General features: G+C 51.1%; 2 long non-coding RNA genes across 8 annotated transcripts; both read left to right on the plus strand.

Annotated features, from left to right (window-relative positions):
* The first annotated feature begins 28,707 nt into the window (after nucleotides 1–28,707).
* Nucleotides 28,708–48,444, plus strand: LOC110126462 (uncharacterized). 7 transcript variants are annotated; one of them, XR_011491425.1, is made up of 7 exons: nucleotides 28,708–29,057; nucleotides 36,271–36,376; nucleotides 36,462–36,619; nucleotides 36,872–37,509; nucleotides 38,768–38,962; nucleotides 43,125–43,217; nucleotides 45,147–48,444. It is a non-coding gene; the product is annotated as an uncharacterized lncRNA (long non-coding RNA). The 7 variants fall into 7 exon arrangements; XR_011491424.1 differs by having other exon boundaries at nucleotides 28,709–29,057; nucleotides 36,462–37,509; nucleotides 45,147–45,225; nucleotides 45,592–48,444; XR_011491423.1 differs by having other exon boundaries at nucleotides 36,462–37,509; nucleotides 38,768–39,122.
* Nucleotides 48,445–50,575: 2,131 nt separating this feature from the next.
* Nucleotides 50,576–53,534, plus strand: LOC110126460 (uncharacterized). Its single transcript, XR_002310425.2, has 3 exons — nucleotides 50,576–50,881; nucleotides 51,650–51,731; nucleotides 53,032–53,534. It is a non-coding gene; the product is annotated as an uncharacterized lncRNA (long non-coding RNA).
* The last annotated feature ends 17,198 nt before the right edge of the window (nucleotides 53,535–70,732 follow it).

Below are 70,732 nucleotides of genomic sequence, written 5' to 3' on the forward strand. Positions count from 1 at the left end.
AAGTTTACAAATGACTTTCCTTTCGGGAGGAAGGATGGCCAAGGAAGCCTCCAGGCCTTCATCCAAAGCATTTGACTTAAAGCAATCCTGTTTTTATCTGTTTAATGAACTGGGCTTCCATTTAAATTTTGTTGCAGAAGTTTTTCATATATTGAAAATAAACAAATCTGAAAACTCTGCTCTGTTCTCCTGCACCATCTTTTCACCCAGTTCTTATAACTACAAATGAGATCTGTTAGCAAATTGCAGGATGGATACCTCCTCTGTGGGGGCAGTGCTTGCTCACCATGAGTCATCGTGTTGTCTGAGCAGAGATGCTAATAACTGGTTGCAGGTATGGAACAAGCATACAAGCAGGTTGTCCTTGGAAGCTGCAGTCATCCATGACCTGGAGACTAAACTAGGATGTGGGAGGGTGAAGAATATCGATCTGACTTGAAGAGGCAAGATGATAACATGAGAAAAATAACCTAAGACATCAGAAGCAATGGTCACATTCTACGAAGTTCTCGAGTGAACAGAGGCACATGTGGAATGTTAGAGTTGATGCATCCACAGAGGTCATGTGGGTCCACAGAGGTTTTCACATGGTCCATCTCGTGGTTTCAGAGTCAGCTCTCTGTTTTTAAGTTCTGTATTTAGTGGTGGCTTAACACAGCTCCATAAGAACCAGAGCAGGGTCCACGGTGAGGTGGAGAACCCTCTGGGGAGGGGTCTTGGTCATGAAGGCTAAAGGCATCCTGGAAGCAGATGTCTGTGACCGTGAGAAATACAGGACTGTGACATGGTGATCTACCAGTTTCACCCTCAGACATATTTAAATTCCATTTCTCATCACTAGCTGTGTGACCTTGGGGCATCATAGTGTAACATCTCTGAGGCTTGCTTCACTGTTCTCAAAGGAAAGCCATCCTTGTCTCTTAGGAGCAGTGGGATAATACATGTAAAGCTGGGCTTCCTTTCCCTGTTGGATGAGGTTTTGGGCAAAAATCCAACCATGGAAACTAGTTTCTGCTAGAAAAAGTAATACATAAATGCATAGAAATAATGTGACATCAGTTATGGTATCTATACATCTAGCCATTCTGTTCAGGTGATAATTTCTGGGCAGATTTCTGAGTATGTGCCTGTGTGCCATGCTTAGTCATGTCTGATCCTTTGCGACCCCGTGGACTGTAGCCTGCCAGGCTCCTCTGTCCATGTCTTTGGGGTCAGAGGTCATAGGGGAGGGTGGCACTGAGAAGGAAGAAAATCGCCCCTCCCCTGTGACCTCTGATCCCAAACACAAGGACTCTGGTCTCCCTATTCCAACCACCACCCCAATCATTTCACAGCAACTGAGGACAGAGAAGATGCAGGAGGTGGCCTATCCCTAGTTCTAACACCCTGTAGAGTTACTAAAACCAAGGCAGACTGCAATCAGAGGGTGAGTCCCTGACTCAGGACGAGGACGTTCTGGGATGTGTTTGCGGGTGGGGAACCTTAGCTCTTCTGAAGAGGAGAGCAAACACTTGTTTGTGGGATGTGGGAAGGGCTTAAGGGCCCCTCCCTCTCTCCCCAGACATCAGTGCACAAGACCCACAGGGAGCCTTGTTGGAAACATGGCCCCAGACCCCACTGTGGGACTCTGGACCCCACCGTCTGCTGAGATGCTCTGGGATTCATCTTTGAGCAAGTGTCCTAGGCCTGTGTCCCAGGTGGTCCAGAGCCATCCAGGGAGGAGCCAGAAGCCTGTGGCCTCACCTGACACTCACTTTACATGGATGGGGCTGCAGGCCGGAAGGCTGGGCCATTGTGAGGGCCGTAGTCCATCCTCAGACTCGGCTGCTGCCCACTGTTCATCCAGACCCAGGAAGACTCCTTCTGGTTTATGTTTTGAAGAGAAGAGGCTTAAAGCAGAATTTCAAGGAAGCTGCCAAGCTGATAACTTTGCAAGGAAGAACATAACTCCAATGTGTTGATTCAAGGTCTGCACTGATTCCTTGCGGGATGGCTGGAGAGATGGGGTGCAGGAACTGTCCCCCACCTGACCCAGGGCAGTCCTGGGTCTGACCCTGGGGTCCTGACCTTGGGGTCCCTCGCAGGCTACATCCTGACTTGACTGGCTGCACAGGGAATTGGGGTGGCACCCTCGCCCCCCTACCCCGACCCAGAGGCAGGCTTGTTGCTGGAGCACTGGCAGCTGTGAGGTACCATCAGTGACGGGGCAACACCCTGTCTGACCTGGGCCAGGTTTGTATCCTTTATGTTCTGAAACGATGTTTTCCCCTCTTCACTTGGTTTTAATTCTGAAAATCATTTTTAATACCAAAGAACAAGATATAATAAAATATAAGTAATTACCATACCGGGTAAGGATGTCATTCTGGTGAGACCTTAAATCAGAAGTTAGTCATCATTGTTAGAAAGCTGAAAATGTGCCTTTGGTGGAGCAACTTAATCTGTTCCCTTCTTGAAGGCTTGGTCAAAGCTGGAAGACTTTGTGCAAACACTGGTGCTCCTGGGCCTTGTTTGGACCGAATCAGCCCAGTGATGGGGGGGAGGGCATGCCTGCCCCTCTTTTTGTTGCAATAACACTCTGCTGACAGCCAGCATCTCGGGGTGTGGCAGAGGTGAGATGCGAGAATGATTCATAAAAAAGGATCCCACAGGCTGGTTCCCGTGGGATTCCCAAGCCGCGTGGGAAAGTGTAGGCGTGGGGCTGGTGGGGGAGTAAGAGGCCCAGACCCGCCCTCTGCAGTCCTCGAGTTTATCATCAGAAAGGTGGGGCTGTCCAGTCTGGGTGTGTCCAGTTTTTTTTATCACACCTTTAATATGTTTTAAAACAGACAAATGGATGGGCTTTGAGAGCATTGCGGCGGTTCATCTTTTAGAGACAACCAAACCCTTTAAAGGGCTTCCCAGGTGACACTAGTGGTAAAGAATCAACCTGCCAATGCAGGAGACTAAGAGACATGGGTTAGATCCTGGGTTGGGATGATCACCTGGAGGATGGCATGGCAACCCACTCCAGTATTCTTGCCTGGAGATTCCCATGGACAAAGGAGCCTGGAGGGCTACAGTACACAGGGTCACAAAGAGTCAGACACGACTAAGGCAACGTAGTATGCACACATGCATGTGTGCTTTAAAAATAAATTTCTAAATTGGCCATCAGCACGTGCCAGAAAACTGACGGTGGAGGAAATTTGTCTTCTTTTGTATTACCCACGTTTATAATTAAAAATATGTTTACATTTAAATTTTAACTATTTAGTCTTTAATGTAAAATTTGGAAACCTAGATGGTTGTTCTCTGAATAAAGATGATTTTGTGAGTCCCTAGTTTCAGATTTGGGATAATTTGGTTGTAATCCATGTGTTGGCAGAAATAATAGATGTTGATTAATTTTTATAAAAGAAATTAAACTGGTTTTGCTTTTCTCTAAAAGGCTTAGAATGATATTAAAATGTGACTTAAAGGCCTCTGCACTTAAATAATAATACTTCATCGTCAGTGGAGATCACTTCTTGGATCTTTCATGTGCGGCTGGCTTTTGTTTCAAATTAATTTTGATTGTGAGCTATGTGGGAAACATCTAAACTTTTTCTTCTGTCTACTGTTCTGAATCCAACTTGCTGACACCCTGTAAATAACAGTGACTGGTGGGCCAATCCCAGTGGAACTGACGTGTCAAAGTGGTCACAGAATCTCCCATCTTGTCTTGTCTCAGCCTGGTTCCAAGGATGAATATTTCAGTTCATGTCCAGGTCTGTTTAAGTCTTCTTTGTGGCAACAGACTCTTCCCTGGTGGCTCAGCTGGTAAAGAATCTGCCTGCAATGCAGGAGATGTGGGTTCAGTCCCTGGGTCAGGAAAATCCCCTGGAGAAAGGAATGGCAACTCCCTTCAGTATTCTTGCCTGGGAAATCCCATGGACAAAGGAGCCTGGACAGCTTCAGTCCATGGGGTCAAAAAGAGTTGGACATGACTGAGTGACTAATACACACACACAGACTCTTCATATGCATATTTAAAGCACAGAGTATTTTCTATGCTAAGGTTTTGGGAAGCATGTGGACTCAGGGGACCTACTTGGCCCCTGCATCATCCACCCACCAGCCTGCAGCTCCCGCTTCACAACAGGCACCCAATGATATTTGTAGTATGACTAGATGTAACATGTGACGACTTCATTCTGTCATCAGTCAGCTGATGAAGAAGTTGGAAAGTTTGGGAAAAGAGGCTTTGGGAGCAGGCAGGGGTGGGGGGTGCTCAGGCGTCGGTCGTCTCTGTCCCCAGCCTCCTCCCCACCCCCACCCCTGGGCGCTGCCCTAGGGGAGGATTTCAAGGCACTAAGCCAGCTAACCTTAGTTTCTTTCTCTTTAAATAGCATATACATATATGTGTATGTATATAACATGTATGTAGTGAAATAATACTTCATATTGACATATCTCTTCCTGAAAAAGCCCCCCACGAGGGGTACAAGAGAAGTCAGGTGACCCCAGTGGCCAGGACTGGCTTCTTTCAGGCCCTGGAATCTGTAGTTGAGGCTCGTTAAAAGATCTAAGTGAATGACTTGGCTACTTCAGAAACACATCAAGGCTTAGACCCCTGCTCCTAAGTTCCTACTTTTCAAAAAGAAAAAAATGTTCTGAAGAAAATAGAACAGTCTCAATGTCAAGTTTTTTGTTGTGCTTTTACATATTTTTTTCATTTTACAAAAGCTTATTAAATGTGTATTGCTTTTATGCACTACAATTAATCAGGCAGGAGCCCCAATAAATGTCATTTCCCAGGACAGACTCAGACCGCGAGGCTATGCCAGCTTCCAGCCTGTTGACAGCGTGAGAACATCTCGCAGGGTGTCGGGCGGGCAGGACCATCGCCTGCCCTGTGCACGTCACCTGGACGGCGGCTCCGGAGGCAGGGGAACCTGTTCATCGGGTGAGCATGTGAGCAGGTGTGGACCTGTGCGTTTCCCAGGAGGCTGGCCGGTCTGTGCAGGTGGATAACTAGTTCACAGAGTTGAATTTGGCTCCTGCACCTGCCAGGCTGTGAACTCTTGCTTCCTGAGGGCTGTGCCATCACCGGGGAGGCCGGGACCTCTTGACCTGGAATCGGATGCCGTGGAGGCTCTGTGCTCCGTGACTGTTTAATAAACTCACAGATCTGAGCAGCGTGTTTCACACCTTCTGAGGTCACCTTGTGGAGGATGGAGTAAGGCTGAGATGAGACTCCCCCGCCCCAGCCCAGGTGGTTCAGCTGTGCATGTGGCCCGTGGGGCATCCGTTGTTAAAGTGTAGAAGCGTGTTTGGAAAATGCCCATTTGGGGGAATGCTTTTCCTCTCTTCCAAACTCGTGTCTCTGGGACAATGGGTCAGCTCTGAGTTGTGGGGGCCTCTGAGCTGACATGTGTTGGGGAGGACATGACTTTGCCTCAAGAATCCACAATTCTGGGGCTTTGGGACGTCTCTGAGAAAGACGACAACACCAGCATCAGCCAGCATGCCCCATCCCAGGCACACTGGGCCTCGGCCATGTGGGGGCCCTGGGCTAAGGATTGCAGGTGGGATGGAGGGACCTCGCCGGGCCCTGCGGGATGCCGGAACTTGGGTGCTGGTGCATTTGTTTATTATGTTTGAACTAGAGTTGGGAAAAGGACCCAAGTGAGACAATGTGATGCCTTTTCAGGTTAACGTGGGCTGAAGCCCTTTTGGTTTGTAGCATGTGAATTCCTTGGTTCTCCTATTTCCTGTGATGCCTGCAGTACCTGTGTGAGCTGACTGAGTCCCAACAAGCTAGTGGAAAAATAGCCTGGGATGGTGCTCCGCCTCAAACAAACTAAGCATTTTGGGGCTTGGGTCCTTGTCTTGTTTTGTTTTGGTTACGCTGTGTTCTGGTTTTAATGGCTGTGCGCTTGTGAGAAAAGTTGATACTTACTGAGATCCTGGACTTCTACAAAGTGCCATTATCTTGTTAAAATCTCATAAGGAAACCCCTGGAATAAGTACTTTTTAATTTCCCTGTTCTGCAGATGAAGAAACCAATGCTGAGGGATGTGATGGCCTGAGCTTGCAGAGCCGGCTCATCGGGGCTGACCTGCGTCTGGCTGGGCTCCGTGGGCTGAGCCTGGGCCAGGCGGTGAACGGGGCAGGGGGTCCTGCAGGCAGCCAAGGGGTGACTTGTCTGACTGGTGCCTCCTTCTCTGTCAAATAAAACAAATTTCCAACAAGCACATTTTGGGTGTATTTGATGCACATTTTGTTCCCCTTTGTATTGATCTTTATTTCTTCCTGGGGCTCTGATTGAGGAGGCTAGTTCCTGGAGGGAAAAGAGCTCTGCCCCCCTCCAGCTCTCCTGAAGCCTCAGGTTGGTTCTCCCAGGAGCGGGTGCAGCAGCATTGTTCTGGGGTGCTGTAGGGGCAGAACTGTGAAGCCCCCCAGTGTTCCACCTGCCTCTTCCCCTACCCGCACTGCGCCAAACACACACATTCAAACCCTAACTCCCGGGTGATGGTGTGTGGACGTAACTACCCCCTGCAGATGGTCCCTCCAGACACAGCACACTGTGGGAGGCTTCAATAGTGGACTTGCGGGGTGGGGGGGGACACACATTCCATCCTTAACATTGGAGACTCAGCTGAAATCCTGTGAAAACTTTCTCATTTGGATTTCACTTTTGCTACTAAATCTTACGTGGGTAACAACTCAAACCAAAGTATGGGAAAGCTAGACGGGCTGTTCGAAATCCCTGTGGCTCAGAAATGCCTTTGTCCTCAAAATGGAGATTCTTCTAGGCCATCCATTAATGGAGACAGGGCCTTTGAGTATTCTGAACAGTTTGAAGGATATCAGCCCTATAAATTTACTCAACAGTTTACTCTCTCAAAGCAGACTCCCTAACTCAGTTTTCCATATAAACCTATTCCCGCAGGAGTTAATATCTTTTGTTTCTCTCAAATGCAAGCAATTCCACTGTCAGTAAAGTAAAAACGAGATTTTCTCACAGAGTCAGCAGCTTGTATGCGTGAACGATGGACTCTCACGTCTGGGGCTGTGGATGCAGCCCCTCGACTCGTAACCCCGGGTCTTGGGGGGCTGCTGGTGTCTTGGACGAAGGGCAGCCAGCTCCCATCAAGGCACATTTGAACAGCTGTGAAGCGTCCAAAACTCACTGTTGGCACGAGCAGGGGTGACACTGGCCCCAACGATGAAATGAGAGGATGTAAGCTGAGCTACAGCTCTGGCCAGCAGACACCGCGGACAGCCTCTAGCTGCAGAGGAGGGGATGTGCTTGCCAGGCAGTAGGTCTAAGTGGGGCGGGGGGACTGGAACCAGGAAAGTGGACCTCATGACCTGGCTGGGGTGGAGGATGCCAGTGCCAGCGTGGGTCAGGGGACATGGGACTTACCCCAGAACCGGGGCAAGATCCAGACATGGAGCTGCCAGTCAGAGGAAGACATCCACCAGGACCCTCGGCATGCAAGATAACAATGGTAGGAACTCCCTGATCGTAGCATCATCATGGAGACTCAGGCCCAGGTTCTGGGAAGCGGTCATGATGGCAAATACCCAACTATCACGTAACCCGGTTCAGCACATGGGTGTACATGCTGATGTAACGATGAGCAAAGCTCAGGAAGTGAAACTCACAGAGGAATTAAAGTACTTCAGTGTGATCAGTAGCTTCGCTAAATCATTTTAAAAAATCACCGTAAAAGAGCAAACGAGCCAAGTGCCCTCTTCTGCTTCGCCATCGACACCTCCTCAGTCTAGCCCCACTTCATAGGACAGAAAATATTTGCTGAAAGCTCAGTTTCCTCTGCAAGTCAAATTCTAATGAAAAATGTACACAGGACACAGAAGCAGCATTTATTCATTTCCAGTCTAGTTTCTAAATCCTGGGCAAATTTTTCTTTTCCTTAATTCATAGAAATGTATACCGTCTTGGAAAAAATTTTAAATGATGGTCACTTTGCAGAATTTCTCAAAAGACTGAAATTCTGCGTGAGCATTTTCTTAAGTTTTAGATGAGAGCAAATTAACAATGAAGAATTTTAGGTGTTTGATGTATTTGTTCAGCTCCTTATTAAAAATGTAATGTGTTCTGGTCAGGGGTCGTGGTCCAGATGTGAGGAGGGTCTGTGTGTGTCTTGTGTATGGAGGCCACTTGGGTCACCAGGTGCCACCATCCCATCACGCTTCCACGGCAACTTGCACTTTCTAATTGTCCTGTGACCACTTGGGATGGTCAGCACTGATCTAGTGCCTGTTGTCCCTGTGAGACCCGCCAGGCAGGGCTGCCGATGCTGTGACAGAGAGGATCCTCACACTTTCAGGCCCTGCTTTCTTTGCCCCTGCTGACCTGGCCATCAGATTGGCCATTTTCTTGCTGTGTGACCTGTGCTCGACCTTATCGCTCTGTCCTCACCTGTAATGTCAGGAGTGACAGTGTCCTCTGCTCCATAAGGTCCCTATGGACTTAAGGAGGTGATGCCCACAAACCACCCTAGACACAATGAGTCCAACCACAGGTACCAGTGATGAGCCAGTGGGCTGTGGTTCTGGAGTGGCTCGGCCCAGCTGAGGGGAGGGAGTGGACCTGCCCACCCACATGGGGCACCTTGAGGCCATTCAAGACCCACTGATGGGTCAAGGCCTCTTACAAATGGCCTATTGGGGATGCCTTAGAGGGCTCAGGACCGGGGATATGTCTTGAAACACAGCAGAAGACTGCATGGCAGATGGAGCATCACTGCCTGGGTGCCACTCGGTTGGCTAGAGATGCTGGCGGAAGCCCCACCCCGGGGCCATGTCTGCTCACTGCTTGCGGAGAGCAAGCCTGCCCGCGGGAGTCCCAGAGGACCCTGAACACCAGTCTCTGGGAGCAGGGTATCTGCCACTGGCAGTGGGTGGGGGCATGGAGGGGAGGCCTGGGAACAATGAAACTGATGTTTTCGCTTGCCCAGCCCTGCACTCCTGTGGCGGGTGGCATGGCTGCTGGGGGTGGGTGGCTAGAATCCCTGCACACCCATCTCCCGGTCCCAGTTCTGTCACTATCTCAAGGCCCTAATTAAGGGTAATGCATCTGACCCCGAAGTTCTAGGGTAAAGTGCTCTCTGCAGATAAACCCAGTCTTGGTTCAGACTTGGTTTCTTGGCTTCAAACCTCCACCCGCCACCTACTCGAGGGGTCCATCCATGAGGGCAGAGGATGTGAGGGAGGTTCCGTGGAGCAGCTCACAGCACCAGGGACTGCAGGCAGGCCGGCGGAAGTCCTGTGGCAGGGGAAACATGTGCTAATGCTCATGGCATCCACACTTGCATTTTCCCAGGTGCTCCATGAGCCCGGTCTATCTCAGGCTCTTGATTTCCCGTCTTTCTGCCACTTGCTTCTACAACCCTGAGCATCCTTGGGAAAGGCAAGGGAGACCTTCCTGCACCTGACTTAGTTTCAACATTTTCACTCCTTTCTTTGCAGGAAGTGGGCTTTGGGCCTCTGTGTGCCAGTTTCAGAGGGAACGTTGGCTGCTCTGTTTTTATGAGTCTTCTCAGGGGTCTGGAAAGGTCTTTTGGATGGGGGGATAAAGGGAGTAGGTGGCACTGTTCTGGACGGCACCTTTGTGAACTGAACCTCCGGGGAAACCACAGCACTGATCACACCAGCGGCCGCGGACCACAGACCGAGAATAGAGCGCCGACCACTTCCTTGACAGGGTGGTTTGACTGCTGGGGCCAAGCAGGGGGCAGCTGTAGACAGAGGACTGGATCCGCCCAGGCCTCAGCCTGCCCAGGACACTTGCTGACACCTGGGTTTCAGATTTCTGCACACCCAGCAAGAAGGAAGATTCCAGGGCCCCTTCTCACCTACCTGGTGGTGGTTCAGATGGTAAAGAATCCTCCTGTCAATGCAGGAGGCTCAGGTTCGACCCCTGGGTTGGGAAGATTTCCTGGAGGAGGGAATGGCTACTCAATCCAGTATTCTTGCCTGGGAAATCCCATGGACAGAGGAACCTGTCGGGTGGCAGACCATGGGGGTCGCAAATAATTAGATACGACTGAGCGACTAATACTTTCTCACCCACACTGTGCAGCTCCCATCCCAGTGAAGAAGGAGGCAGCCTGGGTGCATATAAAGAAGTCTTCAGTGATTGTTCCTTTGTCACGAATGCGTGTCTCCTCTCCGTTCCTTTCTGTTCGGATGGTGAGTGGGTGCGTAGGACACAGGAGCTGTGCCCACTTTCTGCCGGTATCTGCTGCGTGCCCGGCACACCTGGAGAAGGGCGCCCTCAAGCGCAGCAGAAGCAGAGCGCTCCTGCCCTGAGACCTCGGAGCACTGATGTGGGGCTCTGTGCCATCAGGTTCACCGGAGGTGGGCCTCACTTCTCAGCGGCCTCTGCTCCTGTTGCGGGGTGGTCCTTTCTCAGCACTGAGAACGCTGCCCTGGGAAGGGGGGAGACACCAGCCCCTGGAGGAGGAGAAGGTGGTGAGGGGGTTCCCTGAGCCTGGCTCCCAGGTCCATTTCCTTTTCTACTGTTTGACAGCAGAGAGCAGTTAGGCGTGAAAACTCCAAACTGCTCGCTTCCTAATAAAGAGAATTCAGATCATGTTGGCTGTGGAAATCCACGCTTACGAGTGGGCACTGTCCCCACCCCCAAGATGGATCACCCCTCAGGCTTCCGAGCCCCGGGCGTGTCCCCTGCGGGAAGCGTCTGAACAACAAGCATTCTTTATAAGTGAGACAGAAGCATTGTCAGGAGCATAACTAGGCTTACAAACACCTGCTCGCCCTCCCACATCCTGCGTGCAGGTACAAGTGCAGTTTTCAGCAGAGACAGGTCTATTTCCCAACAGCTTCAACAGGTAAAAACTGGCAGAAGTTCCTGGCATCACACGCCCCCTAATTGTCCTTCTAGCTGATACCTGTTCTGAGTCGCTCCAGGTGGATTTAGGATAAAGCCGTCCTGTGATTCTCCAACTGCGAGGCATTCCATGGGCCTTGCCTTTAAGCTTGGTGGTTGCACAGACCATACAGAGGGGCTCAGAGGATCACAGGCCAAGTCGGAGGAGGGCTGCCTGGCTGTGTCGGCTGCCTAACGTGCTGAACGAACAGGTGTATGTATAGGTGGCTCCGCCTCCCAGCAGACAGCGCCCGTCCGGGACCTGCAGGTCACAGCACGCAGCGAGGGTTTCCAGAGTGAGGTGTAAAATTCCAAAGGTTTGGGTTCGGTTCAGATAAGCACCCACACGTTTGCCTCTTTGGTTGAAACCTGCCTAAAATGTCTCAAACGGCCTGTTAGGTTGGGCTGGGAACCTTGAGCAGCTCCCTGTCTCCTGAGGCTTTCAGCGCTTCCTGGAAGAGTCAGCGCAGATTAGTGTTTCCAAGTCTGAGCCCAAGATGCAAAAGTCGTGAATCTCACTTCCTATTGTCTTGTGTCCTGAGGCTGTGCTGGGTGCAGGAGCTGGGGTGTTCTGGAGAGGAAGTCGGAGCTCAGGCCTGAAGCTCCTGGCTGGGCTGGTGGGGCGGGGGTGACTTCGCTTCCCACCTCCGAGGGATTATTTTCATTCTGAGAAAGGGAAAGCTTGGCCTGGTTGTGGCTCCCAGATTGGTACCGGGGGCGCTTCTCTAGGAGGTGAGGGGTGACGGGACTGGCCCAGGACCCAGGTGGATTCCCTGGAGACCCAGCACCTCTGGACAGCTAGAGAGGACGGCGTGTCCGACCACTGACCACAGGCCCAACCAGCGCTGCCCGGGCCCTGTCCCAGCTCCTGGTTGCATGCACGGGACAGGGGATTACAGAAGGGGAGCAAGCGACCCCAGGAAGAGAAGCTCCACTGGGCTTGGCCTCCTGCCCCTGAGACCCAAGAGGGGCAGGGCTTCCGGTGAACTGACCCGTGTCCTGTTTTCTCTGCCACGAGCTTGCTCTGTGCCCTGTGGTGGGTCCCTGCCGGTTTCCTGTCTTCACCTTCCCCTGATTTTCATGGTCCACAAGAACTGGTCAGCAGGCCTTCTGGCCATTTCTTGGGTGTCCTCAGTGCCGCCTTTGTATCACTCATTCTAATACAGCATCAAATAAAGCAATTTGGAAAGATTTCCCTGGAGTCTTCCCTGCCTGGTCCGGTCCTTCTCAGGCGCCCCCAGAGGGGCCTGCTGGCCTTGTAGGAGGCATGGCGCTGCCACAGAGTGCAGGTGGGGGGACCTGGGGTGGACCAGAGACAGGGGTCTTCACTGCTTCCTGGGGGACACTGGCTTTCCCACAGTCCTAGGTTCCTGGCTGTGGGTAGACGGTGGATCTGAGAAGCATTTCCTGCCTGAGGACAGGTTACAGTGTCCGGAGCCAGGGCTGCGGCACGCTGGAGGTGGTGGTGGCTGTTGTTTAATGGCTCACTCGTGTCCGACTCCGTGGCCCCGGGGACCGTACTCCACCAGGCTTCTCTGTCCATGGGATTGTCCAGGCAAGAATACTGAGTGGGTTGCCATTTCCTTCTCCAAGGGATCTTCCTGACCTAGGGATCGAACGGACATCTCCTGCCTTGACAGGCGGATTCTTTCCTTTTGAGGCACCGGGGATGGCCCTCCACAGGTTTTGGTCGATAACTGTCAGAGTGAATGACATCTGACTCTTGTTGACATGGACGCACAGCCTGTCTCATTTTGAATCTGTGGTTAAATGGGTGAGCCTGGACCTGCTTGTCATTCCCACGTTGCTGGGGTCCACAGGTTGGGGGTGGCTGGGTTGGAATGGCACTGCCTGAACCCCCTCACTTTCTAAAGCCTTTTGTTTAGTTTCACACATGGGTCTGTGCTGAGGCAGCCAGAGCAGAGTCTCACTTCTTTTTTGCTGGAGAATAAAAAGGGCCGACATCTCATGTTTATTATTATGGAATTTTTCTCAGCGAAGCTGAAGAAATACATCAAGATAGTTTGTTCTCAGGGGACGGAGTTCAGACATTTCATAACATATAAATAATTGTCCTTAACATGAGCCACTTATTCTATGTCTTCTTTGTTTACGGGGAATTTTCCTTATTGAATGATAAGATGACTAACACTCAGTTTGGGTGCTCGATGTCCAATTCTGGATTCTTGACCTCACCTCCTACATTTGGGGGCTGAGAAAATTCCTGGGACATGGTGACGAGATCTTTGCTGCGCCCCTGTGTGCTCACCCCACACCGCGGGGCCCTGGTTAGGACAGGCTGGCAACGCTCACGTGGGCAGGCCCTCAGCATGTCCAGCCCCTGATCTCTGGTAACAGCTATTCGAATATGAAACTGGAATTTGAAAGCGGAAGGGCCCTTGAGGAATATGAGGTCATGAATTATTTTCTCCTGGAGAACCTTCACCCCAGGTCTTCTGAAACTTGCTGGCTATTCAGGCCCTGACTTGGAGCTCCTATTAGCTTTACAAACAGAACCCTGGACTTTGTGGAAAAGCGCTGCGCTGGGCCTACAGGCGCATTTGTCAGGACCAGCAGAGTCTTCCTTGTCAGAAGCAGGCTGCTTCCCCCGGAAGTCACGTGTTCTCTGGAAACATGGGGTGTCTCTGTGAGTCAGCAACTTCGCAAAAGTCATGATTTAATTTAACCATGCTGATTTTGGTTACCCTGCCCACACAAAGTGAACATTTTCTGAGCTATGAAACTAAATTGGAGGCAATTTCCTCTTTGTCTTATTTCATTAACATTTCAGACTCAAAGTTGGCCCTGAGGAGGGTGTGCTAAAGGCAGTGCTTTGGGCACAAGGAACCCGGAGGCACTTTTATGCCTACAGACTCTGATGTTAATCACTCTGCTATTTTACAATGTTCTGGAGCCATGGGCCCTCTGGGTCACCCGAGGTGGCCATGCTGTGCTAGGCCCCTCTCGGGCTTTGGCCCCACAGGGTCACCTGTCCCAGGCAGGCTCTGACTGCACCCCCACCCTCTGGGGTCTCTGCCTTCCTCTCTTTGCTTCCTCAGTGTCACAGCATGTGTCACCATCCAAGGGTGGAATTCTTGTCCTGCTCACTGCTCCGTCCCCAGGCTCTAGGCAGTGCCTGGTACTTGCTTACGAAGTGTCCACAATTAAATGAATTATCTGGAATGCAGTTCCTCTAAACCAGAGACCAAAGCCTCCATTCTTTTTTTTTTTTAAAGAAAAAAACAAACCTCCAGGCTTTTCCCCTAGAGATTAGCTTCCTATGTAGTCTTTGTCTCTTCTTTCTTTGACTTTTAGTAGGACTTTGATCTCAGTTCACCAGCAAAGAAGGGGAGCCCAGGAGTCAGAGTGCTGTTATCTCAGAGATAAGAGTCAGCGAGCTGGAGAGGGGAGCCCTGTGCGCAGCTGGTGAGGATGCAACTGGTACAGCCCCTGTGGAGACTATGGAGGATCCTCCAAAACTAAAACTAGAGCCACATGTGACCCAGCAATTCCACTCATGGGTATCTACCCAAAGGAAATGAAAACACTTGAAAATGTATCAGTACCTCCATGGCCATTGTAGCATCATTTAAACGTCGAGACCGGGAAACAGCCTAAGTGTCATAGGTGTGTCACAGGTGATGTGTCAATACAGAAAATGTGATATGTAAGCAATGGGATAGTACTGAGCCACAAAAAATTGTGAAACCTTGCTATTTGCAACAACATGATTGGACTAGGAAGGCATTGTGCTCAGTGAAATAGGTCAGAGAAAGACATAGACTGTATGACCTCACTTACATGTGGAATCTAAAAGAAATCAAAAACAAACTCCAGTCCCCCACAAATAAATAAAAAACCCGAAAAACCAAGCTGATAGAAAAAGAGCTGAGATTTGTGGTTATCAGAGGTGGGTGGGGGGCGTGAAGGTGGAGGAAAGTGGTCAAAAAGTACAAGCTTCCAGTTATGAGAAGAATAAGGACTAGGCATGTGATCTAGAGACTGCAGTTAACGCTGCTCTGGGGTTTACAGGAAAGGTAAGAGTACATCCTGAGGGTGCTAGTCACAAGGAGAAAGTATTTCTTCTTTCTCTTTGTATCTATATGAAATGACAGACATTAAACAATTGTCAATTGTTTCATAATATATGTTCCTCATGTCATTATACTGTGTACCTTAACCTTAGTTAATTGAGTGTTGCATGTCTGTCCTAAAATTGGAGAAAAGAAGATGAATGTAACAAAGCTTTGTAACCTTCTCTTTTTATGGGTATTTCCTAACCTCTCAACACATGCTAAAAACCATTCCCATCACACAAAATTCAACTGTGTCTCTGTACACTAACAATAAACAATCTGCAAACGAAATTAAGAAAGTCCCATGTATAAAAGCATCAGCAAGAATACAACTACTTGTGGAAAAACTTAACCAAGGGGATGAAAGACTTGTCCTTTGAAAACTACAAAATATCACTGGTGGAAGTTAAAGAAGTTGGAAATAAGTGGAAAGATTCTATGTTTATGAATCAGGAGACAATATGATTACAGTAGCAATTTATTATTAACCAGTTGAATAAAATATGTCAATTCTACCCAAAGTATATAATGCAATTTCTTCAAACTCTTAATAACTTTGAAGAATGAAGAAACAAAATGTGGTTTATATATTTGCTGAACTATTATACAGCCATAAAAAATAATGAAATCCTGACCTGTACTATGCCATAGATGAAGCTTGAAGACATTTTGTTGGATGAAATAAACTGATATTTGTATAAAAGCACAAGTATTATATGACTTCATTTATAGGAGATAAGTGAGGAGGGAATGAAAATCCACTCCAGTATTCTTGCTTGGAGAATTCCATGGACAGAGAAGCCTGGCAGGCTACAGTCCATGGGGGGGTCACAAGAGTCGGACACAACTAGCACCCCCCACACCCCCACAGGAGATATATAGGAAAGACAAACTCCAAAGATAGAAAGTGCAGGGTGAGTGCCTGAGGCTAGAGAAGGAAGTGGGGGCTTGTGTTTAACAGGGAAGGAGCTTCAGTTTGGGAAGCTGAGGAAGTTCTGCCAAGGATGGCAGGGATGGCTGCACCAGTGTGAATATGCCTGATACCACCGAGCTGTGCACTTAGAAACTGTAAGTCTGATGTGATGTGTATTTCACCACACCTAGAAAGAAATCGTCTTGTCCCTGCACGGGAACTGCAGGACTGCTGGGAAGTGGGTCCACATGGAGCTGGGCACTCAGGCTGGGGGAGGCCCCAGGCTTTTGGAACTGCCGGCTGTTCTAAATAAAGCAGATTCACTCAGGGGAAAAAATGAGCTGCAATGGCAGAAAATTTTCCTGAACACACGATTATTGTATTAAGTTCCCCCGAACTCTGAGCTCCTATTACGAGAGTCCTTTGCCCACGTCTGGAACTCTGTCTTGTGGTCAATGGGGGAAAATTTTGTTAAATCTTTGAGGATAGAGATTGAACGTAGGGAGAGAGAGGCCAATTTTTAAGAAGTGTCTCAGTTCACTTAATGAGTCTCTAGCTGTTCCTGACCCTTGGAGAGACTGAGCAGAAATTGCTTGTGGCTTTGGTGGAGACCCCTCTTTCCCGGGGGGCTCCCCGTTTTAAACCATGCAGCTTTAGGGTTGCAAAGTAGGCGGGGCTTATTAACACCGCAGTGATAGCCACGTCTGAGTGACTGATTCTTCTTCTGTGATGAAAACGTCAGCCTGTTATTACACGGGGCTCCGTGGGGGATTGGAAGTGCTTCTCAGAAGGGAAGTGCTTCCAGCCCGGCTTCAGAGCCCGTTCCCATGTCCTCGCTGGAAACCTTCCGGAAACCACATTCCTTTTCGGTCCCGCTGAGCAATGTGAGCTCGCCCAGCCAGGCTTCCCAGACCACCTCATCAGCAGCCTGGGAACGGAATGTGACCAGGAGGGTTAGCTTGCTGGCTGGGGCTCCCGTCCAGGCTGGGCTGCAGGGAGGGTTTCTTTTGCTGAGAGTAGCATGTCAGGCCCAGCCTATCTCAAAGGATACAGACTCTCCAATGAATCAAAGGATTCGAACTGTCTAATCTGGGGATGAGGGCCTGGACTGAGGACGACTCGGCTCTCACAGTGGCTGGAGTCAGCCTGGGTTTTAGGGGAGGGGCACTTGACAAGGATCAGAGAAACCCACAGGACTCTCCTATCACTTTTGGAGATGGCCAAACCAAAGGAAAGAACTGAGAAGAGTGAGATGGTGACTTCATGTTTTAAAATAGAAGAGGGAGAAAAAGAATAGTCTTTGAGAAACAAGGAGGGATTTTGAATATTCTATGATTGCTGGTAAATGAGTTTGCTTTTAATAATTCATTAAAGTGGGTCTCCATGGTGCCCACATCCCAGGAGGAGGGACTGGGTGGGCGAGCCTCTGACTGTGGGTTGTTCTCATTTACCTTCGTCAGTGCACCTGGGGGAGTTTGATAAGATGGGGGAAGAAGAATAGTTTCAAGAGGAGTGGTCTCTGAAATTCACAGATGCCATAGACTTCACTTTTTCAGGTGTGTATTTGATCCAACTGCTAGACGGTGTCAGTGACAACTATTTCTCCCTGGACTAAATCTGTGAACTGAAATCATGTTAGTTGTCAAAGATTTCTAGCTTAGGAATCATGGAGAGACCCCTCAGGCCTGACGTCCCCCCTGTGGTTGGTATTCTGACGTTATGATCTGATTCTTAGAGAAACACCTGGAGACAGACAGAAAGCTGTAGAGTGACTGAGTCAGGTATCTGCTGGAAGGATGAGGGAGAGTCCCTCGGGTCCGCCTTATGCCTCTCCAGACCTCGGGTCCCTGGACGTGTGGACTCCAGGTCACAAGGGGCCTGTCGTGAGGTCTTGAGGAACAACCAGAGCTCAAGCCATGGTTTGGGACCGGGTGGGCTTGCAGCTCATTTTGGCCCCTGTTTGGGAGTCCCCCCTCCCCTCATGGCCTCCCACCCGCCTCTGGCCTGTGAGTAACTGAGTTGACCGGGCCATAGATGCTGGGAAGTTCTCGGGGAGAGAATGTGTCCGAGAACGTGGATCCAGTGGGGGTGTTCTGGGGAACAAAGCAACGATAAGGGACATGAAGGTGCAAACCCAAGGACGTCGGGGCACCCGCTTGTTTGGACCCTAAACTTGGGACCAGGTCCCTAAACCATCTCTGGCAGCATCTCAGGCAGGAAGACACCTCAGGGAAGCACAAGAAAGGATTTACACCTGGAATTAAAATGAGCAATGTTCCTTCCCTGTGACTCCCATGCCCCTCCGAGCCCAAGATGGCCCCTGATGCTTGCCTCTGCCCTCTGACCGTCCCCGAGTCCTAGGCACCTGTTGGTGTGAACACACACCGGGTCAACCTGATGGGCCTCTTGCAGCCGGAGGACTGGGGGCCCAGGAGGGGCCTTGATGGTCACAGCCCCCTTTATGGGGGTGACACCGGGCTGCTCCTCCTACCCCTGGCTTCCTTAGCCCCCATCCACCTTCAGCCTGGACATCTGCTCAGTTCCTTTTTCTTTCTTCCTTTTTTTTTTAAAAACAGAAATGAGATACACAATCTTTTTCTTTTAGTGTTTACACATAATATCTACAGAATTTACCTTTCTGTCTTGAATGACTTAAAAACAAAGCAGCTGTTCCCTGGTGCCCTCTTGGGTTGTTGTTACTCACTCTGGTTTCCTTCGCCAGAAGGATCTCTAGGTCACTCAGCGTGTGTCCTTGCTGCTTTGTATTGTGCAGATGGTGAAGCATCTTAGAGTGAGAGAGAGAGAGGAAGAAGAAAGAAAGAAAGGGAGAAGGGGAGAACGTAGGGAGGAAGCTTCCAGATTCAGAAAGTAGCTGAGTCCTGAATCCTTCTTACTCCCCTTGTCCCTGTGGATCCATCACATATGTGAGATGCTTAGATCTCTCATGATTTCCTGGAAAACCCAGGGGCGTCCCTGCTAAGATCCCCCGTCCCAAGGATAACAGCCCCGAGGTGCCTGCTGGCCGTGAGCACTGACTCTGCATGTGCAAAGTCAATCAGAGAAAAAAAGCACCGTGTGATCTCACGTGTACGTGGACTCTAAAACATACAGCAAACAAGAGAACATAACAAAACAAGCAGACTCTCAGACACAGAGAATAAACTCGTGGTTCTCAGCAGGGAGGTTGGGCTGGGTGATCCAAGGGTGGGGGACTAAGAAGTACAAACAACTGTGAATACCATAAATGAGCTACATGGACAAGTGGTACAACATGGGGAATACAGCCAGTATTTTGTAATAACTATAAATGGAGTAAAATCATTAAACATTGTGAATCACTATCTTGTACACCTGTAACTTGCATAATATTGCACATCAACTACATTTCAGTGAAAACGACTCGCACCCTCAGTTCCTCAGAGGGTACAGATCCTCAGTTCCTCTGTGGAGGTACAGAGTCCAGGCTTCACGGGATGAGCATGGGTGATGCGGGGCTGGGAGAGGCCGAGATGAAAGGAAAATGAACAGGAGATTCTAGCATGAAGTCCTGTTCCCCAAGTCCCATTGCAGGAAAACAGCCCAGTTCATGAGAGTTCTGAGCCTGCTTCCTCCCATATTTATCTTGGCCGGATACCAGCCCTCTTCTCTGCAGAGACGGGGGGAAACTGGGGACCCCCATTCATGGCTGAGGCCATCTGATGCCTGAGCCCTACCTGGCACAGCCTTCATTCACAGCTCATGAAGCAATTTCTTCCATGTTCAATATTTTCATTTCGTGGTCCTTGAAAATGAAGTATGTTTTAATATAATTCCAGGCCTCAAATTCAACAGATATGTTCTCAATCAACAATGATGGGATTCAATTCTGTCAAGCTGCTTGTAAACAATGTAAAAAATACGACTTCTTTCTCTCGAACGGTGGCGATTAAAACATTGCTCCCGGGAATTCACCAAGCTGTCTTATTTACCACGATTGTAAAGTGCTCAGAAGTGCTATGTTGAACCAAAAGAAAAAAACCCAATATTGTATCTTTGACAGGTTTTTATATGTGATGCAACCTCATTCCAACTGACCATCTCAAGCCCCCTGAAGTGTGGGTAGCAAGCTGCATTCCTATGAAACTATTATAAATGGGGCAGTGAGTCAGGGAGAGACTAAAAGAATGTTCCTGAAGTCACATAGCGGGAGCTTTGCACTAGAATTTCCTGCTTCATCTCACATACTTCAAGCCCAAGGGGAGCCCCAACCCCCCAGCACACACACGATATGTGCAGAGGAAGTTTCATTTATAAATGCAACCTTTAGAATATTCTTCTCAGTTTTGAGTTTCTGTGTTCTTGCTGCCAAACAACATAGCAGTCAGCAGATAGAAAGTACTGGTGATCAGAAGGCTGATTCTGATCCTGTGAGGCTGCCCTGCACATACTGGGGTACGGCCAGGACTGGTCACTCTGCCCGGCTCAGACTGCCTGAGGATCAGGGCCAGCTCACAGGGAGGCATGGACGGCCACACCTCCACACCCGTGGTTCATGCTGAGAGGCTGTCCTCTGACCCGGGTGACAGCAGTGTGTCCGCGGGGGGCCCTGGAGGATCTGGCATCGTGGACACACTGGGGGAGGGGCTGGGCAGGGCACACGTGCTTCTGCCCAAGGGCCAGCTCAGGAGCTCCTGTGTCCCAGGGGGTGCTGGTCCACCCGGCTCCAGTCTCAGCCTTCATCCCCTTTGAGCAGAAAGGTGGTTAGAGATGAAGGGAGGGGGCAACCCCAGCCTCAGAGAGGCCGCTGCATGACTGGACGGCTGGGTAGGCTGGGTGGGAGTCCTGTAGAGGAGGCCAGATGGTGGCGGTTGAGGTCTGACTGGGCTTGGTGAGGGTCTCAGCTGTGGGAGAGACCAAAGTTCAACAGGGCTGGGGGAGGGCAGGGCCACTGTGGCCCCTCAGTGGCCCTTCCAGCACTATCTCCTTGCTAACCCTGCAAGGCCAGCCGTGGACCTGAGACCCATGTGGAGGCTCTGCCTGGGGGGAGCAGGGCTGTGCAGTCAATGCTGAGAGCAGAGCTGGGACCCTCCCCGGGAGCCTAAAGGGGCCCAGGATTGGGGGTTGGGGTGGGGAGAGGATGGTCAGGTCTGCCTTCCTTCTTGGTGCCCAAAGGGCTTGGGGGCTGTGCTCTGGTCTATAACCTTGAGCTCAGAGGCAGACGCAGCCCTGGGCCCCCACCACCTTGCCCTGCAAGTGCAGGTGCAGACACAGATGGACTTGGTGACAGGAGAAACACTTCCTTTCCTCCCCCACATAAACCACCCCCTCCCATCAAGATAAAACACATCTATGAAAATCACACACCTGTAACTCTCAGTGAGCACTGGCAGAGGTGACCGTGGTCTGAGGGTGAGTTCACAGTTTCCTGGGCTCCTGTCTGGAGGGCCTGGCCCCCGCAATGATGGAGCACCAGGCTCCTGTCCCGGTCAGATGGCCCAGCAGCTGGTTCTTGGTCTTGCAGTCTTGGCCACCACGCCGGTCCCATCCCCGGAGCTGTGAGGCCAGGGAAGGTGAGGAGGGATGGGCAGCTCGTCCCTGTGCTGGGAACACCCTGGTCTTGGCCTGCCGGGTGCTAGCAGCACCCCAGCCCTGGTGGGACCACAGACATCCCCATGCTTCGCTAACATGCCCAGGGCCAAGTCATCCACAATTGAGAGCCTGTGTCCAGAGTCTGGGGTCCTCGGCATCTCCAGGTTTGGGGTTGGGGCCAGTTTATGTGTGCAGGAGTGGGGAGGGCACAGGCCTGTATTTTATCACAAACAGAATCCATGGCCCTTTGCTGATTGCACGATTGTCCATGTCTGAAAGACAGCTAACCCAGTGCTTCAACAGTGATCTTGTGTACACACAGGCCTGTGGGACGCTGTTTTCCCTGGTGGGTACAAATGTGGGTAAACCCCTTCCCGAGTTGCCCCCAACCCCCAGAAAGAAAGAAGAGGATGACGTGTCCATGCGTATGTCTGTGTGTCCACGTGTGTGTCTGTGATTCCGTATGTCTGTGTCCATGTGTGTGTCTGTGTTCATGTGTGTGTCTGTGTGTGTGTGTCCATGTGTGTGTACGTGGTTCTGTGTGTCTGTGGTTCTATGTGTCTCTGTGTGTGTGTCCATGGTTCTGTGTGTTTGTGCCCGTTTGTCCATGTATCTGCGTGTCCATGTGTGTGTAAATGGTTCCGTGTGTCTGTGTCCATGTGTGTCTGTGGTTCTATGCCTGTATCCATGTGTGTCTGTGTCCATGTTTTTGTGTGTCCCTGTGTGTGGTTCCATGTGTCTGCGTGTCCATGTGTCTGTGTCCATGTGTGTGTCTGTGTCCACATGTGTGTATGTGTTCCATGTGTCTGTGTCCATGTGTGTGTCTCTGTGTCCACATGGGTGTCTGTGTTCCGTGTGTCTGTGTCCATGTGTGTGTCTGTGTGTCCACATGTGTGTATGTGTTCCGTGTATCTGCATCCATGTGCGTGTATGTGGTTCTGTGTGTCTGTGTCCATGTATGTGTGTCTGTGTGTCCATGTGTGTCTGTGTCCATGTGTCTGCATGTTCATGTGTGTGTCTGCAGTTCTGTGTGTATGTGTTCATGTGTGCATCTGTGTGTCCACATGTGTGTATGTGTTCAGTGTATCTGTGTCCGTGTGTGTGTCTGTGTGTCTACGTGTGTATGTGTTCCGTGTGTCTGTGTCCATGTGTGTGTCTGTGTGTCCACATGTGTGTATGTGTTCCGTGTGTCTGCGTCCATGTGCGTGTATGTGGTTCTGTGTGTCTGTGTCCATGTATGTGTGTCTGTGTGTCCGTGTGTGTCTGTGTCCATGTGTCTGCCTGTTCATGTGTGTGTCTGCAGTTCTGTGTGTATGTGTTCATGTGGGTGTCTGTGTGTCCACATGTGTGTATGTGTTCAGTGTATCTGTGTCCATGTGTGTATGTGGTTCCATGTGTCTGTGTCCATGTATGTCTGTGGTTCCATGTGTCTGTGTGTCAGTGTGTGTCTGTGTCCATGTGTCTGCATGTTCATGTGTGTGTCTGTGGTTCTGTGTGTGTGTGTCCATGTGTGTGCCTATGTGTCCATGTGTGTGTATGTGTTCCATGTGTCTGTGTCCGTGTGTATATGTGGTTCCATGTGTCTGTGTCCACGTGTATCTGTGCCCATGTGTGTGCATGTGTGTTCATGTGTGTACCTGCGTGTTCATGTGTGTACCTGCGGTTCTGTGTGTCTGTGTCCATGTGTGTCTCCATGTGTTTATACGCGTGTGCATGGTCTGGACTTGGTTGTGTTGGTCCTGGGTGGGCCCTCCCCTGCCCTCTGGGATCCAGAAGATAGACAGCATTAGGGAACCACACAAAATGTAACAGCCTCTGGAGAGAGATGGAGCTGCTTTGGGAAGCTCGTTTCAAATGGGTTGTTTTGAATCTACAAGTTCATTCAAATCCAATCACAGCAAATTCATAGATTGTGATGTCATGCGAATTGAAACCAAAAAAGGGCTGTGGGTATGCTTTCTGCCAGACACACTTCTGGCTCCAGGAAACCCCTCCCACCAGCTTCCTGGCTCTGCTCTCGGCCTGGGCTGGGACTCCGCATTGAGCTTCAACTCCCTGGACAGTTCTTCTTTATTTAGCAGCCCTTGCACCCAAGGCAGCCCTTCATGACTGCTTCTCACACTGATAACACGAATTTATTTTCACACTAAAAAGGGAATGTCTCCTTTCGATTGTAGACACACCCACATTGTCTGGGGGTGGCGGCAGTGGTTGTGGGGGGCAGGTACAGCAGGAACTCGGTGACCTGGCTCATTGCTATGGTTCTAAAGGCTTTCTTAGCCCACGGGGGTGCAGCGGGGTGGGGTGCAGAAGGTCTCTGTCCACTGTGAGAGCCTCCTCCCACCCCCGTCCTGGCCTGGTCCACCCCATGGATGATAGGCCTCTTCCCATCACTGTGGATGGGGCTTGACTTTAGTGGCCCAGCATCAGCATCAGAGGTGGCTGAAGCAAGGATGTCAGGGAAGTTTGTCTGGGAGGCCGTCTGGGTCTCCGGCCGTTTTGCTACAGGAAGCGCATGCCGTCCTCCCCTCAGCATGACCTCCTGGATTCGTGACTCCCTGGGCTGTACCTCCACACACAGTTCTCAGCACTGATGATGGACTGGAAGACGTGCTTGTGAAGCTCTGTTGAGAGAGTGAAGAAATAAATGAGGATGAGTCCCTCTGGGGAGAGAGCTGTCCTGACTGCTTCTGACTGTCTGCTTCAAGAGCCATGGAGACTGGCCGGAGTACCGGGCACGGTGGACCTGGGGTGGGGCGCGGAGGACTTCAGAACACAAGCTCACACTCCAGATGACAACACGAAGTCCAACCAGAGCGCATCCTCTGTCTCCTCTTTCTCCCTGACTCCTATTTTCCAGCCTCATCCAGCAGAAGAGATGGCGCTCAACCTGCCGAGACCTCAGCTTTATTTAAGGGACAGCTGCTGGGCTCCTGTAAGGAGCACACCATGGTCCCTGAGAGGCCCTCCCTGAATACCATGCAGTCTGTGACAAAGTCATGTGTGGACTCGACCACGCCTGACATTATGTGGCCCCTCATATATCTGATGCCGGCGTCAGCTGCCCCCGGGCCTGGAGTTGGTAGTCACACCCCCGAGGACACAGAATGCTAAGACCTGGGGGCTCTGGGAACCTGTTCATTTGTTTTCCAAGTAGAAAGCCCCCTCTCTCTGCCTGAGAGGCCAAGCAGCGTCCAGCAAGGGCTGTTTGCAGGGTTGGGCCTGTTGTGAGAGCAGCAAGCAATGATGGGGGCCACGGGAGGAAGGGGCAGATGACCCTCATCTGCAGCTCCCCCGCTGGTGGGAGGACAAGGCCTGGCTCTGGGAGTTGGGGGGTGCCTTCGGAACACACTCTGGTCAGGGGAGTGGGGTGATCATCCTGGAGACGCACACTGGCTAGTGTGGTCCTGCCCTGGTGACCCTGGAAGCAGAGGAGGTGGGAGGGAAAGGAGAAGAGTCTGCAGGGGTGTCCATGGGTTTCACTGGGCTGAGAAGAGACCAAAAGTGATGGGAGAGACAAGGGCACAGAGCCTGAGGGCAGATCTGGACTAAGCAGAGCCCCCGAGATACAAGAGCCCTGGCAATGGGATGAGGCTGGGGTCCTTGGAATGAAGACCAGCTGCTCACCAATGATTGGGAGTGGGCCGGGTACCTCTGGGGAGCCTAGGGGCCTCTGGAAGCTAGGCATCCTTGGAGAGGCTGGCAGTGGGGGCGGGCGGTCCCTGGGAAGAGTAATAAATTTGCTTGGATTTTAAAGCTTGCCTAGAATTTACCAACCAGAGACCAAGGAGAAGCTTAAGCTTCCATCTGGGAGTCAGCATCCATAGAAGGATCACCATGCAGGACAAGACCTCAGAGAGGCTGTCCTCAGAGCACAGAGTCCTCTCACCCCAGGCGATAGAGTACCCCTCAGGACAGAGTCCTCCCCCCAGGACACAGAGACTCCCCCAAGGACACAGAGTCCCCCAGGACACAAATTTCCCCCCAGGACACAGAGACCTCTCCCCCAGGACACAGAGTCCTGCCCCAACCCAGGACACAAGAGTCACCCCCTCAGGACGCAAGAGTTCTCCTCCCAGGACACAGTCCTCCCCCCAGGACACAGAGACTCCCCCCACGACACAGAGTCCATCTCCAGGACACAGAGGCGGCCCCCCCCCCAGGAAAAAAGAGTCACCCCCTCAGGACATAGGACACTGAGACTCCCCCCAGGACACAGAGTCCATCCCCAGGACACAGAGGCTCCTCCAGATCACAGTCTCCCCCCTAGATCACAGAGTCCCCCCCAGGATACAGAGGCCCCTCCCAGATCATAGTCTCCCCCCTAGATCACAGAGTCCTCCCCAGGACACAGAGGCCCCCGCCAGATCACAGTCTCCCCCCTAGATCACAGAGTCCCCCCCAGGACACAGATTTCCCTCCCCCTCCCAGGACACAGAGTCCTCCCCCCAGGACAGAGAGATTCCCCTCCAGGACACAGAGTCCCCCCACCAGGACACAGAGGCCCCCCCCCCTCCCCGAGATCACAGTCTTCCCCCCAGATCACAGAGTCCTTCTCCCAGATCACAGAGTCCCCTCCCCCAGGATACAGAGTACTTCCCCAGATCACACAGTCCACCCCCAGGACACAGAGGCCTCCCCTCCAGATCACAGAGTCTCCCCCCTAGATCACAGAGTTCCCCTACCAGGATACAGAGTCCCCCAGGACACAGTTCCCACCCAGGATACCGAGTCTGGCCAGGACACAGAGTCTGCCCAGAACCCAGAGTTCCCCAGGACACAGAGTCCCCGCTAGGACACACAGCCCCTGGTTGCCCCCTGACAGAGTCTCCCCTGGAGGGGCATTAAGGCTGCGGGTCGGCGTGGTATTGGGGCTACGGTGGCCGCGTCTCAAGTGTGGGCAGGGCTGCCGCCCAGAGGTCTGTGGTGGAAGTCAGGGCAGACCCCTGACAACAGGAAGGAGGCAAGTGGCTCTGAGCCTCGGGCCTGCGTCCAAGGAGAGGGCTGTCGAGGCCCTGCGTTTCCAACGATGATGAGCATGTCTCTGCAGCTGGAGGAAAGCACTCGGGCCGGAAGAAATGTCAAGAGCACAGCTTCATGTTTAAAATCTCCAGTACGAGCCATTACACATGATGACGTGGAATAGCACAGTGTGAGGGGGAAGAGGCCGAGGTCTCAAGACACCGTCGCACCAACATCCGCAAAGAGGGGAACGCAGGGCTTTAAATGAAGGGCTGTCGGGCGGAGACAAAGGTGGGGTGACAGTGAGTTCCACACACAGGCACACAGGAGACACAACAGGAGCTGGCACGGGCTTCCAGCCATAGCTGGTGTCACGTTTGAGTCCTGAGATCAAAGGGGATGCAGTCATTCCCTGGGGACCACAGGCTGCGGGCAAAGCCAGCCGAGCTGGCAGGGCAGGCAGAGCCCAGCTCATGGATTCTCTCATAGGCTCTCCTGTAACCTTTCTGCTGATGCATGTCAGAGCTCTGAGATAGGAAGGGAAAGTCCTGCTGAATGAAGGATCTTTACTCCTTTGGTTTCCATCAAGGCACAGGTAGAAGCAAGTTTCTTACTTTAACTTCTGGGGAAGTCTCTGGGTGCTTCTGTACACCCACATGGGGGATGCTCTGAACTGAGGTGGGGGGAGAACATGTTCTTCATGATTCTACAAGAATTCTTCATTTCTTGTCTAGTTTAATGTTATTTTAAAATAGTGCTTGTGGTTTAATCATTCTTTTTCTTGAGATCTTGCTACCAGATTTAAAAATCTGCTGCTAGGAGCCAAGATAATTTGCTCATGTAATTGTTTTTGAAACAGATCTTATGCAAGACATTTTGTGCTGGTGAAGCTGAGCTGTGTATCTGCTGACTTGGGGCCAGGCACCAAGAAGGACCCCAGCTGATGAGCAAAGTTGCACCCTTGCCAGGGCCTGGATCTCAGGCCATGTGGCTGTCCTCATGACTCAGAGGAGGTGGGACTCGACGCTTGTGGGCGGAGGGGCTGGCGGGGTGCCGACTCTCCGCTGCTGAGATAAGCAGTTCCTCTCTGGCTGGCAACATGTGTCCCTAGTCCCCGGGGAGGGGGCCCAACTTCCTCTCCAGCAGCCCCCCTCCTCCTGCCCCGTTGCTTGAAGGCTGTCCCATGGAAGAAGCTCTGTCCACCCTGGGCTTCTGCTGCAAAAAACACTGGAGCTTCAATCTGGAGAAGGGACAAAAGGACTGAGGGAGGCCGGGGAGGCACCCGCAGACCCATCTCAGCTGTGATATCCCACGTTCCTGGAGCCATGAATCCAGCAAAAGTCGGAGTGGGGGAAGAGATTTCAGTCAGAATTACCATCAAGTTAAAACAATGTTCAGCAAGTATGGCCACAGTGTGCTTGAAGTCGGTGGCTGGTAGGAACTTATGAGGAAAAGAAACTGGTTCCTGTCTTCTTTTTCTTATAACTCAGCAGCGAGGACCATGTAGGCCTCCAGCGAGCAGAAATAAATGTATAACTTGGATTTTGCACAATTGGGCCCTGCTCCACAGCACACTGCCTGCCCACTGGCTAGCCAGAGTCCTGCAAGCAGAGCAGAGGGGTGCGGACCGGAGATGGCTGTGGGGTCCCTCCAGGGCTACCCTGGGAACCTGCTGGTTTGCAGGACCCCTGGTTAGCCAGCAGCCTCTCTTGCTGCCTGTTCACTGTATTCCAGAACAAAAGCGCATCTAGTTTCTTTTTTTTTCCTGGGGCATTTTATTCTCTTATTCCTTCTGCTTCCCCTCTTTCTTTCTCTTGTTTTTACAATCTCCCTGTAATGACTAATTGGCAGTGTTTCCCGGCTTTTTTTATGTTTCTCTTGCTCTGGTTACAAGTCGTACTAACCCAGCAGTATCCACAGGGACCAATAGACGGCCAACATTCCCAGTGATATACTGCGCTCCCTGTTCTTTAAAGTGTAGCACATTTACAGGGAAATGCACACGGCGCGGGGGCCCACTCCCGGGGTCGCTGGCGCTGCGCTCGAGGTCCCTGCTCTACGCCCCCTGGGTGCGCCCCCTCCCCTCACAGCCTCTCCCTTCGCGCCCCCTCCCAGTGCCTCCCCCAGCTCCCCTTTTCTGCGCAGCCCCTTTCCTGCGACCTTTCCCCCACGGGCCCTCCCCGCGCTCTCCTTCCCCAGGCAACCACCTCCTAGCGCCCCCTCCCCGTGCGCCCCCCTCCGAGCGCCCCTCCCCGTGCGCCCCCGCGGTCCCTCCTCCGCGCGCCCGCGGTCCCTCCTCCTCTCGCTGCCTCTGTGCGCCCGCGGGGCCGCCTCGGTGCCCGTTTACTGCGCGCGGCAGCCACTCTGGAGCCGGCGCACATCTGGATGGAGTCAGGCCCAGCGCCCGGGCCGGCGCCCAGCCAGTCCCCACCCGCTGGATTTCCTGATGTAAACAGAGCAAGAACACAGCAACTCTGCTGAATGTGTCACGCGGCGCTCTTTATCTGCTTGGGGTCAAGACGGCGACTTAGAAAAACAGAAGCGTTGCTTTGAATTTAAACAGCTAAGAGCCAGAGCCGAGACTGGTCCTGCAGGGGGGAGGGCGAAGGCCTCCAGACCCACCTCCCGCTTTTGTGCCTACTTGTTCCACTTTATGGTAATTTGGGGGCTAATTTCATTATCTACAGCCGAATTGGAAACAAGATGCTGTTTCTGCTAATGGTGCTGACGGCGTGTGTGAGTTTCTGTGCAGTGGGTAGAACCTTCCACCCGCCCCCGCCGCCCCCGCCGCCCCCGCCGCCCCCAGCCGCCCCCGCCGCTCTCAAAGCGCGTTATGACGCTAATTCTCGCAGCCGGAAGCCTCCTGCCATGTTTCTGAGAGGGCCGCATCGCTTTCTGTCACAGAGCGCCGACCAGGAGCGCCTTCCCTTCCTGGGTTCCCAGGGGGGCCCAGGCCGGGGCTGGAGGGTAGACTTCCGACCCCGCTCGGCGGGTGTCTGTGCTTCCTTGGCCGTTTCTGGCCCCGTCGTCTGCGCCCGGGTGCCTGGCTGGCCCCTGCCTTTCCCTGGAGCTGGTGGTTCCTTCTGTCCTCTGGCAGGGGATGAGGGCTTAAGGATTTGGGGTTCTGAATATTCATTAGCTAGAAACAGCCAGCTATAAACCATGACAAAGTCATATTGAAAAGATGGTAAAGAGGGACAATAGAAAATGATGGCGGTGCTTGGGTTGTCTTCACCAACAATTAACACGAAGTGTAGGCGGTTTCCACCTCAGTCCCAAAGTGTTTCAGCCGCCCGGTCTGGAGATCTGGCCGGGGGCGTTGTCCTGGCCAGGGTTCCCTGGCCCCGAAGCCGGGACTTGTTTTTTTTTTTTCCCAAAAGTCCTTAAGTGGAACTGAGAAGGAGCTGCGCTTGTCTGAGGGCAGGCTTGGCGGTGGGGATGGGGCAGGCTGACTGGGGCCGGGGCAGGCTGACTGGGGCCGGTAGCGTTTCCGCTGATCAGCTTCCTGGGGAGTTTTGTCTAAACGTCTGAGGTCAATGGGCCCAGGCGGTGGCTGGACGTCAGGGCGCTGGAATGCTGAGGAGCCTCGGATGCATCACAGTGCTTTGAATAGGCTACCAGGGCACCGTTTCCTCCCACAGACTGTATCTTGATGAATTTGCCAGAAATTGGGCCAAGACTCACAGAGAGGACCGAGGTCCAATTTGGCGAGTTGGCTGTTAGTGGCTCCGCTTGGTGGTTTGGTTAAGAAGATGGAGCCAAAACCCAGAGTGAAAATGAGGTTCCTTTAGAGCCGCCAAAGGCAGACGTGAGGTTCGCCTGATGCGCCCCACCCTGTGCTCTGTTTACCTGCTGAAACGTTGATGGCAGGATTCTGCAGTGGCTTCCTGTGATGGAGCGGTCCTGCCTTTCAGAGGTCTGGCCGCGACTGCCGGACCTCTCAGTCTATTCAGAAAACAATCACGTCTCCCTTTTCACACCGTTAGATTTTTACCAAAGTTTCAGGGGACAAGCAGGAGGTTCCAAAGAGACCAGACCAGCATGGCCCCTTGCTTACTTATTCCAGCCTCAGTTTGCTCATCTCTAACAGATAAGGAAATCTCCTTCTCCAGGTTAGCAGACATTACACCCGGTGATGCGTGTGAGGTAACCGCCTGTTAACCAGGGTTACTACACAGGGGTTTGTAAGAAAGGCTTTTATGCTGCAGTTGGGTTTAGTGGTTCTGAATTTTTGTTAGTTCCTATCTATTACAGACAGGAGGACAGTTTGACGTCATGCCCTCCATTCCACACACTCACCTTGTGTTTTCCAGGAGCTCCTTGATTTAATGATGGGACAAAGCACTTGAAATCAGGAGCTCACCACATTTTCCTGCTGTGCTCAGGGGCCAGCAGGAACTGTGTGTGTATGTGTGTGTGTGTGTGTGTGTGTGTGTGTGTGTGTGTATGTGTGTGTGTTCAACACTGGCCCTATCACAGCTGTTTTACTGTAATTGAAACTTTTATCAAGGAGGCTGCAGATTCACATGTGGTTGAGAGGGCTGTGTACTCTTTACCCAGTTTCCCCTGACGGTAACATTTTGCAAAGCCACAGAAGGATGCTCAGCCAGGACATTGATATTGACACAACTCACTCACCTCAATCTGGTGACTTGCACTCAGCGTGTGTCTATTTGTTCCACATGGCTGTATCCATGTGTGGGTCGTGTGGACACCACTGCAGTCCAGACACTAACTAAAACAGTTCCACTGACACAGGGTCCCTCTGTGGCCTTTTGTGGCCACATGCACCCCTCCTCCTGTCCCAGTTCTTGGCAACCACCAACCTGTCCTCTGTTTCTAAAATTCTACCCTATGCATGATCCTTTGGGGACTGTTTTTCTTGCTTAGCATAATTCTTTGGAGATTCATCCAAATTGTTACATGTATTAGTAGTTTGTTCCTTTTTATTGCTGAAAAATATTCCATGGTATGACTGTTTTGTAGTTTTTATCCATTCACCTGCTGAATGACATCTGGGCTGATTCTAGTTTTAGGCTATTACAAGTAAAACTGCCGTAATATTTGTATACAGGTTTCTGTGTGAATGTTAGTTTTCACTTCTCTGGTATAAATGTCCAAAAGGACCATTGACGATTTGTATGGTAGTTTAATGCTTAGTTTCAAAGAAACTGCCCAATTGTCCTCAAGACTGGCTGTGCCATTTTACCTTCCAACCAGCGATGTATGAATGACCCAGTTTCTCCGCACCCTGGCCAACCCTTCAGTGTTCTGATAAGTGTGTAGTGGCCTCATTGAGGCTTAAATGTTCATTTCCCTAATGCTTAATGATGTTGACTATTTTTCCCTCGTGCTCGTTTGCCATGTATGTATGTTCTTCAGTGAAATATCACTATGCTTTGTGCTCATTTTCTGATTGCATTGATTTTTTTTTTACTGTTAAGTTTTGAAAGTTCTTTCTGTATTCTAGATACTGGTCCTTTGTCACATGCTGGATTTGCCAACACCTCTTCTCCATCTGTAGCTCATCTTTTCATTCTCTTCACGTGAACTTTCACAGAGCAAAAGGTTTTAGATTTTGATGAGGTCCAATGTATTGAATTTTCCTTGTATGGCAGTGCTTTTGGTGTCAAGTCTAAGAACTCGTCGTTTAACCTTAGAGCCTGAGGATTTCTCCGCGTCCTTTTTATAAAATGTTTGTAGTTGTACATTTTACACTCAAGTCTATGACTTAGTTTGAATGAACTTATATATAAGACGTGTAGGGTGAGTCCCCTCCCCTCCTGCCCAGTTTCATCAGAACCACTTCTGGAGAAGGCTAGCTTTCCTTCCCAGAGTCACTTCTGCACCTTTGTCAGACCTCCGCTGAGAATATTTATCTGGCTCTGCTTCTGGGCTCTTCTGTTCCTTAGATCTGTGTGTCTGTCCCACTGTCTCCCACTACAACTCTTTGTGATTACTGTAGCTGTGTTATGTAACTTGACGTCAGACTGTTTCCTCCCACCTTAGTCTTCTTTTTCAAGTGATTTTACCTTTGCCTGTGTCTTTCCATAACAATTTTAGAATTAACTTGTCTATCTACAAAAAGTGTTGCTAAATTTGGATAGGAATTGAATTAAACCTATAGATTCATTTGGGACTTGACATTTTTATGATGTTGAATTTTCCAGTGCATGAATGTGGTATGCCTCAATGTTTGTCTTCTTTCATTAGCACTTTGTTTCATTAGCATACACTTTGTAATTTTTAGCGTACACTTTCTGTACATGTTTTGTTAAGTGTATATCAAAGTATTGTGTTTTCTTTGCAGTGATTACAAATTATTATTTGTTTTAAATTTAGTAATTTCATGTTCATTGTTGTATGTAGAAATGTTATTGATTTTTGTGAGCTGATCTTGTATCTTGTGACCTTGCTATACTTACTTTTTACTTCTAGGATTTTCTTTTGTAGATCCTCTTGGACGTTTACAACAGACAATCATGTCATCTACAAATATAGTTTAACTTCTTCCTAATATCTTTTATTTTTCTTGTCACTGCAGTGGCAGAACTTCCAGTGCCATATTGAATGACAAGGGTAGAACCTTGCCTTATTCTTGATTTTAGTGGGAAAGCACACATTCTTTCACCATGAAGATGATTGTAGCTGTAGATGCTAGATGCTCTTTGTCAAATTGAGATCATTTTCCTCTCTTGCTGATTCCCACCCCCGCCTTTTTTTTAAAATCATAAATGAGTGTAGTGTTTTAGTTGTTTTGTTGTGTCTAGCTCTTTGTGATGCCACAGACTGTAGCCTACCAAACTCCTCCATCCGTTGGATTCTCCAGGCAAAGATACTGGAGTGGGTTGCTGTTCCCTTCTCCAGGGGATCTTCCCGAGCCAGGGATCAGAAGTGGGTCTCCTGCATTGCAGGCAGATTTTTTTTACCATCTGAGCCACCAGGGAAGCTCTAAACGAGTGTAATGTTTTGTCAAATGCTTTCTCTGCATCAAATAATAGGATTGCTTTCTTTTGCTTGTTGATATGGTAGAATATATTGATTGATTTTGAAATACTGAGTAGCTTTGCATATTTGGAATAATCCCAGTTGGTCACTTTGTACCGTTCTTTCTATACACTATTGGATTTAATTTGCTGATATTTTATGAGGATTTTGTGTCTAGGTTCATTAGTTATATTGATCTATAGTTTTCTTTTATTGTCTTTGTCTAGTTTTGGTTTCAGGATAATACTGATATCAGAAAATGAGTTGGAAAGTGTTTCTTCCTTTTTCATTATCTGGAAGAGATTATATAAGATTAGTTTTAAACTTTTCTCTTATAATTTTCTTTGCCCTGAAGTCTACATTGTTAGCTATTAATAGAGTTATTACTGCTTTTTTAAAAAATCATGTTTATATATTTATTTCCATATTTTTTGCTTTCAATCTGCCTGTGTCATTACATAAGAAGAGAGGTTGTTTTGGTAAAAGCAGTGTACATTTGGAGCATGTTTATTTTTCCAGCCTGTTAATCAGTATCTTTTGATTAGTGTATTTGGACAATTTGCATTTAAGGTGGTTTCCAGGTATGTTAGTGCTTAAAAGGACTGTTTTATTATTTGTTTTCTCCAACTGTTGATCTGTATGTCTTTGCATTTTTCCTGGTATGTTAGCACTATTTTAGGATTCCCAAAGTGATTTATCATTATTTTAGTGTGTCTCTGTGTACAGGTTTTGTAGTGGCTGCTCTGGGTATCCAGATGGACATATGTGACTTGTAACACTTAACTGTATCAATATTTTATATTTTCAGGAGTGAAAACTTCACATCCATTTAGTTGCTTTTTCCTTCCTTGCTTTTAAATAATTTTTCCTTATGAATTAGAACATGTTATGATTTCTGTTTTATCATTGAATATAATTGATAAAACTTGAGAAAAGGATTGTTGTGTGTGCCCAGTTCTAATCTTTCTGTTGCTCCTTCTTCCTTCCCAGTTCTTTCTTCTGTCATTCCCTGTCTGCTTGAAGGAACTTGTTTAGAAGATCTTTAAGGGTAGCCTGTTGTTCAGTTGCTCAGTCATTCTGACTCTTTTCGACCCCATGGACCGCTGTTAACTGACTCATGAATGTTTCCCTTTCTGTGAAGTTTGTTTGAACTTGGTACCAGGCTTGCTTGTTTAGCATCCAGGCATTTCTCATGGTGGCAAAAGCATGCTTCTGGGTGGGTTCCTTCACTTTCATATTACAGCTCTGTTTTAATTTAATGACCCGACACCCCGGGGCTCTGCTGGCTGTGTTACCTGTGTTACTTCCCAACAGTATCGATGTTCAGAGAAGATTAACTGGAAATTTGCTGTGAGTGTCAGTCTTTTGTTTCAAAAGAAATTCATGTTTACAGCAAATTGCTTTTAAAAAGTCACTGTGGAAACTCCTCCTTGCCATTCAGGGAAAGAACTGAAGAAAAATTAGTATACTGTGTTAAGAATTACCCTTTGCAGTGTCTACTGAACAGCTTTTAGGATACAATTCATTTTGCCTCCCCAGTTTTTACTTTAGTATTAATTTTCAATTATACAAGAGTATTGAAGTAGATGATGCTTTTGGTTAAGCAATTTGTGGGTCAGTAACCTGTTAAGTAATTTGTCTTTGAATCTTCAGTTACTTCAGTAACATTTCTACCTATTCTGAGAAGGTATTTAAACCTTCTCAGAGAGAAGCTATGAGAACCTATTTAAACCAGTTAGTTCTTCTCTGAACTATCAGATTTAAAATTGCTGTAAATGAATATTGCTTTTTTACTCATGTGAATTGAACCTGCCTTAAAACCCTCAACTGGCATCCACAATGTGATATCCTGCTCACATGCACAAGACTCCAGACACTGTCTCTATAAACATGTTTTATTTTAAAAAAGCTGGAGACTATTTCACTTATGGAGTTGTTTCCATGTTATTATTGAAAGAAAATTCAGAGTAAGGCATTTCTTGGAAAACTAATGCTGGAACTGTATTACTGATTTAGATAACTTCCCAAATAACTCAAAATATTTTACGATATTTCTTTACCTGCCTTTTTTTCCCACTAGAAAAATCAAGGCCATTGATCCTATAGAGAGACACCTCAGAGATCTCATGGGTTTGGTTCCAGGCATCTCAATGAAGCAAATACCACAATACAATGAGGCACGCATGTGTTTTGGTTTCCCAGTGAAAATAAAAGTTGTTTATTCTATATTATAGTCTATTAAGTGTGCAACACTAGTACATCTGAAAGAACAATGTGTGTAGCTTAATTTAAACATACCTTCTTGCTAAAAAATGCTCACCATCAGCGGACAATATAGAGTGGCTATGAATCTTCACTTTGTAAAAAAAAGTAGCATCTCCCTTTGAGGCACAAAAAAAGTGCACCTGTGCTCCTTTCATCCAGGTGGGACACGCCCATGACCTGGACATTCCATCCCAATGGTGCCGACACACCGCCGTGAATTTCAAAGGGACCCAGGAGAACCAAGAAAAGTGATTTAGAGCTGGCCGTCTAATGATTCTGGATGGGGGCTGTTGTGAGAGGCTTAGTCGGCCAGACAAGAGGCCTAAGATCAGATTAGAGATGGAAGATGTGTGTTAACTTGGACTTGAGGCCCCAGACGATGAGGAAGAAGTCCCATGGGTCAATTTCTGGTGTATCTCTGTCAAAAGATATTTTTCATGAAAAGGTGAAAGCGAGATTCTCATAGTGATGTAAACATGTGCCTGTGTTGAAGATTTTGTCTTAACTCTCTAACCACTGAGGGAACCAGGCAGGTGTTAAAAATGGTCCAAAGGAAAGGCGAAAAGCACAAGTTTATTTGGAGTAAGTTTGTGTGGGCAAACCTGATTTTTCTACAGGAGCAGTGAACTCTACTGAAATTCCACAGTACAACTGCAGTTTGCATACCCATCCTTCTCCGCAGTTTATGAAGAGATGTAAAATAGCTGGCTGACAGCAAGCCAGGTGAAAAGTCAGGCTGTTTTGGGGGGGGTGTTGCTGTGGACTTGCAGCATTGTCATCAAAGGACATTTTTTCGTCTCCTGTCTAGGTTCCTTCTGCTGCTCTACACTCATCATTGCCACACCCCACCACCCCAAAAAAGTGAACTGAACCAGAGAAGGAGCACAAGACAAAAGTCCTGCTTGTGCCATCCTTCAGTTCCCTGGGAACAAACCAAACAAGTGAATATACATATTACATTGGAATGTGAGTTACAGTGGAGCGGGCATTCCGTTCTCAGTTATGCCATTTTATCGCTCTGCCAGCGAGACTCTATCAAGCCCCGTGAGTTACTGAATGAATCCTGCCTGGTGCAGGAAAATCAGAATCCACCACTCAGAAAGTAACAAAGAAGTAGATAAAAGAAAGTAACAGAAGTAGGTAAACTAGTCACAACGTCACATCCCGCCGAAGAGGAGTATGGACTGCAGCATCTTTTCACTCGCCTTCTGATTGCAGAGTCTTCCTGCCTCCTCTCAGAACTGCGTCCTGCTGGCCCTGTGGACAGTGAGGGAGGTGGATGCCTGCAGAGGAGGAAGGGACTTCACAGCCTGGCTTTGCTGCCAACAAGCCGCGAGTCTGGGCAACTGGCAGCTCGCTAAAGGCAGGTCAGATGGGTCATCTCTGAAAGCGGGGCATGTTCTGCCCCTCTGGTGAGGGTTCAGAATGTCTTTCCTAAGTACCAGTGAGAACTAAACAAGGCCACAGATGTAAAGCTCGGACATGAGATGCCCGGTAGATGATGTCAGGGCCTCCCGATTACTGTTGTTACTGGTGACTCAGCGGCTTCCCACGGGGCCTGCGGCCGGGAGGAGAGAGGACGCTCATCCCGCCCCTCCTGCGGGTGCCCCGCTGCGCCTGAGTGGGGGACGGGGAAGGGCCCTTGGGGGTCTGTTCAGGACCATTTACTGGAGGAAGATGTGGCCCGGCTGTTGGTGACTGAAGCCTTGTAAACACTCCTGCAGCCCAAGAGATGGGGGAACGTGTGACTTCTGGAGCCTCCCTTGTCGTCACGATGAGATGACATGTCGGTTTCATTTCAGACTCTTCCTAAGGAGACTGAGCCGAGCATTCAGGGCCTTCAGGCTGGTGGAAAGGTGAGTGGGGCAACCCTGGCTTCCCTCTGTCTGCAGGACTCAGGGTAGAGTCTCGTGGCCAAGCTTGGAGAAGCCCTGGGCGGCCGAGAACAAGCCGCCCGCTCATCCCCGGCCTGGCTCGGTGAGCTCGGGGGGAGGCAGAAGGGCAGCTGGTCCTTGGGGTGTCCCTGGGGAGCTGGCAACACCCCTGTTTCCATGTGTCCCCCCCAAGGCTTGAGGTCAAACCCGAGGAGGAAGTGCTTCTCCCCTTTGGGCTGCAGCCCAGCCTGTGGTCAGAGATGCTGCTCCTGGTGCGAAGGACACACAGCCGTGGTTTCTGGACCTGGTGGCCTTGGGCTGAGGGCTGATGGGAGAGTGGGGGTGCCTGGGCTGGCGGGGCAGGCAGAACCTCATGTCTGTCCGGGAGGAGGGCGGACACAGCAAGGTAACCCTTGATTTAAACTCGGGCACCGAGGTTCCAGCTGTGGCCATCTGCTTGGGTGTCCTTTCTAGTGAACCCTGCCCTGCATGCTCAGCCCTTCTCTCTGCGGTTTCCTCGTGTGTGGAGGGGATTGACATCGGGAAAGACTGATGGCAAAAGAAGAAGCAGGTGGCAGAGCGTGAGATGCTTAGATAGCATCACTAACTCAATGAACATGAATTTGAACAAACTCCTGGAGACAGTGGAGAAGAGAGGAGCCTAGCATGCTGCAGTCCATGGGGTCGCAAAGGGTTGGATGTGACTTAGTGACTGAGCAACAACAACAGCTGAGACAGTGACTAGAGCCTGGTGAGCACGAGTCCTGGGTGTGGACCGAGCCCCTCACTGCCTGAGCCCCACCTTGCAAACTCCAGCCTCAGCCACCGAAACAAGGAATTAGGGGGGAAATTTGTGAAATTATCTGGCACTGAGCAAGTGCTCAATGAAAGTGAATTAATTTTTTTTGACTTTGCCAATGCCCAGTGTTGATGTGAGTTCTTCTAGAAATTCAATTCTGAATTCCTAATAAATAGTATGTTTATCATCTTTATCTATTGTATTGTTCAGTTGCCCAGTTGTGTCCAGCTCTTTGTGACCCCATGGACTGCAGCATGCCAGGCTTCCCTGTCCCCCACCATCTCCCGGAGTTTGCCCAAATTCATGTCCATTGCATTGGTGATGCCATTCAGCCATCTCACCTATCATATTATTTGTAAATTACTTACAACCAGTTTTTCCTTGAGAACCCTTACCTGAGCTCTGCACCACTTTGTGCTCCTTCTGATTTTATTTTTCTAGGAATGTCTTGCTCAAGCAAATGGCCTGACTGTTCCTCCCGGGAACTTCTGTGGTGTCCACACTCACACCCAAGAGTCAAGCATCGCTCACTGAAAAGTCGGGTTCTCTGGGCTGTGCAGTCAGGGTCCTCACCAGCCCTGATCCCCCAACCTCAGCTCCAGCCTCTGCCTGTTGAGTCTGTGGCATTTGAAGCAGGTTTGTTATACTCTCCACATCCTGGATGGTTCAGAGAAGTTGCAAGATCTAGAATCTGAAAGAGTTTGCATTTTGCGTTTTACATCTTAAACTGTTGTTTCAGTTCTGGATTAAGATTTATATATATGAAAATATTTCAGCTTCCTGAGCTCCTTCTAAAGTAAGTGCAGCATTTTTTTTCAAAGTTCAACATACACCTATCCTGATTTCTAAGAAGTAACCTCTGGCCATTGACTGGCCACTGATGGACGAATCCCTCATGGTCTGTAGTCCTCACGGCCCCTGACAGGGTGTTGTCTTCAGTCATACCTGGACACCCTGCCCTCCAGACAAAGGCCTCCCTGGACAGCATGGGCCAGCCCTCCCGTCTCTTCTGCCTCCTCCATAGACGTGTTCCGGGCCCAGGTCTTCAGGGGCCTTGGGCTGCCAGCCCTGGGCAGTCAGAAGCTCTATGGGCCGGTCGGGGTCTCCTCTCCTGGTCTCCGATGGCCCTATTGCTGGCGCCCCGTCTTGCTGGTGGCGGTGAGAGGCTGTGAGCCTCAGCCCCCGAAGGGAGAGAGGGCATCCTCTCCTCTTTGTGAGCATTCTCAGGCTTCTCGAGGGTTTCTCAGGAAGCACCAAGGCTGCAGCCTTTTCTCGGGCGGGTGGCCTCGGGCAGGGTATGCAGGTGTCCCATCCCCCCCAGCCTGGAGTCAGGAAGTTTCCCTCAGGAAGTCCTCAGTGAGGTCGCCCAGTGCTTCTCCTCGTGGCTTCTCTTAGGGAAATGCTGCATTTTGGTGCCAGAGAACCTCTGCTGGTTCCTCTGGGTCCCCCGGGGATGGGAGACTGGGATCCTGGGTGTCCACCTGAGGTGACTTGGTTTTGGGAAACACATTCAGCTCCCACTCAAGTGGCCTTTCTTAAACCGTGAAGGCATCCACGTGCCCTTCCTTCTCCTCTCTATCTCTCTGTCTCTCTGTCTCTATCTTTCTGTCTGTCTCTGTCTCCCCATTCATCTCTGTGTCCTTGCTTCCAGAGCTGTGTGCCCTGGAGGCAGTTATCGGGAACTCTGCTCAAGGACGTCTGAGTCTTAGGAAAGCAGGCCCTTCTCAACTGTCCAGAGCCTCATCTGGGTCACATAACTTTTCGTTGGGTCTTGGCCAGAGATCACTTTTATTGGGAATAAGTTATTACTGCTAAGTACTGCTTTCCTAATCCTTCTGGATATTTAAGAATCTTCATCAGAAGATTCATCAGAAGCAAGTGGGCACTGGTAACTTTTGGTCTTTTCTAAATAACTTTGTCCAGGTGTAGCAAGAATTTATTTCAATACCAAGACAAGTTTTCATTGTGTTGTTTACGATTCACTTATTTGCAAGTGATGGCTGGGAGGGGCGTGTTGCTAAGTCATGTATGGAAAACGTCCCCATGTTTCGGGACAGAGGTGATTTCCACACTCTGGGTGGCAGAGTCAAGAGTTTGGAGATGGGGTGTCCCCAGTGGTCCTCACTGGGCTCCAGGGGGTGCGATTCAGGGCCATGTGAGTAAAACCAGGTGTGACCTTACATCGCAGAGGGTGCATCCACCCAGCGAAAACACATCTCTGTTTTGGGAACATCCTAAGTTATAGAAACCCCGCAACATTGAAAGAGAATAAACATTCTTTAAAAATCTTAAAGTGAAATGTATTTCATCCAAATAATGTCTTGCATGATATCATCTAAACATTTTGGTTCGGGTTGTTCTTTGCAATGGAATTAACTTTATTTTTTAAATTAGTGGTTTTCTCTGGATCCTGTTCTGCCAGTTCATGGTATCATTGCTTTGATTTCTGTAGAATTTCTAAGAATCTTCATTTCAGATCCAGGAGTTCTAGTTTCCTTGTTACAGAACAAAACAGCATTTGATAGACTTTTAAAGAATCTACTACTCATGGGATTCTCCAGGAAAGCCTACTGTAGTGGGCTGCCATTTCCTACTCCAGGGGATCTTCCCCACCCAGGGATTGAATCCACACCTCTTGTACCTCCTGTGTTGGCATGAGCCTCCTGGGAAGCCCCTTGATCTGACAAGCACATTCTTTCTGCCTTGAGTTACGTAGCTGGGTTGGAGGACGCAGAACCCCCAGGCCTGCTGTGCCCAGGGCTCACCCCTTCGGGGTAGGGTCAGAGGCCTGTCTGCTTTCCTCCCAACCCCGGGAGATTAGATTTGGTGTCTGGCCAAATCCTTGGCTAGAAATCTCGAACAACAGGGCCTTTGCACTAACTGCCAAGTGTGTGGTCATCCCAGCAAATTTAAATGGACTTAACATGACTCTCATACCCCAGATGCCCCGCTGAGAGCAGAGGCTGGTTCATCAGCAGACGCGTGGGATCAGAGGGGCTCTCTCAGCAGAGTTGTTTCATCAGCACACCAATGGGGTCAGACACAGCGAGACTGGGCAGCCTTGGCAGTGAAAGTGAAAGTCCCTCAGACATGTCTGACTCTTTGCGACCCCGTGGACTATGCAGTCCATGAAATTCTCCAGGCCAGAATACTGGAGTGGGTAGCCTTTCCCTTCTCCAGGGGATCTTCCCAACCCAGGGATCGAACCCAGGTCTCCAACATTACAGGCAGATTCTTTACCAACTGAGCCACAAAAGTGCGGAGTTGGAAGTCTGATGATGCTGGGTGCTGGGATCTGCCATGGTCTCTTCCCATCGAGAGGCATCCCCGCCCGTGCCCTGGGGACCACAGGCTGAACTTCCTGGGCTGTGCCCTGCCCAGGGGAAGAAAGTCCAAGAGAGGCCAACCTGGCTGCTCAAGGCGCTGTCCCCCATTGGTGGCCAGTGGCTCTCTGGGCAGGGCTGGCACGCGGAAACCCGAGGACGGCCAGGTGGGTGCGGCTGGGACTTCTGTCTGGGAGGACACAGTGATGGGCGTGACTGCACCATTCGGGCTGGACAGAGCAGAGAAGGAGTGCGTGGCAGGCAGGCGCTCAGGACTAAACGTGGAGGAAGGATGTGCTTGTCAGCCCCCCTCGCAGTACAGACTGCATCCGTGTGTCTGAGCCGGGGGCTGACAAACGGCCCATTGTGCCAGGATCGGGTTAAGTCACCCAGGCAGCTGACGGCTTCAGGACTTGGAAATGGCATTTCTCACCTCCTCCGCACTGGTCTTTTCAGTTGCTTGCCAAGTCGAAGGGGAAAAAAAAAAAATCCCTTAATTCTGGTTAGAAGTATTTCAAATGTTACATAAAGAGGCACTTGGCTGGTTAACTGGCTCAATTCTGCCTGGGTTTCGTCTCAGGAAGCATTTAAGCTCGCTCCCCAGGACTGCGTCCCTAGTAAACACCCTGCTTTAAGGGCCCTCTGCACACGTAGGCTCATTGTTCCGCCTAAGAACCATCAGTTTATAAAAATCACAAACACATTGTGTTTGCTGGAATATCCTGGTCTACATTTGAAAAGGTGTAATAAATTCCAGTTTGAAAACTCAAGTTCTCTAAGGTGCTTCCTTTCCTGTAGGTTCTGCACTTTCGCCTCGAGAGGCTCAGTCATGTGGGCACGTGGAGAGCCAGCTTGCCCACGTGGTGTGGCACTCTGCATCTGATACTTTAGGGGTTTTCATTCATCAGTGAAATTAGGAAATTCCATGACACTTTCTAATGTTCTCACTAGCTCACTTTTTTTTTTTTTGCTGCACATTTATAATCGTGTAGACAGGACAAGTTCCAGTCTCCACTAACCACCTAGCGAGGATGTTGAGATTTTAAGCTATAGAAGTTGCTCTTGGTTTAGCCAGGTTCTTGCAGTTAGAGGAAGTGCTGTGTGCCCTGTTCTGGTGGGCTCGGGGGATGCCATGGTCGTGGGTCTCTGTGCTTTGTGGTGGGAACACAGCTCCACACCTGGTCTCAGAGCACAAGTGGAGACGTTCTCCCCGTCATGGGGGTGGTCCCCGGGGACAAGGTGCTGGGGTGAATCCGGCTGTGTTGGGGGTCCTCTCTAGCCACTGGCGCTTTGAGTTTGGAGTAGAACCTGCTCCCTGGTGGGCGGGTGGTGCCATGCAGGTTTGTTAGTTGTGACAAATCCAGTTCCTTCTGATATTCCTCTCCCTCTCTTTTCCCTCCCCCTCCCCCTCCTTTCCCCCTCATCCTCCCATTCAGGAGTTTATTCTAACTCATTTTCTTGCTCTTTCATTTCAGGCATGATTTGTTTCCTTAGGAATTCCTTCTATAGTACTTGGAGCTTTGTGGATAAAGCAGCAGTCAGAGACGCCCTGTAGAAATGGAGTGGAGGTAATTAAAGACACACGAGTGTGTGCTCTTCCCTTTGAAGACTGAGGCCTGCAAGCCCTGCTCTAGATCTGTGTGCTCGGCTGTGACGCGGAATGTTAGCGGTGGTGGGGCAGGGCCTTCAGGTTGTCGGGCCTGGGCTGGGCCTGGGTGGGTGGATGGACCCCCGCACCGGTGTCCTGTCAGTTCAGATGAACTGCTCAGTCCTGGTCCCAGATCCTGGCTCTTCAAAGCCCAGGGTCGGGTTACATTTTATAAGAAGAAAGTCAGATTCAAAGACTGGCAGAAGATAATCTAGTCTTAACTCAGAGACACTCACAGACATGCTTTTGATATTTATGTGCTGTATTTTCACAACACTTTCTATAGGTTGGGACTTAAACCTTGGAGGGTTCTTGCTTGAGCCAGCCTGGATTCCATCCGGTCACAGGCCTAGCCTCCCGCCCTCAGGGGCTCTGGGTCCACGGCCAGGACCCTCAACTTGGATCCAAGCCCTTGTGGGAGCCGCTGCAGGGCCTGTGAGCTAGGCCCTCTGGGCAGAGGCGTCTGACGTGCTGCCTTCACTGAGCCCCTGGCCCAGCCACTTCACCATGGACAGGACACTGTGCTGTGGTCCCAGGGTCCCCAGGGTGCACTTTGTCCAGTTCGAAGGTCCAGACTCCAGCCTACCCTGTCCCTTTGAATCCCTGAGCATGCAGCGGGCCTGGACCCTGTTGTCTGTCCTCTTCCTGAGAAGCCTAGGCGTTTCCCAGAACACTTGTTGAGAGGAGCTGCCCCACTTGGGCGGCCATGAGCTAGGGGCAGAGCTTTGGAGGCCTGGGCAAGGGAGGGGCTGGGCACCCCGCCGAAGCCCTCCTCCTGCGGGCCCAGCCAGGCTCTGATGTCCACAGGGATGCTGCCCCCCTCCACCAACCCCCGCCTTCATTAGGGAAATGACTGTTTTCCTTGCATTCCAGGCTCGGAGTTCATTTGAACGTTTGGGGATCTGTGGGGACAGTGGCAGATGGGGCTGAGGGCCGGGGGGAGGAGAGTTGAGGGAGTAAGTAAGTGTCAAGGAATTCATTGTCTGCGCTCCACCTGTTGCTGCTCTGGTCCCAATCAACCTGCTCGCCAGGCTGGAGCCAGCGGACATCTGGAAACACTGCTCTGTTTATAAACTTGGCATGGAGCAGCGCTCGCGGCCTGACCTCCCACACGAATCTGGAAACAATTAGAGAAGATGATAGGCAGGCCCGAGAACGCTCCAGGGAGGAGGAGCCTGCAGGGGAGGGGTGCCCGGGGGAGCCCGCGGGGTGCGGGAACCGTCCTGGGGTGTAAGGAGCTGGGGTCTGGGAGGGAGGCCCGGGTGGGGGAAGGGTGCCCGGGGAGGGGGAGGGAGCCAGGGTGGGTGAGGGGGCCAGAGATCTGGTGGGGGAGTGGGGTACGGAGAGAAACGAGGGTTGGGGGGAACTTGGGGGGCCTGGACTCCAGGGAGGTCTGGATGGGACCCCGGGTAGGGTGTTTGCAGCCCCCAGCACCCCCAACCTGCCCTCACTGTGAGCTCGGAACCAGCCCATCGTGGACACAGAGAATCCAGGCCTTTCTGGTCCCTGTAAGAAAAACATCACACAGTCTCAGCTCATTTTTTTTAGTTTCGGAAACACATTCTTGAAAAGCACTTTTTAACCACAGGAAGTTTAAGCAATGTGCCATTTTCCTGCAGAAAAACTAAGAGATACTTGAAGTGCAGGGGGCAGTTCTCTAAACAGGGCAACCCTGGCCGGCCCGGTGCTGGGCCCCATGGGGTTGGACCCCGTGGCGCTGGGCCCTGGCAGACAGATGAGTGCCCCGCTCTGAGCTCCGGAGCCAATTTAGGCCGGAGTCTGCAGCCGCAGGAGGTGAATGAGTCTCGTCCTCTTCACTCAAGAAACACTTTTTTCTCTTTCTCTGCAGAATTGAAATGTGATTCCCAACCCAGAGTGGATGCTCTTTTCACGCTCAGCTGGGTCTCTAACTCCTGAAATATTAATCTGTAAGAGCTGCTGGCAAACCAATCATTGGCACAATTAACAAGCCCCTGGTTGGCCACACAGCCTTGAGGAGGGGAGGTCTTGGGGGTGGGGGTCAGCTGAGCCACTGGGAGGGTGGCCTCCCCCCAGCCTTGTTCCCACTCTGCCTGGTCTCCAGGATCAGCCCGAGTGCATTTGCTAAGATTTCTGAAAGTTGCTCCGTCCATGATCACATGTCACGTGTCAGCTCACATCCGGGCACTCTCTACTCTCTGAGCACAGAACTTCGAGGCCCAGCCTGGTCCCACCATCCACCCCCTTCACTTTTCTTCTTTGCATACATGTGTCCTTTCATACTCCCTTCTTCTTATGCAGTGGTTTCCATTTAGGACATAGGATGAGTACCATCCAGGGATGTGAAAAATCCAGCCTGAGGCCCCAGACAGAGTGGGTCCTGCTCTCTGGGCAGATGCAGAGCCCCCGGAGACGAAAACCTCATAAGCCAACTGTAGACTTGGTGCTTTGCTGCAAGAGGATTCATTTGAGCTATAATAAAAAGTAGTGTGTTTATTTAACCCCTGTAAGCTGATCTCCTTGGTCTTCATGAACTGGCTGGGCAGCTAAGGACCCACATTCCTTCCACAGTTAATAAAACTTCATATTTTTCTCTGTATTCATAAATTTAATTGCACTCAGACCCACTTAATCTACATTAGTTTTTGAAACTTTACCTAGATTAAAAAAACACAAGCACTCCCATCCCTCCCCCTCGACCCTCCCTGCAACATGCAGCATAATCATCATCTTTAAGTTAGACGACATAAATTGGAAATTTTACTGTTTTTGTCATTCGGAAATCATCTCTCATCTTTACAATTCTGACCTGGAGATTGTAGCGATATAAAGTGACTTGGTCACAATTCTTCCTACTTTAATACACTTACACTTTAAGTCCTTCTATTTGTTCAACTTGATTAAAAGCCCACAACCAAAAGCAACAATAAAATCCCCACCAAGCCAGACCTAACGGGCTTCACCCAGGACCCCCTGTAAGTCCTCTGTGATGCTCGCACGTGCTGGGGGAGAAACTTCTTCCAGAGACCCGAGGAGGTGGGCTGCCCTCAGCTTCCACGGCGCTTCCTTCTGCTCCCTCTACCCGCTCATGGTGGGTTTTGAACACCAGTGACATTTTTAGAAATCATTTTGCTTTCTCTTGAGAGAAATAAATGTGGCTTCTCAGCCTGAGAGCTGGTCACCCAGCCTTGAAGCCTGGCCAGTGACATCACCCCCTCTACCGTGGCCTCCCTTGTGCAGAATCTTCTCCAAACCCAGCGATTCGAAGGCACCTTCAAACTGCTTGTCATGAGGAAGTGCCCTCCTCCTCAAGAACCACAGAGAGGGCTGCTGCTCCTGGGCGCCACCTCGGGCACGGGGTGAGCTGAACGCTGCCTGACCATGTCCAGTGACTCCGCTGAAGTCTGTCGAGTGGCCGGAGCTCCTCGCTTTGCTGCTTGACCTCCGGTGGACTTGGGAGGTGCTGACCCTTGTCTGCCTTATTTCCTGGACCCCGCATGCTGTAGTTCAGCCACATGTCGGTGGGACAGCATTGCTCTCGAGAAGATAGGGTCCAGAGGCCTCTGCGTGCCTCCTGACTGCCTGCCTCTCCAACCATGGCCCGGGTCACTGTGCATTTCCACAAATGCTCTCCTCACTTTGAGGGTTTACGTTTGCTGCTCCGTCTGCTTGAAATGAGTGGCATTGGTGGTTCAGTGGTAGAAATCTTGCCTCCTACTTGGGAGACCTGGGTTTAATTCCCAGGCAATGCTTTGTGCTCACATTTCTTGGGCCTTCCCAGGTGATGCTGCTGGTACACTATCCATCTACCAATGCAAGAGATGCAGGGGTCAGGAAGATCTCCTGGAGGAGGAAATCGCAACCTGCTCCAGTATTCTTGCCTGGAAGATCCCGTGGACAGAGGAACCTGGTGGGCTTCAGTCCGTGGGATCTCAGAGTTGGACGTGACTGAGCATGCACATGCACACAGGCATGTATACATTAATATTTGCCTCTGCCTGAAACACTCTTCCCACCACTTTAGGTCGGGTCCCTCACCCACTTCAAGAAGCCTGGGTGCTGAGGTTGGCTGACCAGCAGCCCATGGGCTCCTGTGTTTGCTCCATCAGGAGACTTACCACTGTCACTGCCTCGGTCTTTCACCAGCTGACCCCAGGCTTCAGCTGCACCAGCCGTGTGCTCACCCTGCATCCGCCTGTACATGTGGGTGCTGGCCCTGCAGTCACATGAGCCGTTCCAGGACAGGGTGCCCGGGGAACAGGAGTGTGTGAGGTCCAGAGTCAGACTCGTGTTCAACACGGTAATTAATGGGAAGGCAACTGGAAAAGGAATATTACTTGGTCCTCCCTGGAGGTTCTTTGACAGTTCAGTTCAGTTCAATCCCTCAGTCGTGTCTGACTCTTTGCGACCCCATGGACTGCAGCATGCCAGGCTTCTCTGTCCATTACCAACTCCTGTAGCTTGTTCAGACTCAAGGCAATCGAGTTGGTGATGCAGTTCAAACATCTCATCCTCTGTCATCCCCTTCTCCTCCCATCTTCAATCTTTCCCAGAATCAGGGGCTTTTCTAAGGAGTCAGTTTTTTGCATCAGGTGGCCCAAGTATTGGAGCTTCAGCTTCAGTATCTGTTCTTCCAATGAACATTCAGGACTGATCTCTAGGATTGACTAGAGGTTTGATTGACTAGAGCCCCTGATTCTGAGAAAGATTGAAGGTGGGAGGAGAAGGGGATGACAGAGGATGAGATGTTTGAACTGCATCACCAACTCGGTTGCTATGAGTTTGAACAAGCTACAGGAATTGGTAATGGACAGGGAAGCCTGGCATGCTGCAGGTTTGATCTGCAGATTGAACTGCAAGGTTTGATCTCCTTGCAGTCCAAGCGACTCTCAAGTGTCTTCTCCAACACCACAGTTCAAAAGCATCAATTTTCCAGCACTCAGCTTTCTTTATGGTCCAACTCTCACATTCATACATGACTACTGGAAAAACCATAGCTTTGACTAGACAGACCTTTGTTGGCAAAGTAATGTCTCTGCTTTTTAATATGTCATCTAGGTTGGTCATAGCTTTTCTTCCAAGGAGCACATGTCTTTTAACTTCATGGCTGCAGCCACCATCTGCAGTGACTTTGGAGCCTAAGGAAATAAAGTTTGTTACTGTTTTCATTGTTTCCCCATCTATTTGCCATGATGGGACCAGAGGCCATGATCATTGTTTTTTGAATGTTGAATTTTAAGCCAGCTTTTTCACTCTCCTCTCTCACTTTCATCAAGAGGCTCTCTGACAGTTACCAGGCTCTTTACGGTTATAGGCACGAAACAGCCTTCTTTCCAATGGTGTTTCCTTCTATTATCATTAGTGATGAAAATTGGATTTATTTCGCATATTACAGTGCAGGATTTGATGTTGTTTTTATGTGAACGTAACTGCTCTGTAAAACCTCAAGCGTTTTTCTCTCCGAGAATTGGCAGATGAGAGGTTATATAAACTTGTGGCCAGCGGAGAGGTTCCCAAAACATCGCAGTGGAGGCAGAGGAAACAGAGGGCAGGAATGCCGGTGTCTGGGTCCCTCCTGCAGATGGAGGGGAGTGCTGGTGTCTGCTCTTTATTATGGGGCTGCTCTCCACCATGGGCTCGCTCAGGGGAGTCAGGCATTCTGCTGGAGGTCACACAGCCTCTCTGGGACCCTACTCTGAGTCTGCGAGCGAGAGTGGGTTTCTTTGCAGGGAAGCCCCCATCCCCATCCCTTTTGCTCCTGGGCATGGAGACGGACCCCTGCTCTCAGCCTGATCAGCCTGGTGGTGACCACACGCCTGGTGGTGACCACATGCCCAGAGGGTCACACCCCGTAGGGGGCCCGCCCAGGCACCTGCTTTCCTGTTTGAGCCTGTCCTGCGTGGACACTGCTGGCCTGATCTCTGATCCTGCGGTTAATGTCTGGGGATTCCCAGGTTGGAGGGGTTCATGTCCTCACCAGTGATGAGAGCAGGGGAGGCTGACCTAGGGTGTCCTGCATCTCCATCTTATTACCATAGAATCCCCAGGGGAACCATCAGGCATGAGGTGTGGGGGCTCTAGGAATCCCTTGAGTGCCTCTGTCCCCCTGCTGGCTTCCTTCCAGTGCCTGGCCCACATGGGCTGTGACCCCTGAGCCTGCACTAACTCCCAGGAGGGTTCTGTGTGCAGAGTCTGGCCTCTCTAGCCCCCCGGCCCCTGTGGGTATTTCGGCCTCCTCTGGGGACCACTTCTCACGGTGGGCAGGGTGGGCGGCGGTGGTGGCAGGAAGATGCAGGGTGGGAGGCATGAGTGACTGCACGCGGAGTAAACACCCTCGTGACTGTAGACGTGAGTGCTGGTGTCTAGTCATTGGTTTTTACACCTGAATTCCTCCCGTGTGTCTCTGTGTTAACATGACCATGTGGGTCACAGACAGCAGTGGGCTTGGGAAGCGGAGTGTCAGCAGGAAGGCCACCCCCGAATGACACCCACCTCCCGAGGGAGGGTCGTGACCCCACTCCATCCTTCTACTCCACTCGGGCGACACCCCCACGCATCCTGTTCAGAGGCAGCTCAGATCCGGCTGTTTTCCTCCTGTTTTTCATCACAGAGCATGAGGGAAGGCCAGGAGGTGCCCATCTACCCACGGGGTCTGGATGAGGCCTGACTGCTGTCTGCAGAGAGGGGAGGAGGCCTGGCTGGCCCTCGGACTGCCCACGGCCACGTCAGTCAGTGGCCTGGGCCCCATCTCACTGGCCACCCATCTGCATATATGGTCCCGGTGAGAGCATGGGGCAGAGTCACAGGAAGGGAACCTGAGACATGGACGCCCTCTCCGGAGAGCCTGTTCCTTCTACCACCTGGGTCAGTGTGATCACCACGGTGCAAGCCCATCATCACTGCAGCCAGGACCCCAGACAGGTCAAGTTCTGTGCTGGACACAGAGCTGACCACACACTTCCACACACACGTGTCAGGCAGGGCCCATGGCCGCTCGCCGTTCTTCTGTGCTTGAGTCTGGGCTTTGGGTCTGAAGCAGGCTTCTCGGCCTGTCTGGGGCCTCGGTCCTTCAGAGAGGCACGTGGACCCCCACCCCCAGTGGCTGCAGGTGACAGAGGCTGGGAGGCACAGCAGGAACGGGCCTGCAGGGAGGGGGTCATCCAGGACGGCTGGCCTGGGGTGGTGACTCTGGAGGGTGAGGGAGGAGGCCCCACCTGTTCACACCGCAGACACAGAGGTGTCCTCGCAGGCCTGGGGGCCACATCCAGGATGAGTGAGGGCCTGGCCTCAGAGCACTTCCCTAGGGTGACCGGCACCAGTGGAGCTGGGCCAGCCTGGGTCTTTGACCTGCTCTTGGAGGCTCTTTACTGATAAAAGTCAGTAGGCGATTCTCTCCAAATATTCTCTCCATACATACACAGAGTAGTGTGTATATGCTTTTACACTTTTTATGTGAGATGAAGAATCGGTGCAGTTGTGAGATTGATGCAGAGACGCCCATGACCATTCACCCCGTCTCCCTAGGTAACGCCCCATGAACCTGCAGACCGACAGCTCCGCATCACAACCTAAAGCTGAGCTTGTGCAGCTGCAGACTTGCCCATGGTGAGTCTGTTTATTGGTTTACTTATCCCCAGGGACCCCACAGGGTCCCTGTGCTTCCCTTTGGGGTCACCCCCACCCCTACCCCTGGTAAGCACAGTCTCTTTTCCATCTTTGAGTGTTGTCCAGTGTGTGTGGGAGGCGTCCTCACTGAGCATCATTCCTTGAGGCCTGTCCTCCTTGTCCGCTCTCTGTATCCTTCCAGTCTGAGCATCTTCCACAGTCTGGAAGGAACACCTTTCCTGTAACCACTCATGGCTGAAGGACACCTGAGTTGACCCCATTTTTGGCTATTATAAATAATGCTTCCAAAAGCATTCACATACACATTGTTGTGTGAACATAATTTTTCTAGAGTAAAAACAGAAATCCTTTCAAATTCCTGAGTAAATGGTCCGAGGGGTCCCCAGGCCACTGTGGAGAAGAGCATGGAAGTGAGGGTTTACCTGGACAGCCGCCCACACAGGGAACAGCCCTCTGGGGGCCTGTGGCTCTGGGCTGCTCCTCCTGCTCCATCCCGGCTGGCAGCCGCCGGTTGAAAAAGAGTTTATTTCTGACGGCCCTGAGCAGACACTGTCTTCCGAACACCTTCAGTTTAACAGAATCAAATTATCACCTAAGAAGATTGTTCATGTTTCCGGTGGCTCAATATTTTCAAATGTACCAGTTTCAAAATTTTAACTGGTTACTTTGAAAAGGTTGGGGATGTAGACTTGGGATTCTGCTGTACTTGTAATAGAAAGGTAGTATTATTTTATGATTATTTCATAGCCATACCTGAAACAAAGCATCCTTCTCTTTCCTGATGATGTTGTGCAAACAAGATGGTTCTCCTTGCTTCTCAGACCACCAGGTGAGTATTAGCACCATTCTCATTTCACAGGTGAGGTGGAGTCAGTTTCTGAAGTTCTCAGAACTGGGGCAGATGAAGGTGAGTGGACACAGGCGGCTTGAGGAGAGTCCAGGACAGCCTCCCGAGCTGTCGGTCTTCTGAGGGGTCTGTGTGATGCCAGCTGAGACTTGCCTCTTGGATCCGACGGTGGGGTTCACTGTGTAGATGCTGCCAGGTGGTTTGTGTTTATCCGGTGTTAGCATCAGCCCCGTCCTGATTTAGGACCGGGGTCATCTCTCAGCAGCTGTCCTGAAAGCACAGCCGATTAAATAGATACTGATACACAGAGTTCTTTGTCTGCGGAAAGGATATACAAGTCAAAACACTTTTCCTGCAGCTCTCGGTTGGTCAGCGCGGACACATTGTGTTTCAGGACACGGTTCAGGGTTGCTTCCTCTAGCTGCCCACCCCCGTGCTGACCGCACACTTTCCTTCTCACTCACAGGAGGTGCTTCCTGTGCGAGCCCCCCCACCCACGGCCCGCAGCATCTCCGCGGCCACCTGGTTGCCCACTGCGTCCTCCTCCGGTGGGGAGCCCCCGCCCCCTGCAGTGACCACTCTGCTCGGAAATGGTCTCAGCCACAATTCTCTCTGCCCTCTCACTCTGCTGCAGTGAGAGGAGGCGAGGGGGGTTCTGAAAGCGGGGGTGTGGTTTTTGGCTGCCTGATCCATGTGGCCATGGGCAGCCACACACCAGTGCTAGTGAGGGACCCTCCTGCCCCCAGGCCCGGAGACACGCTGCCAGGACCACCCTCTGTCCGTCTTGTGGTCCGAGGGGCTTGGGGTCTGCAGAGTACACCCACGTGGCCTCTTCATGCTACTCACCCATGTCCCTGCCTCCAGCCCTTCATGCTGGACACTCAGCCCTGATTTCTGCTCAGGTTGAGTAAATGGTTTGTCAGTGTTTGTCTGTAGAAGTCAGCCACTTTGCACCCCGAGACGTGGCCTCAGGAGAATAAACATTCTTTATTTCCAAATCGTAAGAGAGTTGGTCCCTCCTGTGTGGAGGAAGGCTTGTGGACTGGGGAATTTAGGACCCTGTCCTGGAGGACAGGTGGCCGCTGATCCCCCAGGCTTCTGTTGACGAGGTTTCTGGGAGGCTCGTTTATCCCGACTGTCCTGGGTGTTGTCAGCACAGGGGCTGGACATGGCTCTAATTTTGAGAACATGAAGAAGGAAGCTCTTGGCCAGATCAGTTTCTGAAACTCCTCTTTCCATGGCCGAAAGTAGCTCTGCTTTAACAAGCATTCTTTGCTCGCAGCTCTGCTTCTCATCTGGCCCAGCCTCCTGTGAAGTCATAGCTCTGTGATATGGCAGCCGTTACCAAGATGGAAATGATTAGGACGTCACGGGAGCTGGCACAGGATGGCCCATGTTCCGGACAGGACCAGGACCCCGGGTCCCAGCCACAGCTCTGCTGTCCGCCCAGCCCCGCTTGGTGGCTGGGGAAAGCCTCTTCGCCTTCCCCAAGTCAGTCCTCGCGGTCTGCTGGTCATGGCCTCAGAAGCTTGGATGCCTGCGCCTGGACCAGCTGTTGTCTGTTGTCCGTGGGGATGCTAGGCTCCCCCGGGTAATGGGATGAGGCAAGCCTTTCTGGGACACCTTTCAAGTTGGGAAACTGGAGCACAGGCTCTGAGAGAAGGCAGCTGCAGGAAGTCTGGCAGAGGCACCCATCCCCTCTGCTGAGAACAGGAATGAGCCTGGCTGTGGGCTTGGACGAGCTGGAGGGGGAGGACATCCCGAAGGACTGAGGAGGGTGTTTCTATACTGAAGATTAACCTCGGGGTTGCGGGGGGAGGGAAAGGCTCAGAGGGAGAGGACAGTGGTCATCAAACTTTTCCATAATCAAACTTTTTAGGAGAGTTTAGCTGAATCCGTCTAACCTTTGAGATAATGCTCTTTAGAAGAAAACAGAAGATGAGATTTTCACAGTGAGGGAACAAGCAATGTGAGACTTCGCTGCTCTTGCTGCCCGAACCCAATCCTTCCTCACATAGTTGTCACCGTTCCCCTGGGATACTGAAACCACACCAATCTCCTCTTCTGGCCTGGGGACTCCTTGTCTGTAGCCCCACTTGTGGGGGTGAGAGGCCAGAGCCCACCTACCTGCCTGTGCTCAGCTGGTGGGGCTGGTGTCTGGCCAACTGGTAGACCTGGTAGGTCTTCTGCCTGTCACACCCTCCAACTTCAGGGACTTTCACAGAAACATCCAGTTATCACCTGCCCACTTCAGTGGAGGAGAGGGGTCTGGACCACTGTGGACAAGTGTTAACTTCCTGGGTGTGAACAGATGAGAAGGCACAGCCTACATATATGATTTGTGTTTCATCTGGGGACTGTACAGAGGACTGTAGTCCAAAGGTGGCCTCTCAGTAGCTCAAGGGGCCATCCTGAAAAGGTCAGAGAGGAACCAGGATATATAGGAGCTCCTGGCTGAGAAAAAAATCCAGTTAACAGCAAGAGATATCTGCTGATCACTGAAAACAGATACCACCAGTTAGTGACTTTAATGCTTGTCTAGGTACGGGAAGATGCCAGAGTCTGATAGGCCGACCTGGTTCTCAGGGGTTCATCTGCCCGCCCTTGATCTCCCCCATTCAGGCGCAGGGCCGGCTCCCTAGAGCCTGGAGTCAGCATCTCAGCCTCAGCTCACCCCACCGCCTGCTCACCCTGCTTCCCCAGCCTGGCTCACCTGCCCCCATGTGGAGGGGCCTGTCTGGACCTGGTCCATGTCACTCAGAAGCCCCATTTTGTTGTGGGCCTGTCCCCAGAGCCCTACCCTTATGGCCACCTGCCCTCCAGGACACCTGCTGGGAATTTCAGAGGCAGCATGGCTACGACATCAGTGGTGGTGCCCCCTCCTCCCCCGCAGAAATCCCATTTCAGGAAATGAGACCACTGTCCACTCCGTCCACTGAGTAAGACAATGGGGCTCCCATGAGCACTTCCGTCCACCCCCTGCCCGCATGCCCAGCTGCTCTTCCTGCCTGTTTCCTCTCTCTGTGGCCCCCCTGGGGGTCCTCACCTCCCTTCCCACTGCTGTCCTTGGGTTCACCCCACAAGGCCTATGTTGGCCCCGCCACTCCCCCCGCCCTCCCCGGTCTCCCTGCTTCCCTTTGGTCGGCCACAGCCTTGTGTCCACACCCTGTAGAGAGCCCCTCCAAAAGCTTCCCCGAATCACAGACCCACAGCTGGCCCACGTTTCCTGACAACTCTCAGCATCCTGGTCCCCTCTGTCTGGGCTTTCCAAGCTGTGGGCAGCCCCGACCTCCCTCCAGAGCATAAGACCGCTTCCTTTCCCCAAACATCAGCTGTCTCCTCCTTGGCCCCAGTGCCCTGAGCTGCCCAGGACACACCTGCACAGCTCTGCATGGCCCTGCACGGCCTGGGAACTGCCTCCCAGGGTCACCACGCGGATCCTTGGGGCGCCTGTCCACACTCTGCCCGGCAGGTCAGAGTGCTCCTTGGGTGTAAAGATGGTAAAAGGCCTCATTAGTCATTTTTGTCCCTATCCTTTGGACAGCAAGGAGATCAAACCAGTCAATCCTAAAGGAAATTAACCCTGAATATTCATTGAAAGGACTGATGCTGAAGGTTCTCGCCCATCCCCTCTGTTACTCTCTATTCCCTTCAAGAACATTTTTGCACACAGGCAGACAGGTGGTGTCCATGACAAACCCAGCCCCGGACAGAACCTGGCCTTTCTAGAAGGAACGGTGAACACCTGCTGGAGGCCCATGCCCACCTACTCACCTAATGACCAGCAGTAGGGGCAGCTGCAGTGGGCATCTCCCCAGGGACGGCCAGCCAGAACTGGAGGCTTCTGTGGAACCAGCTCCGGTCTCCTAGGACCAGACCCCACTTCTCAGGGAGCACCCATAGCCATGGGTGCTGGTTCCTTCCCACGGTGCATGGCTGGTGTGAGCTGCAGGGTCCAAGCTGCCAGCAGTGGGTCTAGGTGGGGAGCAGGTGGTGTCTGCCTGCTCCATCCCCTAAGCAGAGGGCGGGGTCCAGGGAGCCCAGGAGAATCCCCCCCGGGCCCTCTTCTTTGTGAGCTGGGATTTGCCCCTGGAGCTTGTTCCCCAAGGCAGCCAAGTGCTGACAGTGCGGCCCCGAGTTTGAAACTGGTGGCTCTGCTTCTGCCGCTTCCACCCTCAGAGCAGAGGGCTGTGCGGTGACACAGGGACGTGCCCTCGTCTGTGTGTGACGCACGGGTGTCTTGTGTGTGACCAGTTGCACTGCAGTGAGCATAGCAGGAGCTCTTGCCAGCCTCCTGCAGCCTCTGGCTCTGCACCGAGGACCGGGTTCCTGTTGTCTGTCTGCCACTGGGCTCCCTGGCTGAGCTCCCCGTGCAGATCCACCAGACTCAGCCCACCCTTCAGCCTCAGGGTCTTGTCTTTCTAGCTCCACCTCCTTCTCCTGGGCCCCAGTGTCAGCCTCCTTCAGATAGCGCTGACCCTGCAAGCCCCCCTCTCCGCCTGTGTTCCCCCTGCTTCCAGTGATTCGTTCATGGGACTGTTCACTTCTCCAGCCTATCTGATCCTCCCCTTCCCTGGCCCTGAGTCTGTGACCTTGGGCTCTACATCCAGGGCAGACCCTGTCCAATCCAAGCAGAGATGCTCCTTGGGTGTAAAGATGGTAAAAGGCCTCATTAGTCATTTTTGTCCCTATCCTTTGGACAGCAAGGAGATCAAACCAGTCAATCCTAAAGGAAATTAACCCTGAATATTCATTGAAAGGACTGATGCTGAAGCTGAAGCTCCAATACTTTGGCCACCTGATGCAAAGAGCATTGGAAAATACCCTGATGCAGAGAAATACTGAAGGCAGGAGGAGAAGTGGGTAACAAAAGATGAGAGATAGTTGGATGTCACTACTGAGTCAATAGACATGAATTTGAGCAAACTATGAGAGATGGTGAAGGACAGGGAAGCCTGGTGTGCTGCAGTCCACGGGGTTACATAGAGTCGGACATGACTGAGCTACTGAACAACAAAGTAAATTTTGTGTCAGTTATGTGTAGAGTTGGTAATATTTTAGATAAATGGAGTAAAAACATTTTAAACTGATTTCACCTATTTTTTCTTAGTCTCTTAGTGTGGCTACTGGAAAGCTTAGGTCACACCATGGCTTACATTGTGACTCATATGAGAATCTGCTAGAAGGAGCTGCCTCCATCAGGCCATAAATGTCAGCTGCCTCCTCTGCCCACACTCCCATTCTATGTCCCCTCTGCTTGAAACAAACTCCTATCCTTTATTGTTTGCTTTTTTTGGGCCTACATTGCTCCCCTTTCAAGATTGAGTTAAGAACCCTTGTTTGAGTTTCCAGAGACTGTGAGCTCCCCTTCATCACAGTACACAATGTGTCTTTCCTCCTGTGAGAACAAGAATGGGTGTTATTTTACTTAGGTTTATCCCTAATGCCTGCTGTATGTCCCTGACAGGCAGGCGATACGTGATGCTGAACCGAGCTGCAGAGCAAAGCCCGTCTTACGTGGGAAGCAGGCAGACCGATATCACTTGGAGGGTCGTAAAAGTTAAACACTGATGTAACAGACGTCTGCAATCATATTATCTCTAACGTGTAAATAAGTTCGCACTGACTCATGAGAAATCGGTATGAATTGATGAGCCAGTGAAGAGACTAAGGTGCAGATGTTGTTTATTCAACAAGTAAGCCAGGCGCTCGCGTTTGTCCAGAGTCCACACGGTACATGGGCACTTCCCGACTTTGACACCCTTCTACTTAGAGCTCCAGTTGATTGTGAGGGCAGATTATTCCTGCAGATAATGTTAATTCCATTTTTATGTAAAGCTTGGTTGCCATTAGGTAGTAGTCATGTAATAAAATTTGGAATTCTTGATAAGGTAAAGGTACAAAGGTATGAAAAATATTTAAAAATACAAGCTGGTGTCTTCCAGCTGAAAGCCCCGGGCCTGCGAGGTCTGCTCAAGGTTGGCCTCCTGTCCTCTGGTCTTGGGGGTGAGTCTGTGCTTCTCCCAAACCCGACCTCCCTGCCCAACCTTCAGACACGCTGAGCTTTCAGGTGGGGAGGCCGCCTTCCCCCGCCTCCTCCTCTTGGAGGGACCCTGACCTCAGACCTTCCCAGCACCACAGGCCACCCCCCTCCCCTCATGATGTTCAGTTCAGGGCCCGAGTGTGGCCCGAGTTGGCGCCGTAGACTCTGAGGGTCAGCCTGGGGCCTCCGCAGTGTGGTCCTGGCTGTTTCTGCTGGTTTGAGTGGGTTTCTGTCTCCTTTAAACACAGAGACAGGGCAGCAGGCAGACAGCAGGGCAATCAAGCCTCAGGCTTGCAAACTCGGGCAGTCTGCTCACCTCTGAAACTCGGTTTCCCCATCTGTAAACAGGGGGTAACCCAGCACTGCCTCGCAGGGCTTCCATGGGGGGCCCTCAGGCCCGTGGGTGGAAGAGCACAGCCGCGCCGGCTGCAGAGCGATGGAGTGGGGATGCCCCGACCCCTTCCTGAAACCCCGGGAGCTGCTCAGTTTGAGAAACAGCAGCCTTCTTCCCAGAGTTGCTGAACGGCCTCTTTGTCTCAGTCGGCCGTCTTGATAAAGTTAGGCAGGAATTCAGATCTTCAAGGGCTTCATGTCTTTATCTTTGGAGTGGCCGGGGACCTTCTGGAGTGTGTGCCTGGCGCTGCTCCCTGAAGGCTCTGCGGAGCCTGTCCTCTGCTTATCTCCCTGGGAAACGTCAGCTCGGTTTCTCCGGCTCTGGGATCCCTCACCATCCACCAGGCGTGGGGCAAAACGTTCAGCCCTGCAGGCTCTGTTCTTAATCCCAGAGGCCCGGAGCGCCAGCCTCCGGGGCCTGAGGGGCCGTGGCAGCACCATGCGGCCCTGGGCCATCCCTGGGTCTGGACCTGAATAAGGTGGCAGCATCGTCCTGTGACCTCCTCATCCCCCGGCCTCGAGGTGGGCCCGTGGCAGGCACAGTGTATGCAGCTCCTGGCTACAGGGCCAGCCTACTACCCACATGAGGCTTTAGGAACATTTCCTGATAGGCAGAAAGAAGGTGGGGGTGGGAGGGGAAAGGATAGATACTGCTTTCAGAATGAGCAGAAGGCCACATTGTTCACTTCCCCCAGGTCTGCAGTGTTGCATTTTCTAGAGCATCTCTCACTTTCCAGACGGAGTACATCTTCCTCCCCTTTGGGAATGTATGCAGAGAGCACGGGGAAGCCGGGCAGGAGCCCCCTGGGGTGGCGCAGTCGTGTGTATTTCTGTGTAGGACACAGTGACCTTACTACCCAGCAGGCTCCTCTGTCCATGGCATTCTCCAGGCAAGAATACTGGAGTGGGTTGCCATGCCCTCCTCCAGGGTATCTTCCTGACCTAGGGACTGACCTGTGTCTCTTGTGTCTCCTGAATTGGCAGGTGGTTCTTATAGCACCACCCGGGAAGCCCCTGCCTTACTATACACTTCATGCTAAAGTTAATTCACCTTATTGGATTCTGTTTTCAGCTTTCTTGTAAAAAAAAATGCAGCTGTTGGGACAGAAAATATATTTGTTCAAGCTCTGAATTCATTCAAACTTCATAATAAAAGTCTAGAACTCAAGTGAGAATAAAATTACAGAGTTTTGAGATTCTTCAGATGGCTCAGTAGAGAGTAAGGGCATGCTCCTGACATCTGGGCCACTGGTTTCTGAGACAGAAAGCAGCTTGGGGGAGAATGGACGAGAGCTCTTCTACCTGATTCAGGTGATCGACCTTCAGTGTGAGAAATCCGAGAAATAAGCCTTGATTTTAGGGAGTGATCAGAAGGTGGATGTGGCTGGGGGCTGAGGGTTGCCCAGAGGAAACCCACAGAGAGCAGGCTGCTGCTACACTTTAATACTGGGATCCTCCTGGGTTTTCTTTTCTTTGTCTTTTCCAACAGATTGCTTCTGCATCCTCACTTCACTCCTGGTCATGATCATAATGTTTGCAAAATACAATTTTCACCTTATAGAACACTTCCACATGTTGTTCGCTTAATTCTTATGGGGGCTGTATAATGTAGGTAGTTTTAATCTTATTTTACAGATGAAAAGCAGGATTCAAAGAGAAACATGGGTTAGGAGCCCAGGACACAGAGCTGCAGACACCTTCTGGGCTGGTGATTCAGCAGTTCTTCCAGCCCCCACCCACGCCCAGACCCACAGGCAGTGATGAGAGCCTTTGACCATCAGGCTGGTGCCCTCTGTCCGGGCCCCAAGCTTGGGGAGGGCAGCTCTGAGCCTCCAGCTCTTAAAACAGTGACTGGCCTACTGTTTATCCTGTCAGGGGTGAACAGGAGGGGAAGGTGATCAGCAGTCCTAGAAGAAGTGAGCCCAGGCCAAGTGACCGATGGGCCCAAGACAGGGGGGAGAAAATTGGGTGAGAGGCTGCACTGCATGGTTGGGGTATGAGGCAACCAGAGTGGAGTGTGGGGGATCTTGGGCACGTAGGAAGGGGTGGGGGAGGTACAAGGGGGCACCTCTTTCTTGGGGAGGTGGGAAGAGCAAGGTGGGAGGTGCCAGTCATCCTAGGTGTCCCTTCCCCAATCCCCTGCCCCCTGATCCACCATGAATTCCCACACAAACCCCAACAGCTTTGATGACAGCCTGTCATCCTCAGGACCACACCTGGGCCATGGTGTGTGTGCGTGCGCACAGGCATGTGTATGTATGTGTAGACGTGTGTATACATGAGGAGGCGATGACGTAGGACCAAGGGAACGTCGCAAAGCCGGCGAGTCTGCACATCTGTTCTGATTCTTGCACTGTCCTCCGGCTCTGGGAAGGTGATCACTGGTTGCAGGTGCCCTCTTCCCCGGGCAGGACCGTGAGCCCCCGAGCCTCGGGCTCAGTGGTTCCCCGCCTCTCCTGCTCTGACCCGCTGGGCAGCTTGTGCAGGAACCCAGGCCCCGCTGGGTGAGTGCTCCCCAACTTTCCCTCATGAGGCTGGCGTGTCCGCCACATGTGTGATCCCAAGAGTAGGGACCTCTCCTCTGTAAACAGCCGACATGTGGTGCACATTTACAGAGAATCCGCACAAAGACTTGGAAGGCAAGGCTTTGGTTTTGCATTTGAATTGCTTTTCTGATGTTGTAGGCATGTGGCTCTCGCATCTGCTGTTATATTTAGAAGGTGATGTCATGTTTGCAGGACCCTCTGCCACAGTGCGACTGTTAGGAGGCGCGTTCTCAGGGGAGGTGGTGGGTTCTCCGGACAGGGTTGGGGACAGAGGGACCCATGAGCCTTGGTCCTGAGGAAGCAGCACAGCAGGTCTCCTCCTGTCCTGACAGGATGCTGATATCACATTGACTCTAAGCTCATGTCCCTCTGTGTTCAGCTTCCTCTTTCTTGATGGTTTCAGGGGGTCAAAGCAGACCCCAAATTCTTCAGAAATGCCAGGAAGAGAAGCTGTGGGGCCCACTGCCCACTTCATGGCAGGCTGGTCACGGTAAGACTGGGCAAGGAGTGCAGTTCCAGGGCTCTTTCAGCCTTCAGGATTCATGAAAAGTTTAAAGTCACACAAGAAGGATGCTTACGGTGTAATCCTGTCTTACACTGACAATTGTTCAAGCTGGGAGGCGCTTCCCAGAAACAAGGGCACAGCCTTGGAGCCAAGAGGAGCCTAGAGCTGTTGCTCCGCGTTTGAGTTACTCCTCACATTTGCTCCAGCGGCAGTGGTAGTGTGGGCAGTAGTGCGGGCAGGGAGTCCAAGAGCAGACCTGGGGACGCAGGGGGTGCTGCGCTGTTGTGCTCTTGTGCAGGGTTGAGGATGCCATGTAGACTGCTAAGGCGGGGAGGAGAGCTGCTCTGTGTCCTCGGGGTAGAGGGCGTGGGGGAGTCTGCAATTTGTGTGGACGGATGGAGCCGGGAGACTAGGGGGCGGGCTGGCCGGAGTGGGAGGCCTGGGGCTGCAGGTGGTGGGGCGTTATCTGCTTCCTGAGTCAAGGTCAGCAGGTGGCCGCTTCCCGGTCGATACTGGAACCCAAATATTTCTTTTAAAGGGAAACTTTCAAAGACAAGCAGGTTTACTCCGTGCCCTCTGACGGCCAGTCCCCGCATGCTATTTGTGGCCAGCTTAATCACACAGCCTCACGACCTGCAGCACAATTGTTTGACTTGTTTTGACTCAAATTTCCCCTCTCAACAGTCTGAGTTTTGTCAAAGGAAAGGAGCCGGACGGAGTCCAAGCCCTGAGATTCGGAATTTGCACTGGGAGGAGATGTGGGGTCTGCGTGCATGTGTGTGCATACATGTGTATGTGTGTGTGTGCATACATGTGTATGTGTGTGTGTGCACACATGCCTGCTCACTCCCCACCTTTCAAACAGCTCTGGAAACTGGATCCAAAAATGTTTACTCTGATCATCTTGAGGGGAATGGAGGGACAGGATAATGAAGGACCAGGTGTCTACACTGGCTGTAGCAGGCTGCCTGGAGCAGGGGAACTGAGGCATTGAAGGGAGTGGGCCCACGCTCTCTGGGGTCCTTTCCTCCTGCCGTCAGCTCTCCAAGTCCTGCCATCACCTGCTGACCTCTAGGTGGGTCAGACCCTGATAGGGACATGACTGTGGCCCATCTAGTGCCCTGAACACTGGATTCGGCCACGGACACAGGAGACCTGAGTGTCACGGAGACCCTGCGGATGCACTCGCTGCTGGGGAGAAGGTTGAGTCCAGAGCAGCCTTGGAGCGTGCTGGTGGCTCAGCCAAACTCAGGTGTGCAGGCTTTGCAGAAAGGTATATGATGGAGCTGACACCTGGGATAGTCATGAAGGGCTCTATTTTTTAGTGACTCAAGTTATCAGCACAATTTTATTATCTGGACTGTTTGCACATTCCAAAATGTGTTTGAGGGAACAAGACAACTTCCAAACAGCCGAGGTCTGGTGCCAAATTACTTAAAGGGAAAAATGATTGGGAATTTTAGAAGAGTTGCCGTAAAGCAGTCCTGTAACAACTGGTTTTATAAACCAACTTTGCTCAGAAAGAAGTAAGTATGCAGGGATTCCAACAAAAAATTCATTGTTTTGAAATAATGAATGGTTTTTGTACCTACTTCTAAAACATATCCAAAGGCAGGAAACAAGGTCCTCCAGAGAGAAGAGAGGGTCAGGAAGCTTTTCATAGCATCCATGGCCAAGTAGACCCCCTAAAATCAAAGCATAAAGTGAGTAATAAAATTGCTAATATTTGCATTCTGCTTAAGAGTTAAAAATCTTTAATATGAAGACAGACTTGGGTCCAGAAACCAAAATTAAATCACAGATCAACTTCTCTTCCTTTGTGTAGCAGGTTCTGGTGATGGCTATTTTTTTGACTATGAAAATAGCATATACTACTGAAAGGTTAAGGAAAGATGAATCAAAAATAAGTGCAAATTCCATTTGTGATTTTGAGAAAAATGCACATTATTTATACTGGGGAGTTTTGATTGTGGTCATGCATATAAGAGTATTCCATGAGTGCTGTGCCAAAGTGTGAACAAGTATGTGTGTGTCTAGTCACAGAATAGGAGATGTGCTTTCTCCACCACATCCTGGCACAGAGTCGCCCGGGTCACTGGATCCCACCCATGGTGGGGGGTAAGAAGCCGGCAGATCAGGACTCTGCTTTGTGGCCCCACCCCTCCCCCAGCTGCTCCGTGTCCCGCTGTCCTTGTGACGCGGGGCCTTGTCCTCAGTGCTTGTGAAGATGCAGTGTGGATGGCACGAGAGGCTCAGACCAAGCCCTGGATGCTGCTGACCACGGTGACAGAGTCGGGGGCCACACTCAGTCTACTGCATTGCATGGGCATTGTTCGTTCTTCCTTCTCCAAACCCCTCTCTGTTTCTGATGTGTTTTTTGCTGAAACAAACACACTCAAAACTCTATTTTTTTTTTACTTACCCAGAATGGATTCTTGGATGTGAAACTGTTGCATCAAAATATATGGTGCTTGAAATGGTTCTGTGGTTATATATATATATATATATATAATCTTTATTCATTTATTTGGCTGGGTCTTCGATGCTGTGGGGGCTTTTCTCTAGTTGCGGCGAGTAGGGGCTACCGTCTAGTTGTGGGCTTCTCGTTGCGGAAGCTTCTCTTGTTGTGGAGCATGGGCTCTAGGGTGTGTGGGCTTCAGTAGGTGTGGTTCCTGGGCTCTAGAGCACAGGCTCAGTAATTGTGGTTCATGGGCCTAGTTGCCCAGCAGCGTGTGGGATCTTCCTGGAGCAGGAGTAGAACCTGTGTCTCCTTCACTGTCAGGCAGATTCTTTACCATGGAGCCACCAGGGAAGCCCACAGCTCTGTGTATTTATGAACTGATGATTTTCTAGGAAGCTTCTCCATTTGTGAGGACTGTCTTGTCTCTCTACCTGATGACTGGGGCACCTTGCAATCCTGTTCAGTTCAGTGAGTCTTGGTGCAGTGCACAGGGAGAACCAGGAGCGTCTCCCCGCTTTGTCTGGAGGAGCACATGCTCGCTCTGCCTGGACTGGAGAGAAGCCACTGGTTGCTGGGTGAGGATGCTGGGCCCTGGTGCAGTGCAGATTTGAGCATCTTTTGCCCATCACCTTGGCTGCCCCGAGGAACACCCCCTTTATTGAACTGTGTGCTTGTGGGAACTAAACATCTCATGTAAAACTGGAGTCTCTTTTATCACTTTAAAAATACTGAATTTTGAATCCCTAGCATCCTGTCTGTGATCTGTAAACACTGTTTCCTGACAGGAGACCAAAACTTCCTGGGGGTTTGGCTGATTCCAGGTCTGGGGCAGGAATGGCCCATCTCGTCACCAAGAAAGTCAAGGACAGAAAGCACCCCAGAACTGTGTCTGGGGCCCAGGCCCAGCCTAAAGATGGTGGCTTGTGGGCAGCTCGGGACAGTAAATGTGACAGATCAGAGCAGATTGGATATGGCCCCCATCTTCCGACACCTGGGCTGTGACAGAAAGTCCTACCTGCTGGCTTGGTGGCTGAACTTCTTCTCTGGCCTCCCTCGCCATCCCTGTCTCCAAATTAGCCCAAGAGTTCTGAGGATGGGGGTGCATGACGACCCCACACAGGCACTCAACAAACATTAGCTGAAGGATAAATACTCACAGAGACAGAATAAGCCAGGATGCACTGAGGTGCTGGCATTGCAAGGGTTGAGGGGCTCTCAGGCTTCCTTCAGGTCAGGGCACCTCTGAAGACCTGCACATGTCCTTCCCCGCAGAAACTTCTCATGTTTTCACACAGACACAAAGCTCCCTCCACACCCACAGAATGAGCAGGACTCCTGTGATCCATCTCCCACATGGACCCACCAACCACTTCTATTAAACAAGAATCAGCTTGTGGGGAGCTTTCCTACTTAATCAGGCTGACATGTAGACAAACTACTGAAGAAGAAAGAACATTTGGAACCTAATCATTTGTTGTATGATTAGAAAGCATTTCATAAACCTGTTATACTTTACCTTATCATGTTTGGTGATAAGGTAATTCTTATCACATTTGGTGATCAGTTTAAAACTTGGAGTATATTTAAGTAACCAAAAAACCCATTGATCTGGTGTCATTTTTATTATCATTTCTTGCAATAAGATTTACTGTAGTTAAGGCTGAAGTTAAATTTCAAATGCTAGTCCAGAACGTTTGAGTAGTTTCGTTTCACAGAGACATTTTAAAGCTACAAAGTGATCTTGTCTCAAGTACATTTTTAGGGTACCTTTCAACACACACTTAGAAACAGAGTGCCGTGTGATTCCCTAAGCAAGCTGGACTCACTCCATCTACATGCACCCTGTTCCTCCACTTTCCCCACATCTTGTTGAATTGTTCCTTTCTCTTTTGCATCCTACAGGCTGAGTCGCTTGAGTTGTGTCCGACTCTTCACGACCCCATGGACTGTAGCCTGCCAGGCTCCTCTGTCCTTGGGATTCTCCAGGCAAGAATACTGGAGTGGGTAGCCATTCACTTTTCCAGGGGATCTTCCCAACCCAGGGATAGAACCTGGGTCTCCTGCCTGATAGGCAGATTCTTTACCACTTGCACCACCATAAAAGCTCCTTTGCATTCTACAGGTTGTTGCTTAATTTTGATCTTGAGGTTTCAGCTGTGTCTGACAGCTGAGTCTTTTCATGCAAAATTGAAAGTGTGTCTCGTTGCCAGGTTTGTGCTTACAGAACTTTATCTGCATTCTAGCTGCTGCTGACGGCCGTGGAAGTGACATCAGAGAGAAGGGCTGACTCACATCCTCGAGACTCCAGCAGGAGATTACATGGAGCCGGTGACCCCGGGGTGTCTGTGCAACACCCAACAGCTGGGCCCTCGGGTTTGCATTTCGTTCACATCAAAGGCACCGCCAAACCCAAATGAGGTTCTCTGGGAGCATGGCTGTCCTTTGATAATGGGCTTGTGGGGCGTGTCCTTGGCTGTTACTAGGGTCGCGTGGGGTTTCAGTGCTGTTCTATGTGAGGAAAACCATATTAGAACATTATACAAAGTGATTTCAAGTTGCATTAGAAGATTCTAACTTTTCTGGTTAAAGCTAACAAATGCTTTGGGAGGCCCTGAGCCCAGGAGTTGGTGGGGGGCTTGCTGCTTCCATGAACTTTCACCACTTAACAGTGACCATGACCTTCCCCTTTGCACGCGGTGTCTAGGTCACTTGTGTCAGCTTCTCTGTCCCAGTGTCCCCTGCAGACTGTCCTGGGAGATACACAGTGTGTTGAAGGAAAAACTTGGATGTGGACATTATCAGCATAGTGACTTCCCATTGCTCTTTTGTTTGGGGGCTCAGGGGTCCAATCATAGAGACCCACCTGGTTCGGAGGCTGTTCTGTGCTGGGGGGAGGGCGGAAGCCTTAGTGTGGGGCACATTTAAATGACTTTCTTGCTCCTTGCCTGACCGTGGGTCAGGTTCTGGGAAGAGGGGACCGGCCTACTGTCCTGGACTGGCTGCCCATCAGATGAGAGGAGCCCCTGGTTTCTTCACCAGACACTGTCCCCTGCTGACAGAAGGATGGTTTTTCTAAGAACAAGAAGACAGGAGAGTGTTCCCCTGTGCCGTGAATGGGGGACGTTCCCGTGTCACAGACAGGACACCTGGAGCACATGGGGTGCCTGCCCAGCTCCTGGTGACCCCCGGCCTCACACTTACTTAGATTTCTCCAGAGTGAAACCTTTCAGCTGAAAATGTGAAAATGATGATGGAGTTATTTGGGATCTAGGGGAATGTGAAGTTCTGAGAAAAGGAGGTAGTGACGTAGAGCAGGCGGGAGGTTGGGGGTCGTGCTGTGCTGATGTCTTGCCTGTCCAGTCCCCGGGCCCCTGGGGTTCAGACCAGGCAGGTGGGGGGCTGAGCGCTGCTGGGGCCTCATTGCTGTGCTCCTGAGTCCACGGTCATGTCTACAACACGGCGTGCAGGGCCACATGTGGTCCTGGTGTGTTTCTTCTCCTTAAATGAAGGTTGTGGATACACAGAAGGTACACTTCCAGATGCCCTCCCTGGGTTTCCGCCGAGACCCAGACCAGGCTCCATCTTAGGATGTGGAAGTGACTGCCCAGGCTGGGCTCACAGTCAGCGTCCATCTCAACTATCTCTGACCTTTGACCTCTAACCTTTTGACAGAGGAGGGAGTTTTCTGAGTGTCAGGACTGTCAGGGCCAGGGGTTATGCCCGCCCCTACTCTGCTCTCAGAGGCAAACTTTGAATGTGATTAATGATGGCAGAAATTAGAGAGGTGCAGAGTACAGTCGGCGGGCTGAGCCATCTGTCTATGAGGGCTGTTTTCTGGCTCTTTCTCGCAACACCTTCATGCCAGGCCCAATAGCATGTGTTTAGTGGCTGGACAGGACGGTTGGCGGCTCTGGGGGCCTCAGCTGGTGTCCACGAGCTCGGGTGGGGTTGGGCGCTCCCTGGATGGCTGGTTTTGCTCCAGGACAGACAGAGCTGCTGAGACGTGTTCAGATTCAGTTTGTGTAGAAATGAGGGGGATTTTATGTGCAGTGTTCTTGGCTATCTTTGGGGGCTGGGCAGTGTCAGGGAAGAGGAGCTCAGACTGCAGGCCAGATGGGTGGTCCTGCCTTGGACCCCACCTCCCCAAGTGTGGACGGTGCAGCCCATCACGTGGCACTTCTGCCCTTGGCCCCACGATGCTGTGGGAAAGGACCAACTTTCTCTCCATTATTCTAATTTTTTCTTTCATGTTCAACGATTATATTATTTTTCACTTTGACATTGCCAAAAGAGCCTTTCTGTTTTCCTTCAAGAAAGATGTGTTACAGAGTGAAGTAAACTGACTTCTCACTATGTCACCTTTGTCTTGAGGGGGGGGGGGGTCTGAGGGGTTTTTTAGTTACTTATTTGCTTGGGCAACTTTTGATCTTTCCTTTTCCCCCATGTCTGCCCCAGTGAAGAATGACGAACTACGGGGAAAAGATACGTAACACTTCTAACATTAAATTCTGAGTCTTTTTCCTTCCACTTAAGAATCTTAGGATTGTTATTCTTCGTGGGTTGATGGCCAAATAGTTTTATAAAATTATAGCCTTTGCTTCCTGTTTTGCAGGGTTATCTGAAATCAACTCCTCGGATATAGACCAGCTGCAAAACATGGGCTTGCATTGGCTGATTCAGGGCCCAGGGACAGGACTGGTCTGGTCGGGTGGACCAGCTCCTGCATGAATGCAGTTGCCAGACTGTGGGTCCCACTCTGACCTGCCCAGGGCTGCGTCTCTGGCTCTGAGGTGGTAGCTGACTCTCTCACCTGGACGGAGATGTCCCCCTTCCTTCCTTGACAATCCAAGTCTTGGCTTCTGACCCCTGGCCCATTTATGGATGAAAATCTCAGACCAAGAGGCTGGGCATAAGCTGACCCTGTGTTGGGGGGGCTGCCAGGCCGTGGCTGCTCCTGCCTCGGCCCGCCTGCCCCAACCCTCCAGATGTGACCCCTGTGACTTGAGTCAGGAGGAGGCGCTGGTTCCTTGGATGCCTGCCCGGAGAAGGAGGCATTTCCTTTCCTCTGTCTTCTTGTCACCTGCAGGCTGCCCTGCCACCTCCCAGGTCCCAGCTCCGGGGGATTTGGTGGCCAGGCAGGGAGACTCAGGAAATCCTTGTCACTCCTCATCTCTATTATGTGGTCCATCTTCTTGGAAACACACTTGTGTTGGACCAGATAAGCTGTCAGCCTCCGAGGGGCCTTTCACTGATGTGCATGGCCTCTCCCCTGTTTATTTAAGCCTGGCCCGATGGTCAGATTCTGTCAGACCCCATGGTTCACAGGTTGTCTGCAGCCCCTAGTCACCCCCACCCCCTCAGGTGCATCCTTGAAGGGAAATAATTAAGGAAACACTCAGGGATGTGCAGGTTGGCTGACCTCACAGCCGGGAGGGAGGGAGGCAGTGCCGTCCAGGTCGGAGTTGTAGGGAGGTGGTGGGGGGCGCCCCTCAGCCTCCTGGGGCCTGCTTTCTTCTGCCTCTGGAGGAGGGCAACCACCATCTGGGAGAGAAGCAGGCCGTCTTCTGTGTTTACACAGAGAAGGGAGGCCCATGTGGTGAGCACGGGTGTTAGGAGAGAGAAAGGTGCTTATAAACATCACAGAAGCGTCTCTGTGGTCCGGCAGTTTTTCCATTATAAACTCATTGTCGGAGGTTTAAAACCTGTTGTGAAGACTCCAGGGTAGAGCTCGCCAACGGGGTGTGCTGGGAGCAAAGTTTTCTCCACTGGGTCCTTACAGCTGCACATCTGCTCTGTCTGATACTGTCTGTATCCTTGGGGAGCTGGGAGGCCAGGGGACCCAGCAGAACCCCAGGGCAGGGCCAAGGCTCCGGTCCCCAGGGAAGGGGAGTCCAGTCAGCAGTGCTGTACTGGGTGTGCAGCGTGGTCTGCATATAACGCTTTCTCAGCTGGTGTAAGTGAAGCCTGGGATCCAGAGAGTAAGCCCAGACACCACTGGACAGGGAAGCAGGTAGGAAAGTGTACTTGGCATTAAGGCTGGTGTCTGAGAGCGGATGTGCCGTCAGCCCAGCGACTTCATGCCTGTCACCAGCAAGGCTGCCATCCCAAGAGACTATGTTCACTGAGGAAAGCTCAGCGGTTTTGCTTTGATCCAGAAAGTGAACAGTCAAAACAAAAGTGATCAGCAAATTCAGCCCAGGGTTACAGGAAGATAATCAAAATACAGGCAGAGAGTTTTCAGAATTAATCTGCAAACAATCTTAGGCTAACAAAGCCACTTTGGATGGAAATGCTTTCCTCTCATTTAAAAATAGCAGCAAGTGGGCAGTTTCATGGATGGGCTGTCTTTGATGGGTCTCAGCCTAAACTGAGGACAAAGTTGATGGTTAGCAAAGCTTCTGCCCGTTGCCAGGGCCAGCTCTCTCTCTCGGGGTGGGCCTGCAGTTGGCCCGCCAGGACTCCCAGGGCTGTGAGGTGTGACCCACCTTCCCCTGTGATGTCAGCTTCTCCGGTCCCAATGACTTCTGCTCTTTTGTCACTAAATCCTCCCTAATTCTGTCACATTCCTGACCGGCTACATGTGATGCCTGTCCCTGGAGTAACAGCCTGTCACCAGAGATATCCAAGTAGTTAAGGGAGAAGAAAGATGCTTCAGACAATAAACCAGGAAGCTTAACTGAGCCTGAGAAGTGCATAAGAGGCCTCAGGGCTAAGGACATTTAAAGTGAGAAAGAAAGACCACAATGAACTGAAGGCTGTGCCCCGGGATGGATGCTCTGGACTCCATTCACTCATCCAGCTGCCGTTGTGCGTTGTCAAGTCCCAAGATTAATGAATTGCCTTCAGTCCTCAGACATGGGTTGTGTTGGTCTGCAGCTAGTGTCACCTCAGAGTCACTGTCATTTCTACACTGGTCAATCTTATCGAAGGGAAGATGGCTGGCAGTCACCACTGATTCAATGTTGTCAGGAACAGGGCTTGACTGATGTATAGGAGGCTGACTGAGCTTCCTAAGGAAGGAGGTCACTGGGAAAA

Source organism: Odocoileus virginianus, chromosome 15 (genome assembly GCF_023699985.2).
Source record: "Odocoileus virginianus isolate 20LAN1187 ecotype Illinois chromosome 15, Ovbor_1.2, whole genome shotgun sequence".
Lineage (NCBI taxonomy): Eukaryota > Metazoa > Chordata > Mammalia > Artiodactyla > Cervidae > Odocoileus > Odocoileus virginianus.